This window comes from Squalius cephalus (genome assembly GCF_949319135.1).
Source record: "Squalius cephalus genome assembly, chromosome: 1".
NCBI lineage: Eukaryota > Metazoa > Chordata > Actinopteri > Cypriniformes > Leuciscidae > Squalius > Squalius cephalus.
The window spans coordinates 39,684,359-39,756,447 of record NC_137122.1 but is presented as its reverse complement, the minus strand read 5'-3'; the positions used below and the strand labels follow the sequence as shown (position 1 = coordinate 39,756,447).

The 72,089-nt window shown below is 37.8% G+C and overlaps 4 protein-coding genes and 1 long non-coding RNA gene across 10 annotated transcripts in view; 2 read left to right on the top strand and 3 right to left on the bottom strand.

The window, feature by feature from the left end:
* LOC307169011 overlaps positions 1-7,369 on the bottom strand; it is an 18,557-nt gene extending 11,188 nt beyond the window's left edge. For both annotated transcript variants that reach the window (XR_013823022.1, XR_013823023.1), the window contains exons 1-2: positions 7,276-7,369; positions 4,448-4,553 (exon numbers count right to left, since the gene is read on the bottom strand). This is a non-coding gene — a long non-coding RNA (uncharacterized lncRNA). The remainder of the gene's footprint in view (positions 1-4,447; positions 4,554-7,275) is intronic.
* mylk5 (myosin, light chain kinase 5) overlaps positions 1-13,649 on the top strand; it is an 18,346-nt gene extending 4,697 nt beyond the window's left edge. Inside the window, exons 2-17 of one of the 4 annotated variants that reach the window (XM_079889345.1) lie at positions 462-611; positions 927-1,079; positions 1,346-1,549; positions 2,428-2,463; positions 4,445-4,569; positions 4,668-4,821; positions 7,274-7,582; positions 7,835-7,934; positions 8,374-8,577; positions 8,747-8,964; positions 9,808-9,931; positions 10,030-10,182; positions 10,270-10,402; positions 11,873-11,957; positions 12,154-12,276; positions 12,369-13,649. In XM_079889345.1, coding sequence (XP_079745471.1) covers positions 462-611; positions 927-1,079; positions 1,346-1,549; positions 2,428-2,463; positions 4,445-4,569; positions 4,668-4,821; positions 7,274-7,582; positions 7,835-7,934; positions 8,374-8,577; positions 8,747-8,964; positions 9,808-9,931; positions 10,030-10,182; positions 10,270-10,402; positions 11,873-11,957; positions 12,154-12,276; positions 12,369-12,574 — 2,477 coding nt within the window. In that variant the 3' untranslated portion in view covers positions 12,575-13,649. The remainder of the gene's footprint in view (positions 1-461; positions 612-926; positions 1,080-1,345; positions 1,550-2,427; positions 2,464-4,444; positions 4,570-4,667; positions 4,822-7,273; positions 7,583-7,834; positions 7,935-8,373; positions 8,578-8,746; positions 8,965-9,807; positions 9,932-10,029; positions 10,183-10,269; positions 10,403-11,872; positions 11,958-12,153; positions 12,277-12,368) is intronic. The other 3 variants (XM_079889348.1, XM_079889347.1, XM_079889346.1) reach the window with 3 other exon arrangements.
* Positions 13,650-17,564: 3,915 nt separating this feature from the next.
* Positions 17,565-23,566, bottom strand: ccdc47 (coiled-coil domain containing 47). Its single transcript, XM_079885768.1, has 13 exons — positions 23,451-23,566; positions 21,329-21,621; positions 21,149-21,241; positions 20,893-21,067; positions 20,676-20,797; positions 20,525-20,590; positions 20,315-20,416; positions 19,682-19,792; positions 19,231-19,316; positions 19,068-19,126; positions 18,868-18,977; positions 18,621-18,788; positions 17,565-18,530 (listed from the first exon to the last, which is right to left on the bottom strand). Exons 2-13 carry the CDS (start codon positions 21,611-21,613, stop codon positions 18,450-18,452), a joined length of 1,458 nt encoding a protein of 485 aa, XP_079741894.1. The 5' UTR covers positions 21,614-21,621; positions 23,451-23,566; the 3' UTR covers positions 17,565-18,449.
* A 1,193-nt stretch (positions 23,567-24,759) lies between these two features.
* On the top strand, positions 24,760-29,832 carry dcaf7 (ddb1 and cul4 associated factor 7). 2 transcript variants are annotated; one of them, XM_079861055.1, is made up of 7 exons: positions 24,760-25,294; positions 25,629-25,787; positions 26,804-26,915; positions 27,790-27,908; positions 28,038-28,247; positions 28,337-28,454; positions 29,065-29,832. In XM_079861055.1, the coding sequence occupies exons 1-7, from the start codon at positions 25,157-25,159 to the stop codon at positions 29,235-29,237; spliced, it is 1,029 nt and encodes a 342-aa protein (XP_079717181.1). In that variant the 5' UTR covers positions 24,760-25,156; the 3' UTR covers positions 29,238-29,832. The 2 variants fall into 2 exon arrangements, with proteins under 2 accessions (XP_079717181.1, XP_079717180.1); XM_079861054.1 differs by having other exon boundaries at positions 29,062-29,832.
* Positions 29,833-29,917: 85 nt separating this feature from the next.
* kcnh6a (potassium voltage-gated channel, subfamily H (eag-related), member 6a) lies at positions 29,918-70,930 on the bottom strand. The gene is made up of 16 exons (XM_079860897.1): positions 70,359-70,930; positions 66,049-66,279; positions 58,590-58,742; positions 57,714-57,817; positions 57,384-57,633; positions 55,379-55,581; positions 39,152-39,577; positions 37,659-38,076; positions 36,700-36,899; positions 36,172-36,424; positions 34,603-34,796; positions 34,402-34,498; positions 34,013-34,306; positions 33,055-33,238; positions 32,770-32,968; positions 29,918-32,443 (listed from the first exon to the last, which is right to left on the bottom strand). Exons 1-16 carry the CDS (start codon positions 70,432-70,434, stop codon positions 32,174-32,176), a joined length of 3,552 nt encoding a protein of 1,183 aa, XP_079717023.1. The 5' UTR covers positions 70,435-70,930; the 3' UTR covers positions 29,918-32,173.
* Between the last annotated feature and the right edge of the window lie 1,159 nt (positions 70,931-72,089).

The following is a 72,089-nucleotide window of genomic DNA, read 5'->3' as shown; positions in this document are numbered from 1 at the left end:
GGGCGAATCATCCCGATAGCAAAGCAGGGGGGGACACCGCTGGCAAAACCAGCAATGCAGGTTTGAGAGGTGGAAGACACTAGCACGCATTTCAGACGTGAATCATGGCAGAGTCGACGAAGAAAACGAAGAAAGCGCGGTTGGAAGAGTGCAGAGACGGCTCTGCGTGAGTGGTATTTACGACAGTAACGTTAAATACAAGTACTCCACAGCGACTCTAGGGGTCGGAAACTGCATAGTGTGCCTTTAAATTAATGATATAATGACTCACTCATGAAAACTTGCACCCTACTGGTAAGGATGTAATCAACAAAAGACTGACTGGAACACGCAAATTCAGACAGTGTGATACAAACAGTGAAAAGTCCCAGTGCTGTTGGAGCAAATTTGAGAACTGTACTTTATTGTTGTATAATAAATATCTACAACTAATCTCATTCTTCTTTGCTCTGTCAAGCTAGAGAGTGGTAAACACAGCCATACAAGGGGCCAGGATCCACCTCTTTTCACTGAACCCCTCGAGGACTGTATAGTGGATGAGGGAAATGACATCAAACTGAAAGGGACTATCACAGGGAGCCAGCCAATCAACGTTTCCTGGCTTCATAATGGTGAGTCCAGTTTTTTTATTTTTTTTTATTTTTTATTCTTAATACTGATTTTGCTACTGTAGTCTGGGTAAGAATCTGTACACTCTAAACTGAAGATAATTATGTTTTCATATGCAAGTTAGTCATAGGTCATATGTAGGTCATATGCACCTCTTCCTTACTTGACATTGTACATTTAAATTGTTCAGTAAATTAAAAAATGAAATATCAAGAATGTTTTATTTAATTTAAATTTAAACTTTGATGACTCAATTCTTAATGCCACAAAGTCACCCCTTCTCTTTTTTCTGTCCATTTGTACCATAACCGTTTTAGGTGAGTTTGTGCTGTTTGGTAAATCCTCATTTGTGGGAAGAGAGGTGAGTTTGGTAGTTAAGGAGTGTCTCCCGGAGGATGCTGGGGCTTACACTTGTGTGGCGGAAAACACAGCAGGAAAAACATCCAGCAGTGCAGCAGTGTGTGTGAGAGGCAAGTATGTATAGAATATTCAACTTTAGTCTAAAGTGTATACTGTGTAGTGTATATTTCTACAAGAGCATTGAATGTCTATTTAAAAGTATGGGTTTGCTGGGCTGGATTGGGGGCAGTTAACATTACTACAGCAGCACTGTAAGAGGTAGAAGTGTGCAGGTGTTTCTATTTACATCATAAACAGAAGATTGATTATCAATGTTAATTGCCTTTTCTAATATAACTCTTTTTTTCTCTCACTCATTCTAACAAATCAACTGTAGACTATGAAACAATTGCTGGGATGCATAACGAGATGACCCAAACATCTCACTCACATCCTAATTCTTCTCACCCTCACACTCCTGATATTGTAAACGGGGTCTTAAACTCTAGCCAAAACGTCCCAGATGACATCAGTGTTTTTAAAGGCCCACAGTCGCCCCAGACAGGAAGTCCTATAACAAGCTCTCCAGGACTCAAAAGAGGTATGTCACAAACAATGGCCCTACCCATGAATTAATCTCAAAGATTAAAGTGTAAAACATGTCATTTAATACATGGAACATTTTTGGTTCCTGCGAAGCTTCCATCCGTCATTGTCATTAGGGTGGTGTCACTTCCTAAACTACATCTAAAGCGATTTTAAAAAGCACTTTAATTTATCACATTAGAAATCCAACTATTCCATTAATTATTATACATAGCTCATATATTATATTATATGCTCAGTATATTAAATCTTTACTCATAGTATATAGACGATATAATATTTCTTTAAAAATATAAATATATAATAATAAAGGTAACACTTCACAATTAGGTTTCATTTGTTAACATTAGTTAATGCATTAGCTAACATGAACCAACAATTAACAACACTAATACAGCATTTATTAATCTCTGTTAATGTTAGTAAAAAAAAAAAAAATCGAACTGTTCATTGTTCATGTTAGTTCACAGTGCATAACCTAATGTTAACAAATACTTTTGACTTTAATGTATAAATAAATGTTGAAATTAGCTTTAACTAAGATTAGTAAATGCTGTAGAAGTATTGTTCATTGTTAGTTGATGTTAACTAATGCAATTAATGTAACATGAAACCTGTCTATATAGTGTTAGGATAATAGATCATATAAAAGGGCTATTTCCTGACTGGTTAACATACTTATGGTGTTGTCATCTAAAGCATTTCCTCTTTAATCAATTGAATATTTTTCTTAGACACACATATTTGGATCACTTGACTCCTCCCTTATATGATAGGCAAAGCTTATGCCATCAATGCTCTTTAACACAAAAGTACCTGCACACACACCTGATTCTTTACATATTTGTGTGTTATCTCTGTGTCATGTTACAGAGGTGCTTGTCAAAAGGAGAAGCAGCTCAGGTACAGGTAAGACCATCAACATGTCTGTCTTCCATTTTCAGTTCTACTTTTGCATCTTTTTTGCTTCTTGGTGAAAGATTTACTTGTTCTTATCCTTTTTTCTTCATACCATAACTTAACAGTTGAATCCCAGACTTTTGGCACAATTTTCTGAATTTTTTTCTTTCCTTCCTCATTTCTGGCATTCTGATTTATAGCCTCCCACACCCATACCTGCTTTGCTTTTCTTATTATTCTAATAACACCATGTCTTTTAAAGCTTTTTTTGTCTGGAATTGCGAGTTAAAGTGTAACCACTGTGACCTGCTTCAGAAAAGGAGTCATTTGCTCTAAGTGGCTGTGTTTCACTCTGCTGATCTTAACTTCTAGATCGACTGGCTCTTCCAGGGGCTGTTTGTGTTGTATACAGAATAACATGAAGCTGAATACAGTCTTTTGTGTCCTGGCTACTAATGTTCATCTTAAGAATGACTTTATTCTTTTTAAATACAGTAATCCTTGTTGTCCATAGCAATATTCTTTGATAAAACCTACCATTAAACATCAACTTTTGTCTTAGATTGTGTATTTATACCTTACAGACATAATCAGTTTAAAGATCCCAAATACTTAGACTGAGGTATAAAAATAGGCATTTGACAGTTTATAAGCATCACTTTAACATGTTATCAGCATTTTCTTTGGTACTTCTGTTTTGTATGCACAGAAGCACTGAATAATGAATGTTTTCTTTAGGTCTTTCATGTAAAACACACTGCTATCTGTGGTACCATGCGGTTAGATCAGGCTTTTATCAAGCCAGTCAAGTTCATTTGAGTGTTGATTTGAATAATTGCAGTATGGTGGCAGAGCTAAACGCCTGTAAAAACGATTATAATATAAAATCTTAATATCTGAATTGTGTGGAAAAAAGTGTCATCTAGTTTTCTGTTAGAATAATGTTTGGAGTGAAAGCCACTTCTGCCAGAATGGTGTGAATGTACATTACAATTATTTGTAAATTAATTAATTATATGTATAATTATATTACAAATAATTGCAGTTGTATATAGATATTTTTCAAATGAGGCTGTGTTTACAATTGTCTTATTTGACTATTTTTATTAATTATTATGAATATTATAATATACACAAATGAGACAATTATAAGCATATTACAATGGATTTTAACTTTATATAAAAATCCGAGAAGTAAAAGACTTAAAGGGATAGTTCACTTTGAAATTAAATTTTGGTATGTTTTAGCTTACCTCAAGGGCATCCAAGATGTAGGTGTCTTTGTTTCCGCAGTAGTTTCAATTTTGATATTTTTAAGTCAAACCGTTCTTGTCTGTCAGTCATATAATGCAGGTCTATGGTCACTATCTGAAAGAGCATGCACAGAGAAGTCCAAATTAAACAATTCCCCATCGTAAGTACACATTGATGGCCTAAGACACGAAACGAGCGGTTTGTGTGAGAAAACAAACAATATTTATATCGTTTTTACCTCTTGTACACAACCACGTCCAAGTGATCTGAGGGCGCTCATGCTTCCTGGTGTGTGACGTGTTCGCACGTTCTGGCTTAGTCTGCGCAAGCGCCGGAAAGTGTACAAGAGGTAAAAACTATATAAATACTGTTCGTTTTCTCACACAAACCGCTCGTTTCGTATCTTAGGCCATCAATGTGTACTTACGATGGGGAATTGTTTAATTTGGACTTCTCTGTGCATGCTCTTTGAGACAGTGACCATAGACCTGCATTATATGACTGACAGACAAGAAGGGTTTGGCCTAAAAATATCAAAATTGAAACTACTGCGGAAACAAAGACACCTACATCTTGGATGCCCTTGAGGTAAGCTAAAACATACCAAAATTTAATTTCAAAGTGAACTATCCCTTTAAGCAAAAGTCACCCTTTGCTCTCCATTTAATCTCATTGCTGTCTAGGAAAAACAATTGAGATATTTTTGATTTTCTTTCTTATGGGCTGGTGTTTACAGCACCTGTGCAGTTTGTAGACTCATTCGATCGGCTGGAGGTGCATGTTGGAGAGACGGCCCGTTTGACGTGTTTCTTCAAAGGCAGCTGTCCTGTTGCATCTTGCTGGGTCTGTAACAAAAAAGAGGTAAATAAGCAAGCACTCACACTAACACAACACAATCCAGACACGTTTCATACTGCATGTCCTCCTGTTTGGGTGTTTAATTATCTGTCTTTCTGAAGGTGGTGGAAAGCTCCAGGTTTCATATAGAGTCCTGTGATGAAAGCAGTTCTCTGGTGATCTCTGAAGCTCTTCCTGAGGACTCTGGACGTTACACGATATTTGTGCGAGATCGCAAAAGTTCAGCCCAACACACAGTGACCCTGAATGTCATTGGTAAGGTCAGAAAGACAACCCCCACATTGAGTAGTTATTAGGATTGTGATGCTCAGTTTTTAGTCTATTACTGTAACGTGTATGCTCTGTTTTGGTTCTGTTTTACTTGTTCCCGTTTGCCTGTGTGCCTGGTCATTGTAAGGTGATATGCTGTGTTTGAAATCGCCCCCTATACCACATTCACTATTCCCTACATTACTTCACCTATATAGTTCACTTGAAGGAGTGAATGAAAAGGAGTGAGAGAATTTGGATAGTTTTGCATAGTTTGTGCTTGCTGTTTAATAATCATTTGAAACTTAGCAAACTGGAAGCTCCAGTTGTAATGAGAAGATTTATCTTGAACTCTGCCATGGAAACTAGCATGTATAAACCTTAATTAAACAATTTAATAATCAATTAAAAAGGAATTTATACATGTATGATATTACGCTGTAGCCACAGCGGACCAGTGGTTTGTATAATGAATGGATGGATGATTCAGCTGCGGGCGCCATCTTCTGGTCAGATGGGGGAATTTATTCGACATGCGACTCTCACAGTGCACTATGGGTATTCTCTAGCCGTTGAGCTTACATCGGTTGTACACTTGTTATTGCGGTGCATTGTGGGATTGAATGAGTGCACTCGATAATGTCATTGTCAACTATTGTTTTGGACACCACTACAAATGGATGTCCCCTCAAATAGTGTTCTATTTAAGGCTATAGAGCTGTTAAGTCCCGCCCTTCCGTAAAACCCCAAGTGGACCTCTAGGTTGAAAAATCGTCAATGCAAGTGAATGGGAGAAAATAATTATTTTCTGGTCCCGTTTGAATTGTGCCATGAATGTGAACATATGTTGTCTGTGAATTTTTTATATAATCTTTCATGTTACGAGTTTGACAGTATATGGTATGATTCTTCGGCTAGCAGTTGTGGAAAAGACATAACGAGAAAGACTACATGTCGCCTATGTGACGTCACCCCATAAAGTTGACTTACCCGTGGTTTTCGCCAACCTCAACGATTTTGTCCTCTCCCTGCAAGAAGGCGGTGAAGTGCACCAAAGACACAGCCATGTTTAGCGGGATCCGTGAGCTAGTGTCCGTGTGCGAGTGCTGGTGACGTTTCAAACGCATTGAAAGCAGCGAAGAGTTGTAGTCCACAAAGTGCTCTCACACAAAGTCTACCCGTATCAAACTTCTACCCGCTAAATTGTAGCATTCTTCACACGAAAAGTTATATAAAAAATTCACAGACAACATATGTTCACATTCATGGCAAAATTCAAAGGGGACCGAAAATAATTATTTTCTCCCATTCACTTGCATTGACGATTTTTCAACCTAGAGGTCCAGTGGGGTTAGCGGAAGGGGCAGGACTTACCAGCTCTATAGGGTGAAATTTCAGACACGGCCCTAGTTTCCTAGTGTGTGCCAGTTTGTTCCCTTAGTTACTGATTAAGTTCACCTGTTGTTCATTTAGTTACCTCATTTCTCCCTGTGTATTTAAGCCCACAAGTCTCCCCGGTAGTGTTGTCAAAATTACCGATTTGGGTGACAAGGGTTCTGAAATGTAAAAAATGTGACGCTTTGAGCGTTGTTGAGCGGAATCGTAAACACCGGTCCGCTGGCGCTTGCTTTCAAACACTCCCTTTTGTATCTGTGTAAGTGCTCAGTGAAGAGCATCATTGATGTATATTTACAACATGTTTTTGAAGCGCTGGTCATTGTAACCAATCACAGACATACTTGATGAGCACGTGAGCACAATGGGCAATCAGAGGTGATTCCGCACAACAGTGCTCAGAGCGTCACATTTTTAAATTGTTACACAAGTCGGTACTTTTGACAACACTACTCTCCAGTGTTTTGTCTTGCGTTAACGTTGCATGTTTGTTTAGTGTTTTTTTATTCCTGTATTCTCCTGAGTGTCAGTTAATTAAAGAATATAAATACTGAATTCTCCGTCGTAGTGGTTACTGACCAGAAAATCGTAACAATTACGTTATTGAAATTTTTTCTATGATTAAAATGCTTTTCATTCCTGAATTTAAATATATTTTTTCAATTTTTGAGGGGCTTGAAGACAAGAATTCCTGGGTGGTGTAACTGTACAGAGACTGTATGAAACAATACGATAATAAAATAAAATAATATCATTAAAAAGTAAAAAGTTATGTAATGGATTAAACTTTTATCAAACAAAGCAATTTTAAAATATTATTTATTTCTAAACTTTGCTTTTTAGCTTTAGATATTTTTTTACTTTCTGACTTTTTTATTAAAAGACATCTTGTTCATGTCAAATTGAGTAACCGTACTATAATATGCCAGATATATTCAAGCCTAAAAAGTACATTTACCTTATCAAAATCTCACTTTACATGTAGAATAATTAAATAAAATGTTCATAGAAAATGGTACAAACATTTGATGAAGTGATTTGTATTTATGTGCGTTTTATCCAGACCTGCCAGAGCCTCCTGCCTCCTGTCCCTTGGCGTGCGTTCTCTCCCCTCACTCTCTGGTTTTGTCCTGGTCTGGGCCGTCTTACGATGGTGGCAGCGCTGTGACGGGATACGTGGTGGAGGTTCGTGAAAGCCCTGGTGAGACTGACCACTGGAAAGAGCTCACAGGCCAGTGCAAGAGCACCTCACTCAGGGTGACCTCAGGACTCCAGCCTCAGGGAGAATACTGCTTTCGGGTCAGGGCCTATAACGCTGTGGGTGTCAGCGAACCGAGCCAAGAGTCCCAGCCAATCAGGATGGACAACCCAGGTGAGGTTTTTCTGAAATGTTATAAAAGTTGATGACTTTTAGTGGTCTTAATGCATCTTTTATGCCGAATCAACCCTTACTGGCTTGTAATTTTAAGCTAATATTTTCTCACAATTTACGAGAACAAGGTCCAGTAACCAGATTGTAAACAGGAAGAATGCATTTAAAGTCATTACCGAAGAGGATGCAATCTAAGGGTTGAGGCTTTGAGTTGAGGTCCCATGGTGAATGAAAGCATGTTGTCTTTCAAAGCAGAGCCCTGTGACGAGAAACCAGTGGAGTATGTGAATGTCACCATCAACACCGAGAATAAACTTTCTGACCACTATAATGTCCTGGAAAAACTAGGAGTGTAAGTATCCTTAAAAAACGCACACATTCAGCGGGCCTCATAGCTCTGGTTCACAGGACAAATCATACAAGTGCATACATGTTCCTACAGGCTTACTTGCATCAAAAAGAGAAAACAACCCACACACTTGACCCTGATTCCCAGAAATATGCCTAGATAAATTATCATGTTTACACAAAGACACTGACTCGAAAAGAAAAATAAGCAGTGTTTTTAGAGTTAAGGTTGGTACATTTTGAGTGGAAATTGCATCATCCCTCATAACATGTAATTCATAGATTTAAGCATGAAAAAACATGTTTTCCTGAACTGAGCCCAGAAAACACTGATTTAAGGCAAAATATCAAATTCTCTTATCTAATTCTCAAGAACTGGATAAATGGGAAGTTAGGATATAGAGAAACAATGATTTCATACTCCAATTCTGAATCTTCCCCAGAGGGAAGTTTGGCCAGGTGTTTCGGGTGACCCATAAGGAGACAGGACGTGAATGCGCTGGAAAGTTCTACAAAGGTCGGCGGGCAAAGGAGAGAGAAGCCGCGAGGAAAGAAATCGAGCTAATGAACTTCTTACACCATCCAAAACTGGTGCAGTGTCTCGCCGCATATGATAACAAGGCAGAGATGGTCATGGTGATGGAATAGTGAGTATCTTGCATGCTGGTGTTTTGAAGAGTGCAATGTTTTTAGAACAATATACAGAAATGAGAAATGCCAACAGGGTCAATGCGTTAACTTCAATAGCGACAATAGTTTGATCTTCACTATAGTATTTTTGGCACCTAACAGCTGAATCTGTGTCTGTATGTGCAGTGTTGCTGGTGGGGAGCTGTTTGAGCGTATTGTGGATGATAGTTTCGAGCACACAGAAGTGTCTAGTGTGGGCTACATGCGTCAGATTCTGGAGGGGATTCAGTATATGCACCAGCAAAACATCATCCACCTGGACCTCAAACCTGAGAACATCGTCTGTGTGGACAGAACCGGGATTCAGATCAAAATCATTGACTTTGGACTCGCTGGCAAACTGGGTACGAATGTACTGATGATACTGTCAACACGACAACACATGTTGTAATCAAATTGTGTAATAAAATAAAAAGTAATTAAAATATATAATATATATAAATTCAAAATGTCAAAATAATATCCCACTTAAATATTGTTAATATAAGTAAAAATATAAAATAATCTATAATAAATAATAATATTAGCCATAGTGACATTTAGTTAAATTAAAACTAAATGACATTGATTTTACATTTCGAACATATCTAGACATATCATTTAATACCATGTTTTATTTGAAAATGAATGATGGCAATACCAGTACTACTTCGTAGTACCATCTAAATATAACACAAGCAAATATTTATATGGTAATCTTTCAGTACTATGGTATATAGCGAAGTACAATGTTGTTGATACACAGTACTTTTTTACAAGGGATCTCTGAGTGAAATGTTTGCAGGGTTATCATCGTTACCTAAAACTACAACTAAAATATTGAAAACATTTTTGTTAATTAAAATAAAGCTGAAATAAAATAAAATATCAGAAGAAAAAAAAACCGTAATAATTTACCTTGACAACTAACTGAAATAAGTTTAAGTTGAAATAAAATAATAATTATAAAATAATAATAACTGGAAATAAATAAAAACTAAAAATGGAGTAAATATTTTTTATTTTTCATATTTAAAAAACTAATGAAAAGGGGGAAAAAATCCCATAAAATTACTAAAAACTGAAAATAAAAAATACAAAAAAGCAAATTCAAAATATTGAGAAAAAACTATACATATATATGCATGTATGTATAGTAAAACTATACATATATAAACATAACACTGTATGTTTGTTATGTACATTAGATCCCAACACACCTCTGAAGGTGATGCATGGCACTCCAGAATTTGTTGCTCCAGAAGTCATCAACTTTGAGGCTGTCGGTCCGGCCACTGACATGTGGAGCATTGGTGTCATCTGCTACATCCTGTGAGCTCAAACACTGACAGTCACTTAAGCGCTTGTTGCCCCCTTCTGGTGAATCATGCCATTACATTTAATCTGATTCTGATTTGGCCCTCTTGTAGGTTGAGCGGTGAATCTCCATTCCAGGGTGAAAGTGACACAGAGACTCTGGCTCTCGTGACAGCAGCGAAGTGGGAGTTTGATGAGGAGAGTTTTGAAGAGATCACAGACCTGGCAAAGGATTTCATTAGCTCTCTGCTCAGCAAAGATGTCAGGTGCTTTATTATCCTTCACTTCCCTTACACACATTATACAGATGCGTCCACACAGATTCATAACTGAGCGTTGAACCCTCTTGACAGGCGTAGGATGTCATGTGAAGATGCCATTGCTCATGCATGGTTGGCATTTACGTGTGTAGACAACACCAGCAGCGCCACCAAAAACCTTTCCAAAAACAAGATGAAGAAATTCCTGACCAGGCAGAAGTGGAAGGTAATCTTACCACGAAGTTAACTTCTTTTAAATTTGGTTTGCTAACTGCCTGATGTTATATGAACAACACCCAGGCAAGTAAGTGAGTTATAAGCACTTTAAAACTTTGATTGTTTTCAGGTGGAATAAAGCAATAGTTGGTCCTTTTCTCCAAGCCGGAGAAAATGATCTCGGTCCGCGTTGCTCAACCGTTGGATAAAGCCTAAATCGGATCATGTGTGCTTTGATAACCAATCACTTTACAGCCTTCACGTCATTGAATTCGTTCAGAGTTGTGCGACAGTCAATCATAGGCTATGTCCGAAATCGCCCCCTATAGAGCTGTTAAGTCCCGCCCCTTCCGTAAAACTCCACTGGACCTCTAGGTTGAAAAATCGTCAATGCAAGTGAATGGGAGAAAATAATTATTTTCTGGTCCCGTTTGAATTGTGCCATGAATGTGAACATATGTTGTCTGTGAATTTTTTATATAATTTTTCATGTTACGAGTTTGACAGTATATGGTATGATTCTTCGGCTAGCAGTTGTGGAAAAGACATAACGAGAAAGACTACATGTCGCCTATGTGACGTCACCCCATAAAGTTGACTTACCCGTGGTTTTCGCCAACCTCAACGATTTTGTCCTCTCCCTGCAAGAAGGCGGTGAAGTGCACCAAAGACACAGCCATGTTTAGCGGGATCCGTGAGCTAGTGTCCGTGTGCGAATGGTGGTGACGTTTCAAACGCATTGAAAGCAGCGAAGAGTTGTAGTCCACAAAGTGCTCTCACACAAAGTCTAACCGTATCAAACTTCTACCCGCTAAATTGTAGCATTCTTCACACGAAAGATTATATAAAAAATTCACAGACAACATATGTTCACATTCATGGCAAAATTCAAACGGGACCAGAAAATAATTATTTTCTCCCATTCACTTGCATTGGCGATTTTTCAACCTAGAGGTCCACTTGGGATTTTACGGATGGGCGGGACTTACCAGCTCTATAGCCTTAAAAAGGGCACAATTTGAGGGGACAGCGATTTGACATCAGACATCAGTCTAAAAGAGCAAACATGTTGAAAATTAGCAGATGGGCTGTCAATTCATTAAATTATTAGCTGTTTCCCACAAATGCAGTTAGTAAAGCCTATACTCCATTGACATCCTTTTTTTTTAACGGCTATGGAAAATTCTACGGAATCTACCCATATTCTTCAAAATATCTTCTTTTATGTTCAGCAGAAGATGATGACAGAATTTTCATTTTTGGGTGAAGGGAAAATGGGATGGGCGGAACAATTATATTTCAATGCTTGTTATGTGTAGGCCTACAGTCGCAAACATTTTCTAGAATGTCTCAAACAGATCAGGGTGCTCATCAGTCTTTTTGACCAATTCATTTATTTTAAACAACTGACTCATAAGAGTCATACGTTAGTGAATTGGACTTCTGTTCTTTCGTTATCATTTTGTTTCTCTGTTTTTAGAAAACAGGCAAAGCTTTGCTGGCTCTGAAGAGGATGGCTATCTTGTCTAAACCAGAGGCTTCTGCAAGCTTGAGCCCTGTAGATGGTGAGAAAGAAATTAAACATGAACAAAAAATCTATGTGCTTCAGAAACAAGTGTAAAATACCATAATGCACAATGTCAGCATTTGTGACTTGTGACATCTCTGCCAACTGTGTCTCACTGAAGATGTTAAATGCTCTTTTTATTGCAGTGACAAATTATTTTACAGTTCAGTTTCTTGTTATTATATGTGTCATAGAGACAGATAAAGCAATGCAATCTCTGGAGCTGAAGCTTCAGTGTAAACCTGAGTTCAGCAAGACTCCGTCTGACCTGACCGTCCCGCAGGGCTCCAGCGCCCAACTCTCCTGTCTCATCACAGGTTAGGACACACCTATGGATGTCAGTGACCTTCTCCACAGACTTCAGAGCCAGTCTCTCATGAAGTCACGGCTTCTTCTCTTTGTGTTTCAGGTTACCCTGACCCTGAGGTGGTGTGGATGAGGGATGGTGAGCTGCTGGAGTTGCAGGACGGGTGTGTGACGGTGGACTATGAGGAGAATGGCAGCTGTACACTCACCCTAGAGAACATCTCTCTCCACCACAGCGGCCTGTATTCCTGCAAAGCCACTAATGTACTCGGGGAGGCGCTGTGCTCTGCTACACTTACTGTAGAATGAACAGACAGACACATGGATTCATAATAGCACACACAAAACAATCATAAATACAACATACACACCAGAGAGATTAAAATATACTGGTGCAATCACTGGGGATATAATTGTGAATTCAGTGTTAAAACTGTAATAAAAAAAATCAAATTTATGTTATTGTCATTTATTATTATTTATGCTTATGAGAATATTATTGGGCGGTTTAATATCATTGGCGATTAATATAAATATCATAACATCACTGACCAATTCATATCAGTGAGCGATGTTTAGCACTGTATGTGACCTCTCAAAATAGACAAAGCTTACACAAAATATTACACCGCTTAATTCCTATCAGAGTCTGTATGAGTTTAAATAGATTCTGAGAACTCACCCCATCTAAATTCACCCTATTTGTTTTATAAATATATGTTATAGATCTTCTTGTGAACGACTCATTCTTTTCTTTTTCGATTATCCATTTCATTCGGATGTACATCACAATACAAATGAAATGATCTGTCACTATTTCCGTTCATTGCAACTTTATATTATGGCATCAAATATATAAATATAATAATATGTCTGACATTATGCTGTTATTAATATCCAACCTGGCTGTTCGCAAAGTTTAGAGACACGTCAATAAAAAAAATGCCGATTTTATAATAACAAATGCAGTTTAAAATATCGCTGTTATTCTGAAAGCCTCATACACACTAATCTGAGCCTGTGTTTGTTTCAACTTTAGCAGTCTGGATAGTCTTTCTATTCTTTTGAATCTCTGCTAATGTTATAAACTTTGTTGGAATCCTTAAAACTGCTCTCTGCTCTGATCACTAATTTGGTAGCCAAATGTATGTGTTACTGATCTCAGTGTAAAGGAAACCATAGACACATTTGCAGGTTTGATGATACATGTTACTGGTGCTGTATGTGCAATTTTGACCAAGTAAGGCCATTTTGTGGTCTCATTTTATGTATAAGAAATGGGTTTTCAACAGGCTGCATGTCATATGTCATCATTTGTTCCTGTTTAGTCACATTTCCATATGATCTAAACATAATCCAGCAATAAACTGAATTTTCCCTCTTATTTAGTGTGCCATGGTCATTTTCCTACAATTTGCATCTGCAGTGTACAGGAAAGAAATAAACTACATAGTCTGTCTAAGTATGAAACAGCATTTTTCATGTTTAACTAATCTAACCGGATGGGCAGATGAGAACAAGACAGAAGAAAGTCCGTCAATGCTGTATTTTGTTCTTCTACATCCCCATGTGAATTGACCTGACCTCCTTTCTTGACCTGGCCTGAGGTCAAAGGCCAACAGCACAAGAAGAAGAAGGTCAATATAACCAAAAGATGTGCTTTCTGGCTCATTCTGAACATCTTTCAAACAAAGGTGACTTGTAGCTATGTAATCTTACAGTACCTTCCAATAACTATCCCTTTGATTCTTCATTAATATGAGAGTAAGTTGGGTGTATGCAGGTGTATTTTTCTTCTGGTCTGGAAATTGTAGTAAAACCACACTAGTGTTTTACTATAACCATGATATTTGTAGTAAAACCATGGTAGTAAAATGATTAATGATCAATCTGCCCAATCAATCTGTGTTTTCTTAAAAGTGGCTGGTCAGCAGAATGAGATCCTGGTGGCCCAATCAGGCTTTTTGACTAGTTTAACAAGCAAGGCTTACACGGCCAACCAGCTTCACCAAAAACCATGCTAATACATCAAAACCAGCATAAACATGGTTCATAGGTTTGTACAGAGTACATGACATGGGGGTGGGAGAACATGATATTGTGGCCACGAATTAAGAATTTGTTCCTACAGCTTATTTTGTTCCCTCGTTATACTAATTTGTTCCCTTGTTTTAATTAAAGGGATAGTTCACCCCAAAATGAAAATACTGTCATTTACTCATCCTCATGTCATTCCAAACCTATTACCTACAACTTTAATCTTCGAAAAACAAATTAAGATACTTTTTAATGAAATCTGTGAGGTTTCTGACCCTCAATGGAAAGTCCAAGAAACTAAAACTTTCAAGATCCAAAAAGGTCCAAAAGCCATCATAAATAATAAAGAAACCTAAAGAGTGTATATTAATACCTTAAATATTGGTACCAAAAGTCTACATAGTACCTAAATGTTACATATTAGAACCTTTTTAAAGGGTACTGTCCCAGTGACAGCTTTTGTACCATTTTTATATCTGAGAGTGTATGAATCCTAAATGAATGAGAGTATATATGAAAGCAATCGCACCTCTTGACTTGAATTAAACCATTCAGTTTATACAGATTCGTTTTACGACGTCTTTTTGGATCTTCTATGGTTTGGTTACCTGGACTTTCAATGTAGGGACAGAAACCTCTCAGGTTTCATTCAAAATAACATAGTTTGTGTTTCGAAGATTAACCAAAATCATACATGTTTGGAACGACATGAGGGCAAGTAAATGATGACAGAATTGTCATTTTTGGGTGAACTATACTTTAAATCACGGTCAGATTGAATAAAATAAAAACAAGTGAACAAATTAGCACAACGTGACCACGACTGAATTACAAAAAGCATGTCATGTGCAGGGCTCTGTTGGTTTGTCACTTTTAATCAAATGATCTCGCTTGTAACAGGTGTATATTTCAAGGCAAAAAAAGTGGGAAATAAGCTGGTTTTGCAAATGGTAATTTGACCTTCTTAATGCAAATTTATCACAGATAATGGATGACAGAAACATCAATCACAAGCTGATGTTGGACTATAAAAACCTGCTCCCCCCATCACCAGAGCACCAGACCTTCCTTCTCTCACGCTGACAAAGAATGGAGATGTGGAAAACTAACACTTCATCTTCCCAGAGTGTAGACGGGAATTTCTCCAACATTTCATCCCACGACCAACTCTGCGTAGGATCGTACAACACGATCCTCGACGTCCTAATGCTTGTTGTCAATCTTCCATTATCCCTCTATGTGGTTGCAGAACTATTTCTGAAACAATGTGCAACATTTTCAAGTCCAGGAAACTCGTCTACCTCTTCCCAGAACGAACTCCTCTTTCTTCATCTAGCCTGCTGTCATGTCTTCTATTACGTCAGAGTTGTGCTGAACATCGTCCAGAACCTAGGTGGAGTGACTGGAATCGGACAGGAATACATTACAGCCTTCTACAGCTGCAGTTTGATTGGAGGATCCTTGTTCTTTGCTGGCATGTCCATAGACTTGTATGTAGCTGTGGCTCATCCTGTAGCCTATGTGAACCAAAAAGCATCCACAAAGCAAATACAGGCACATATATTCTGTACAGTTGTTTGGATGTACAGTGTCACCATAGGAATAGTCACAGTCGTTTTTAATATCACAATGTACCATCCGTTGACTATGGCTTCTTTTTGTGCAACAGTCCCTGTGAGTTTCATCTTTTGTCTGGTTATACTGATCATCTTACATCACTCTGGATCAGGAAAGGGCAGTCAGACGTCAAGACCTGACAAAATCAAACAGACTGCTATTCGGTTCATCTTGAACACATTGATTATATTATCAATTTACTTTCTGCCTCACATCTGCGTACTGATCTACGTATCAGTAAAGAAGGCTGACTGGTTACATCTGCCATGTCAAGCTCTACCTCTGATACTGATGGTCCAGATATCTGAGTTTGTGACACCTCTCATCTTCTTCCTTAACACAGGAAAACTGAATGTGATAGCGAAATATTGTTCAACGTTATGTCGCAATATTGGCAGTTGAAGGAGAACTGTAAAAATTGGATCCACTTTGTGTGAGTCGTAACTTTTGCATCCACAGTAATATTTTATCCACAGTAATAGACAAAGAAGAAAATGTGTAGATTTACATTAAATGTAACTTTAAAATGAATCCAGTGAGCGAAAACTGTCTGTGTTTGAATAGAAGAGCGTTTTAAGGTTTTAAACACTGTGCACTTACACTTCTCATCAAAGGTTTGTTAATTATCAGAGGAGACACATTTTTGCTTGTCTCTACATGTGAAAAATAATAAATAAACCTGATTTTGAAAATTGTCTTGTAAACACATAGAACTTGATAGTTTACATGAAGATATCTGAATTACACTTTTATTCAAAGGTTTGGGGTAATTTTGTGAAATATTAATACAATTTAAAATAACGGTTTTCTACTAGAGTATGTTTTAAGATGTCATTTTTTTCCTGTGATGGTAAAGCTGAATTTTCAGCATCATTAGTGTCACATAATCCTTCAGAAATCATTCTAATTTGATGATTTGCTGCTTAAGAAACATTTCTTATTATTATCAATGTTTGAAAACAGTTGTTCTGCCTAGTAGTGCTGTAGGAATGGTGATCATTTTTTTTTCAGGATTCTTTGATGAATAGAGAGGTTAAAAAGAACAGCATTTATTTCAAATAGAAATCTTTTGTAACATTATAAACATCTTTACTGTCACTTTTGACCAAATAAGTACATCCTTGCTGAATAAAAGTATTCATTTCTATCAAAAAGTATTACTGATCCCAAACTATTAAGGGGTAGTGTATGTATACGGAACAAACTGAAGCACACATCCACAGACTTTACTAATCAACATCTAGAAATGAGGTAAAATTATATACTGCAGTCACCCTTTTTTTTAGCATTTTTAAACAACTGTGCCATTTCTAGTTCACATTTTAATTGGTCCATCAGTGCAAAAAAACTAAATAAACGAAAAAAAAAAAAAAAAAAAAAAAAAAAAAAAAGTAACAAATTGCTGAATTTAAATTTACACATATTATATGGTCTTCTAATAAATGTGGTCAAAAATCGTTTTAATTGATTAAATTGATAAAAGAATTAGCAGCATGATGTTTAATATAGCTTTATATGAAACTTAGCTTATTACACTGTAGGGTCAACTACCCATTGACACTTTTTTAAATACATTTTAGATCTGAATCATATGAGATTTAAAAGTAAAAAAAAAAAAAAAGGACCAAGATAATGAGAAGAAAAATGTTTTCAGAGAATGTTTTATTTAGTTTAGCGTCTCATTAACAAATGTTACAGAAAAAAGGGTTACGGTCAATGTTCACTCATAAACATAAGCTCATTGATGCACTGATTGACTATTAATTTAAACATAAATTAAAATTTCATCTCTGTTAAATACATATAAAGGACTTTGTGCTGCCTACACAGACAATTCACAGTAGGCCTTCGCTCATAAAAAAAAAGAGAAAGATTGAAAGACAATGATAATGTGCCTATTACTCATCTATAAAACGCTTGCAATCATTAGAAATAGGGGTGAGGAAGCACTGTAGTACAAAAAAATAGCTTTCTTACTCTCCCAGTTCCTTTTAAAATAACACTCCCTGATTTTACTATAAAAAGAAGCATAGCTGAAACTTTCACAAGATGAAGTTAGATCTCTGGGAGTAGAAATGAATGCACAGGTCCTCTCGACAAAGCTTTGGAGGGTTCATACTGAACTCCAGGAGACAACTGAATTGGAAAAGGTTGGCTAAAGTGGCATGTTGGTTTAATGAGGCCCAAAAGATGATCACAGTTTATCACAACAAAAAAAGCAACATTCTTGATCATATTGCAAATAAAAACTGCCATGCAATTATGCAGAAAACAAATGCTTTCAATGACTGCTACACTAAAACATGTTCAAACAGACCATCTCCAATCCAGTTGTCTTTTAAAAGATCAGACATAGTCCTTAACAACCAGCTGCTTTCTCCTGATTGGACAGAGTGTTTCTATGGGTGCAATAGCAGCCAATCAAATGGCATGCACATTCATGTAGAAGAGTGTATATTAGCAGGTGTGGAAGTAGTAGATTCTTTCTCTAATGACTATGAACGGATGTGTGTGCGTGTGTGTGTGTGTCTCACATGGCTTTCACTTTGATTTGCTTCATTTTCATCTGCTTTTTCTCCAGCTTCTTCTGATCACGACGTTGGGCGGCTTCCTGAATTACAGAGGGAAGAGAAAAGTTTGTATTGATGTAGATAACGGCACAATAAGAGAAAAGATCCGCTTTTTAATCACACACACTCACCTCCAGGCGACGCTGTCTCTCAGGATCCTCCTCATTCATGATCCTCTCCTTCTCCGCTCTCTTCTTCTCTTCGCGGCGCGTCTGAGCGGCCTCCTGTCGTTGATTGTGAGTTTGCTTCAGGAAGTTCTCCTCCACGCGAGCACGGTTCCGGTCTGCTTTCTGCTTCCCCTAAACACCCAGATAAAGCTTCACATTAACCCCTGACTAATTCAACATGTTGTTATGCACATTGTGCGTGTGCACTCACCTCTCTGTTGAGGCGGAGCTTCTTGACCTTGTCGATGCTGTAGATCACCAAGTTCATCAGAGGCAGCAGACTGTCCATATCTTTGGGAGATGTGTTACCCATCCCAGGCACTGTAAAGCACAGCACAGCACATTAATAGACTGTCAAACGTCAATGCAAGTACAGAAAATTGCCATTTGTGGATTATGAATTTCACTCACCGTTAAATGTAAACAGCAGTGTTTTCTTGGTCTCGGGCAGCTTTAAGGGCTGACCTTCCCTAAAAATAATTTAGAAACCATTAGCATCAGCATTAGCACCTCCAACATAGTGGAATAATGTAATAACATCTACAAGAAGAATAAGAAAAACTCTTAGCCTTACTCTTGCATAACTTTTGGACCAGAGAATTGGTCCGAAAAATGGATGGACTCGATCTTGTCAGCATGACCGGTGAGGTAATGTACCATCTGAAAACAGAACAATAAAAATAAAGTTAAAGTACTGACTCATGACATTGAGAAGTGAAGAAGGATAAATATACATTACACAGTGTTTTTTTTTAGTAATGTTTAAATACTATTATAGTTTTAATTATGTTAAATTAGCTCAGTTTTCATTTTAATTTTAGTTTCAGTAATTTGTAGTGTTTTTGATTTGATTAGAGGCCAAATTAACATTTCTAGGTTTCATTTAAGTATTTCCATCTCATTTTTAAATATTTTTTTTAGTTTTTTTAATTTATTTTTTATAGATTTAGTTAACAATTACAACAGTGTTTTTATTTTAGAATCCAGTTTGTCTCATGACTGGGAACCTCTGATGTTCAGCTCACCTTGTTGTCCATCACTCCATCCGTAACCTCTCCCATCTCTGATAAAATGGACAGAGATTCAGGAAGGCCATATTTTGCCCCTGATTTGGGCTTATCACCACAGAACTCACTCTGTAAAGAAACCAAGAAAGAATAAAGTTAGCACAGTTCCTGGCAACATTAAAACTCGATTTGCAAACAAACAAATTGTATATGAAATGAATCTCTCTCACACACACACACGCACACACACACGCACACAAACACGCGCACACACACACACGCGCACACACACACGCACACGCACACACGCACACGCACACACGCACGCACACGCGCGCACACGCGCACACGCGCACACGCACGCACGCACGCACGCACACACGCACACGCACGCGCACGCACACGCACACGCACACGCACACGCACACACACACACACACGATTTATTTCAAGATTCTTTGATGAATGGAACGTTCAAAAGAACAGCATTTATTTGGAACTTTGTAAGAGTTTTTACTGTCACTTCTGATCCATGTAATGCATCCTTACAGAGTAAAAGTACTGATTATTCATTTCTGACCTCAAACATTTGAACAGTAGTGTACATAATATTCTATTCTGTATGAAATATGTAAATCTTTTATGACTAACCAGGTCCTGCATCTCTTTCTGCAGCCGTGCCATGGCCTTCCGACTCCCCACGGCAAACACAAAAGTGTCCATGTCATCATCATTCAGAGTCACTTTAACTTGCTGTGTAAAATGAAGAGTGAGAATAAGAGGAACAGCATTTTGAACATCCATTTGAGATGCTACTTGTAATCAGTCTATGTTAATACATCAGAGTTTGTGTGTGCCCACCACTTGATCACAGACTGGTCTCATCATCCTGGCCAGCACATTCAGCAGGTCTTGTCTTTTCAGAAACTGCAGAACAACAACAATGATACTACAGTGAATACACATATCAAACAGTGTGTGTTTCTCTCTCATATTCAAACACACATGCTACCTTAAGCTGAATCAGCATCCCCTCACAGCAAACACGTCCTGAGCACCACAGGTTATAGATGTGCTCATTCTCCTGGTTCAGCTTCCCTGTACTGGTGGCCTCCTTACTGGTACCATCATCCCCTAAAGATAAAGTCACATTTGAGAGTCAGAGAAAAACAGGGTCAGAGAAAACGCCATAAGAAGAAGAAACAAAGTGGAGCGAGAGTTACACTCACCCACGAGGGCAAAGTTGCTCTCGAGAAGTTCTCTGTGGGAATTGAACCAGGCTTGAGCGAGCCTGCTGTTCTTGTTTTTGCCAATTATGTAGTTCATAATATAGGCAAGAAGACCGGTGACCATCAAGATCTCCATGTAGTAACTCTCCCAGCTGTTCTGCAGGTGTGCTGGGACCTGTAACATACAAACACACAGTCAGCTAAGGATACCAGAAGTGCCTGTGAAGGTCAAATGCATTTTTTTTTTCTTTTGTACCTCTCTGTATATAAGAGTGTCTTTGAATGAAGGGTTGCTCTTCTCGTAGCCTTCAAATTCCTCGTTGTCATATTTGCTGTACATGTCTTGTTCCTGTAACGATGATCAGATTAGATTAAATCATTCATTCACTTGGACTTGTACAAGAAAGGAGATAAGAATGGCTTTTCACATCTTTACCTGTGCATCGCCATCTTCAAACTCATCCTGGCCGTCTTCGTTCTCCACCGTGGCCTCGTCTTCGTCGTCCTCTATGGGTGTGGATGAGGGGGCTGCCCGTGGGGGTGGCTCTTTCTCCACATCGACTGCTGGGTCTTCACCGACATCCTCAAACTCAGCAAAGTCATTGTCATCAAACTCAGCGATGTCCTCACCGTCATCGAAGTCATCGTTGTAGCGCCCCCTAGTGTCCGGCAGGGCCAACAGGAGCAGCAGGGCTGGGAGGAGGAAGACCAGGTGCCTCATGGCTCAACCTGCACAGTGAATGACAAATGAACTGAACTCATGTTTTTTTTTTTTCAACACTTTGGTGTCACATGATTCTTCAAAATCATCTAAGTATGTTGTTGTGCTCAAGAAACATTTCATTTTATATTTAAAACAAAAACATTTGTAACGTCTTTACTGTCACTTTTGATTAATGCAGGATAGAAGTTTTTTTTTTTTACGAGTCCAAACTTTTAAACAGTAGTGTATATCCAATCTTATTTGTTGGTACAGACTAACATGAATGTTAATGGTGTAAATGAACAACACAGAGTAAATGTATGAAAATAGCATACATTTACTATTACTGATTTAATAAGTGATAAGATGGCCCTGGAGTGTAAAAACATTTCCCATTCAGTGATGCCTATGGTGTGACTGAATGCTGTATGCAGGACAGGACTTGATTGTTTGGTTTCTAATACCAAGAAAACTAATGTTTACACTGCAAAGAGTCAAGGCTAAAAACCAGTTTACTTGACATATTTCTTTGTTAAAAACTAAAAAAAAAGCAATTCCTCCTCACACACATAAAAGTAAGATTATTTTTACCAAATGTCTAACAGTACTGCGTGTATGGCATGATTATCAGTGTGTATTAATGAATGATAAACGGTGCAGTAAACACTCATAATGGAAGAAATAATAATTTCAAATGGGCCCCAGGATGATTAACATATACAAATTGGTTCAATGGTTTTAATACTGAAACAGTAACGGGAGAAACAAAGAACCAGCAGGAAGGGGGAGGTCAGTCTTTTGAGAGTCTTATCGTCGAAGCCTAAGCCTCAGATGTTCAATGAAACAAGCATCTTCTAATTGGCTGAAAGTCTTTATTAATCACATGGCAAAGACTGGTTGGCCATACACTAAGCTGATTCACTCTTTTCCTATGGACTTTATGGACAGTGGACACTAACCATCTTACAAGATTATGCAAACTTCAGTTACCTAAAACAAAATAAAAAATAATTTCTGAGGCTATATTCGTAAATTAAGCATAAAATACAAAATACCAATAAAAAACAAAATGTATGTTACATATTAAAAAAAAAAAAAAAAGTATATATATATATATATATATATATTATATATATATATATATATATATATATATATATATATATATATATATATATATGTGTGTGTGTTATAAAAACACATATATAAACATAAAAAACAGGAATTTATTACAAAGGCTTTTTGGGCTTAAATTCCATTTAATTTCTTCACTGGTTTGAGTCCATATTCAGAATAATTGACAGTACAGGGATCCAATCCTCTGTGTGTAAATCCCGACAGGACAGTAGCTAACGTTAATAGCTTCTGCCAAGACGACGAGATACATGCAGCTTGTAATGTGAGTTAACAGCTATAACCGGGGGTCAAGTCATCCTCCACCTGTTACAAGGCTGGTATTGGAATAAGTACTCGAAATAGTAAACCCTAGATTCCGAGCTGACGGAATTGTTATTAAATTTTAACCATGTGTAACCTCTAACTCGGAAAAGCTTGTCGTACCAGAGCCAATTCCTCGCTAAACTACTAGAAAAAACCCTGACATTTTCCGTGCGTGTCAGGCAAATCTAACAACTCTTCAAATCGAATGAGAAAAGGCTATTCGGACCGGTCTCTACCCCAACCCCCATGAGTCTTGCTCCATGATAGCTCATTAGCTCGCTAGCTGTGGCTGCTACACGATCAACCTCAGAAAGCCCACGACACACTTCTGCGCCACTGTGGCTGCGTCGATCAGTTCACCTCACAGGTCTAATACGAAAGGTCACCGATAACGGCAAAAGTCACGCAGACGTACCTGTAAATATCGGTGTTTCCTTCAGTGGCTAACAGTGTGTGACAGCAGCTGTATCTCTCTCAGGAGAGGCGAGGGTCATCTGACAGACTCTACCCACAATGCTTTGCGAAAAGATCTGGGCGTCTGTTTATTGTGGTCTGCACCAGAAAGAGTTACAATGTTTGATAATGAAACATTTAGAATCAAATACTTCTATAATTATCTTAAATCGCCAATTGTTCCTAATGAACGACATTCAGTTTAGAATCATTAATGATGTTTATCCTGCTGCTGAAATTTTACGGAAAAATATAAAGATACTGTAAATAAATTTATTTACAAATCTGTATTTATTATTAAATGTAGCTATTCATGTATTTCATGTTTTGGTTTATGTAGAAGATGGTCTCTCAAAAAAGATGTCATTTATGTTAAACATTATTATTACTATGGGTAAATATCATAAAAAGCAACCGGAATAACCGTAAACCCTCTTTATCTGGTTTTAAATATGATTGTAAATGTTTATCATCCATAAAATACTTAATGTAACTCTTTCCTTCTAAGATTTTGTACATGCTTCAATTTTTTCTCCTTGCAACCCCCCTTAAATGTCTGAAGATTATACTTTTGTTTATTGTATTGAATATGCTATTGTTTCTTTTATACACATTAAACTGTTTAAGCATTAAAATTATAGATATGAATGGAGAATTAATTACGTTACTTGTGTACATTTTTCATATGCATATAATTGTTCCATAATTGAGTTTGTAAATTGATATTGTTTAATGCAAAAATACTCTGTTTAATGCTCTGATAAATGATTAACCATAAATATGCATTATCAGATAATCCCGAGAAATAATATTAATTATTATTGAAAATGGTATAAAGTAAAAAAAAAAAAAAAAAAAAAAAAAATCGATATTTGCGTTTTGAACTAGATAGGTTTAACTAGATTTATTTTGTACTTTATGTTTAATATTGGGCATCCATAATTGTTATTGACCATTGTTTTACTTTTTCTTGGAATGAAATCCGTTATTTCTTTTTTATATTTAGGATTTTAAATATTGTTCTTTTGTGGGAGTTTTTTATTTATTTTGTTTACATTTTTTGTGCTATGTTTTGTGCTATGTTTATAAAACTATTTTATTAATCTATCTCTTGAGCCACAGCCAGATATCTATTGCACACTTTGTTGCTTTTCAAGGCTAAAGGGGACAGCTGAAAATTCAGAAAAACCTGCCCAATATGATGTGAAAGTAAAATTGTCAACTAGCAACATAGTCTATAAATAACCCAACGCTCAGCCCCCATTTTCTATGAGGGACTTTTATTTTGAAACACGCACATCCTCAGAGCAAATGCGCCGTTGAGAGGTCGGGCCTATTTAGGGCTTTCTAAAGTTAGAATTAAAACCGTTGGGACACAGCAAAAACATGGGTCTTTAGCTACACACAATCTTGAATATTGGATGGTAATCTGTGTGTTTGATTAAGGTTGATTAGGTTTTGTGTCGTCGCAGTGAGAGCGCGGCTCTTCGTGTTCGCGGCCGTTGCGGAGGGAGATTGTTATGACATTCTCTTTGTCTCTCGCTGCAGAAACCCGAGACTATATTTTTCGCTGAAAGAGCCTCTTTCAGCGATCGGTGCAAATCTAGCTCTTCGTAAAGACCTAATTCTAAATACTGCTGTTCGCCGACCTGATCAAGGGGTTGGATCATGTCGTTACACGGTAAACGAAAAGAGATCTACAAATACGAGGCGCCATGGACCGTCTATGCCATGAACTGGAGCGTCAGACCCGACAAGCGCTTTAGGCTGGCGCTCGGCAGCTTCGTTGAGGAATACAACAACAAGGTGAACCAAGAGATCCCAGATCGCTCTCTACTTTGTTCTGTGTTCTTATGGCTGCTGACATCCTATCATAGACAAGTGTACTTGAACATGATGTATGGGTGCAGTTGAACGGGATTTAGGAATCCCAGTAACAGAATGTTTGACATGGATGACAAACGTATTCCTTGAACATAAGTCATAAGTGTTTTGCCTGATTGCTTTAAAATAACTAACCAAACTGTTATTTGTATCTGGTTTGTGAGTCCTGGTTTGACAGCTGTCAGAACCTCGTGCATCATGAATCCAGTAGATTCAATGTGATGTGGACATCAGCTGTGTGTTTTGTGATGTTCAGGTCCAGCTGGTGGGTCTTGAGGAGGAGAGCTCAGAGTTTGTATGCAGGAACACTTTCGATCATCCGTACCCCACCACCAAGATCATGTGGATCCCCGACACCAAGGGCGTCTATCCAGACCTGCTGGCCACCAGCGGAGACTATCTGCGCATATGGAGGGTACGCTATGGGAACCATACAGACACTCTTCTGTTACACATAATCAGACTTCAGTAATGATTGACTGCACTTCAAGACAACATCTGATGAAAATGCATATTAATGCATGTCCCTGGTCTTACTGTGAACATTCATCAATGCACAACACATTGGAGTCAAACTTTATATTAAGTGGCTTTATCTACTATGGACTATCATGTAAATTCATCTTTTGATACAACACACTTATTGTGTACATACATTTTACACTATACTTTTATTTTAAAAATACCTCAATTTTAATTACAGCTGTAATTAATTTAGTAATTTGTTGACCATTGCCTTACAACTTAATTGACCCTTAAATCTACCCATACCACCAAACCTGTCTCTAACCTTACCCGTATCCCACCTTAATAGCAGCAAAAGTGTTTTGCAATACAATATGAACACAATAAGTACATTGTATCTAACAATATTTTTTTTTATAATGCAAGTAGTTAAAGACGCCTAATATAAAGTGTGAACAAAAAAGTTTTTTAAAAATGTACTTAATTATATGCGGTTCGTCTGATACAACTTTCCTCTTCCACTTACGTCACTTGTTCAGTAGGCAAATGGCTGTTTTTTGCTGAATATTGTTTCACTCTGAAATAATTCAAATTACAGAAGTTGCAAATTGCATTACACATTGACTTATATGACACTGAAGTGTCTTATGATTTAAAGATCGATTATTGAATTTGAAGTGAACATGAAATGATGTTCACAACCCATTTTACTTCTATGTTGTGTGGCTTGATTGGTCAGGACTTGATTGAATCCATCTAATTGATTTCTTGGTGAAATGTCTCATATTTCAAATAAATATGCACTGATGAATTGTTCACAATAAGACCAGGAATGTGTATTAAGAAAGTCAATTTTATTTAAATTGAACTTTCAATGAAGTTAAAGACTCTCTAGCTTTAATACTGTGAAGCAAAACTGTAGAAACACAAACACTTAAATGAAGTGAACTGTCTGTATCTTGTCAGGTGAATGACACGGAGACTCGTCTGGAGTGTCTCCTGAATAATAACAAGAACTCTGATTTCTGCGCACCTCTGACCTCTTTTGACTGGAATGAAGTGGACCCCAATCTTCTGGGTAAGAGAACATGTAATCAGCCTGTGTGTTTGGCTGTGCTGTGTTTAAATTGATAAAAAATAATTTCCATTTATAAATGTTCTCTTGGTAACTGACTAAAATAAGTTAAGTTGAAGTGCTAAAATTATTAAAACTATAATAAAAGTTAATAGAAAGCTAATAAAAATGACAAAAGCACATAAAATTACTATTAATAGGTACCATGATAGTATATGTTCGGTTGCCAGGTTTTTCCCCAACCCTCCCCATTACATAGCTTGGGACTCGCACACACACATTCACACCTACAGCCAATTTGGCATGTCCAGTCCACGTAACCACGGGGAGAACATGCAAACTCCACACTAGGGCTGCGCAATATAGCAAAATATCTGGGACCAATCACAGAATGGGGAGGGAGCAGCAAGACGATGACGACGTCTATGCGACACACCGAAGCAGTTTGTTTATATCTATGGATCCAACATGGCAGCAGACGCGAAGTTACCTTTCGATGCAGCCTTAGATAGTGATAGCTGTACACATAAATCTCTGACCCATCGTCTTCTTTCTCGTCGAATTTCTGTCGCTCTACATACGTCATCTGGTATAATTGAAACGATTGGCTATGAGCTACGTGCAGGCGCATTTGATAGACATTCGTAGCGCCCAATAAACGGCTCTGGGCATTCGTAAACCACGCCTCAAATACGAGAAAATGAACATGTGGTTCCCAGACCACGTCTCAATGAGACGAGGTCTGACATTAGCCAGGCTAAAATAACCCTGTTGTTTGGGAGGAATTTTTTTTAAGGTTTTATTTATTTTTTTATGTTTGCCTCTTAAAAGATTATCAGGTTGTCATCATCAATGTGTGTGTTTTCTGTTTTTTCAGGCACCTCTAGTATTGATACCACCTGCACGATCTGGGGATTAGAGACAGGACAGGTTCTGGGAAGGGTCAACCTGGTGTCAGGCCATGTCAAAACACAGCTAATCGCACACGACAAGGAGGTGAGTAAAAACTTGCCCTTAAGGACTTCAGATTCTCATTTTTTAACTGGCGGGCCATTTTCTATCACTCTACTTTTGTGTACTTTGTTGCTGTCTTTGTATAAATCAAGCATTTGTATTGACTTTAAGGTGTATGACATCGCATTCAGCCGCGCGGGTGGCGGTCGGGATATGTTTGCGTCTGTGGGTGCCGACGGATCCGTGCGCATGTTTGATCTGCGGCACCTGGAGCACAGCACCATCATCTATGAGGACCCTCAACACCACCCGCTGCTGCGCCTGTGCTGGAACAAACAGGACCCCAACTACTTGGCTACTATGGCCATGGATGGCATGGAGGTCTCTCTTTTAGTCCATTTTACTTTATTAGTACGTTTGTCCTCATCTTTACTCATGTCCCTCACTTTTTGCTGTTGTATTATTGTCAGGTGGTGATTCTGGACGTGCGTGTGCCGTGCACGCCAGTGGCTCGGCTCAATAATCATCGTGCCTGTGTGAACGGTATCGCATGGGCGCCACACTCCTCCTGCCACATATGTACAGCAGGTTAGAAACCAGCCCGTTCACATACACACATACTACAGTGTGTGTCTGCATGTGTGTGTGTATGTATACTATTTGGACCAAATGTTCAAATAACAATAAAATACATTGTTTACTAGTGCAAAGCCTTTTCTTCATACTTTGTTGTTCATGAATAGGGAATGTGTCAGTTCTGTTATCCTTATTGTTGAGATGTTTTTGTTGCGTCAGTATAAAGGCCTGATCACACCAAGAACGATATAATATTAGTGTTCACACCAGCGGATGATATCGTTGTTTATTCGAAGCGTGCGCTGCAGTTTGGTCAGCTGCAACTTTAAATGCTCGAGCTCTTTAAAGCAGGATGGATTCTGATTGGCTGTCAATATTTTTGTCATTCATCAGCTTGGCTAAATTGCTCTGAAAGTGTTTCCATCGATATCTTTTCTCAATGCTGTTATAGTTCTGGTGTGGACTCTGCTATTCTTTTGTATTTAGAATGATTTTTAGAACTAAATCGCTATAGTTATTGTTCTTGGTGTGAACAGCCATAAGACTGTAGCAGCCGTGACAGTGCTGTTTCATTATAAGTCTTCTTTACCTGGCCCCCCTTTTCTTTTAAATCCCACTGTAGCGGACGATCACCAGGCTTTGATTTGGGACATCCAGCAGATGCCGCGGGCCATCGAGGACCCCATCCTGGCCTACACGGCCGAGGGAGAGATCAACAACGTACAGTGGGCCTCCACTCAGCCCGACTGGATCGCCATTTGCTACAACAACTGTCTGGAGATCCTGAGGGTGTAGAGCTGAAGCTTAAAGGGCCCCTGTGCTTCCTGTGGGGGGCATTGCTGGAAAAGGGTCTTTAATAAAGCAGAGACTTGTTTTCTAAAGTTCCTGAGGTCTAGAGGTTTCAAGCGGGAAACGATATGAACGGGCCTATGGGAACAACGGTCTGAACAGTGTGTGTACAACTTTTGTCTGGAAGAATGAGACGGTGTGATTGAGCATCTGTGTTTCTGCACATTATATTGGTCTGTTTTCCTACCTGCTGTCCCAGAGTCCTCATTATGGGATCTTAAACACAACTGTAATTACTATGATTCTCGGCCATTTGTGTTGGGAGAGATACATGTTTATTCAGTTTGACCGGTAAAAACTAGGATTGTAAAAAATTGCCAACATGGACATCCAAAACAACCCTTTTATTAAGATGTAATTACTTCAAAGATTGATACAGTTTTAAAGAGCCTCTGAACTTCAGATCCTGCTTTTCATTTCAGGAAGGTGCCATTTTATTTTATTTTTTGTAGCTTTGGAAACTGTTAAATACCGTAGTATGGGGAAAAATGCTTGACGTCACTGCAAAACATTCATAATAGTTCTTCAGACACGCTCATAACTCACATAGCGGTTAGTTGCATTGTTGACGTCAGTGTTTGAGTGGAGGATATCTTGAGCAAAATGTTATTTCATTTAAAGATTCATTATTGCTCACTAATTGTGAGAAAGCTCCTGTTATATTTTTCCCATGTTAGTTTTCAAAATAAGTAAGTCCCCTTTCAGCATGCTTGTGCTTGAAGTGAAATATGTACTGTATACATATATAAATATTATGTACAAGGTAGGACAAACGTGTCACTTTTCAAGAATCGTTTTGCATTGCGAGTCATTTGGTCTGTTCATGTTATGCATTGTTCTGTTGTTATGCAAATATGATGTAGTAGTAACGCCACTCTTCGGTCAAGACCGAAGTCAAAAGTGAGTTTGCAAGGCTGTGTGGGATCTTCATCCTCACCTCACACTCTTAGATGGAGTGCTTATATGTAAGTAGTTCTCTCTGTGTCCAGCCATAATGCTTTTCTATTAATAAACTCACTTAATAAACTCTTGTTCTTTCATAAAGCTTACAGTGGTAATTCAATTGTAATAGCCTGACAACTAACATTTTGGTGCTCAATATATTGATTGTTGGTGGATTTTACCGATTTGTTTTATTTGGTTAGATATTAAATCATGCATGCTCATTTCTTTTATTTTTATATTTTGATTTAATTTTCTTGATAAAAATTTCTATCATCTAATGCTCAGTTTATAAATACTAATAATAACACTTAAATGTAATCTTTAGCAAATATATAAATGGATATCCATTTTTCATACTGTTCATTATGTTGTAATGCCTGAATTCACTTTTATTTAGATAAAATAGTAAATGTGTGTTGGATACATACATAAATATTATGTAATATTAGCCAGCTATCGCTTGTAACCAGTGTTATCTTTCAAACTAAAATTATAAAAAAATGTTTTTGGTATTGGAATAAAGCTAAAATTAAACGACTATAAGAAAACCGTAAACTAAAAAGTACTAAAAACTAAACTAAAGTAGGCTAAAGTACTAAAACTGAAACAAAAATAAGGCTAAATAAAAATATTACAAAAAAAATAATAAAAAATGATACAAAATTACTAAAACAGACTAAAAATTTAAATAGAAGCTAATTCACAATATTAATAAATACTATAATGGTATATTGCAAGTACTAAAACGCTGATTATAACTTGAAAATAATTATAAGCTTGACTATTTTAATATGAGTGCATCTCTAGTAAAAATGAAAATGAAGAAAAACAGACCAATGAAAATAAGGACAAAGAATATTGATAGCTTAAACCCAGTACAACAGTACTTCTTTATAAATAACATTTAATCTAAAAAATATGAATAATGACAGTTGTGTCCTTTTGGAAACCTTCACAGTCCAACAAAGGTTTCTAGTCATTTTACAAACATTCATCTGCTTACATTGCAGAGGTGAAATAAACTTTACTGATTTCATCTCAACGTGATTTACAAAAGCAGTCCTTCACTTTCCAATCAGAACGTCAAGAATTTGTGAGAAAATTCTCAGAGACACATCGTAAGTCTAAACACATCCACACAGTCACACCACCCGTCAGCAGTTAAAATAACCACTTCAGTGACAGAAATGTCATTTCATAACCCTGAATTTATGCCCATTTGGTTACTGAATCCAAATATACAAAGATTCATTTTGTGCCAGTCATTAAAGTCATTTGATGTAGTAATACAGTAGATCTGAGTTATACACACACACACACACACACACACACACTATATATATATAATATACATATATATATATATAATAGTTTAAAATTATAAAATCTATACATTGAAAAGAAAGTCAAGCACATTTGCACTTCAGTATACACAAGCAATTCATAAAGCCCAGGTATATGTGTCATATTCGTCCTGGTTTCAGTGATGCTGCTGCCTCAGAGGATCTGCCTCGAAATAACAGCTGACGCAAGAAGTTTAGAACGTAAAGACAAATCTCAAACCAGACAAAAAATGTACAATTATTACATGATGGTGTCAAGTGATCATAATGTAGCATCTCTCTTTGACTCTTTGATCTCGTCTTTAATGCCGACTGTGCTTCTCTTCGTATTCGATAACAAAAAAGTTGAGAGGTGTTACCAAATACTCTCGCATCAGAGGAAATAAATCCTGCTCTTAATGAGAAGGGATATGAGACAAAACACCTCAGAGATTCAGAGAAATCTACTTTTTCTCTACTGGACGCCCTTGTAACTAATGAGTAACATGAATGCATTTATTGCAGAAGTGCAATATTGAGCATATTAAAAAAAGGAAAACCATGAAAATGTGGTATATATGCGTCTTAGAACAGACAGTGGTCTGTTTTTGCCCTCTAGCTTCCAGGTAAGACTGGATCGGACATGTGCCTCTGGATTTCTGGTGATCCCTCCAGTGTGCTTGGATTCTCCAGACTGTCCGGGAGCGATGGGAAGCGCAGGCTTCTACACAGCAGTCCCGGGGGCTGTAGATGAGGCTCTCCTGTGGGCACAGCCAGCTCTGTCTCTGGGGACATGGACATGGTGTCATTGGAGGCAACTGTTAGGTGGATCCCACTGGACAAAGAGTCTGGAGACTTCTCTTTGAAGCTGTCCAAGTCAGGGCTCTGTGTAATGTGGAAAACAGGTTGGGTTCAATACAGTCGTGCAACATGCTCACTCAACAGAGATCAGTCTATCTCGCTACAGTCGCTATATTACCAAAGTCTGAAAGAGGATTGTCATATTTGGGGGTCATCAAAAAACTTTTTCAAAAGAGGGTTAATTAGGAGCACCTCAATTTTTATATGAGGGCTTCATTTCCTCCTCCTTTTACTGTTTCCTCCTGTGCTATACTGTTTCATTGCTCATTAAGGATAACTGCGATTTATCTATGTAATATGTGATTTACAAACCCATGTGTAAATATCACACCCTCCCTCTCTCAACCTACCTTGCCAGGCGATGTACTGTCAGTGATCTGTAAAGAGGGCATAGTGGTGTGCGTTGCTGTGGTGTACAGGCTGGTGGGGTGAGCGGGGTGGGCCAGCGGTTCTGTGGAAACTGCGCTGTAGGCGGGGGGTACAGGTGCCATCTGCCTCTGCAGCAACTGCAGGATCACATTTATATCCGCTGTCATCCTGGTCTCCAGTCTTTAGAGAGAGAGAGAGTGAGAGAGAGGTTTGAAGGCAAATGCAGGCTTTGCATTTAAAGCTTGTTTTTTCTCTGGATGTCGGACCTGTTGAGTTGCGACTGCAGCAGCTCCAGGCGGGTTTGCAGTTGGTTCGGTCTGTCCTCAACACAGGGGCTGTGATGGTGGTAGCAGGCCTGCACTGCAGAGGAATGTCTCTGACTCTCTGAGTACTGACTGGCCCTGCGGTCAGGCAAATAGCTGTATAACCCCGACACATTCAGAGGAGCTGCTGTATGGATGAAGAATGACAGAATAACGGACAAGTTAAAGACAGAGAAGACCAAAATGATTAGAAAATGTTACAAATTTGCAGATGAAAAAAATAAACAATATCTAAATAACAATTTGCATACTTCGACCAAGTACAAAACATACATACTGCACTGGCTAAGGTAAAGGTGGCATGATTTTTTTTCTAAATGTATTTGCATGTTCTAGATCGTATCCATGCATATTGATGATTCCCTTTTTAACATTTCTTGACCTCAACCTATGAATTAATAAAAATTCCCAAAAAAGATTTTTCTCATAAATGAATAGTACTTTTGAATAGTGTTTAAAATAATTTTATATCAGTAGCCCAATAAGAGTAAAAGCTGTTTTATTTTATTCGCTTCATAGGATCACATGATCAGATGAATTCCACCTGCTCTACATGATTTAAGTTGGATTCGAAACTCTGTGCAACACAGGCTCAATAGAGGCTCATTGCTTTTACCTTTTAGCTTTAGCCTTTTAGCGGCACTCACCAGTCATTTTATTTCCGAACTACTGTGCATGAACATGCATGAACCAGCTTAATAAAATGTTGGCACTGTCACTTTTATCCATTCTGGAGAAAATCGAATGTGAATCAAACTTACTGGAAATTTCACTTTGAAACTGCCGCAAAATGTACAAGAAGCAACGTAATAACATTTTTACAAAAAAGTCACCACAGGCACTTATTTTTCAAGATATTATGTTCAGTGTGCTGTGATTCAAGAAGCACCCATCCTTCTACCTGTGTACGGATGTGCCCCTCCCAGTGTTCCTCCTGTGGCAGAAGCTGTGCTGTTGCCCGGGGGCAGATGACTGACTGCAGAAAGGGAGTATTCCTGCATCTCTGTCCCTAGTGAGTATATCTCCCCTCGGTCGGACACCAGGGGCTTCATGTCCTCCTCACTGGACAGGGAAGCAGCACTGGCATTGCTGCATAACTCATCCCAGTGCGGGAGCGGTATCGCCCCCCGATGGTTCCCCACAGGGGAACAGGACTGGACTGGGTACGTGTCCATTCCATCTCGGTCCATCCCATCTGGGTGATGTAAGAGAGAAGAGAAAGATCAAAATAGTATAGTAATGCAGCAAAATAATTGTTGTGGCCCTCGTAGACTAGATAGGCACCATTACCAGGCCGATTTCGCTGTAGGTGGTTCCTCCGATGTCTGGGCCGACGGTACCCACAGTCTGAGTCCTCGCTTGGGGTTTGATGCATGATTCTGTCTGCCTGATACACACAAGCTTCAGTAACTCACATAATTACAGAACACGTACAGAAACATGAATAAAGACTTGCTATCATCCAATGTATTGTGTGTTTGAGTGGCTTACATCTCGAAGGTTGAATGTGATTTCCAGGTTGCTCCAGAAGATGTCTGAGAAATCGGGGTACATGTCCAACACTTCCAGCAGGTCGTCTCTCAGGATCTTGTGCAGATCACAGTACGTCAGAGCCCTCACGTCTGCACTTGATTTCCCTGGCCTGGCATATAGACTGATGGGCTCCCCAAAAATATCATTCTTACCTACAGTGAAAACAGGACGAGAGGCAGGAGGTTGGAATAATTAGAAGAGAATAGAAATAGAGAAAGAAGAACAATCACAATTGGGTGCCAAATACTGTAGGTGTCACATCAACCAGCTGGAGTGCCCTTGATCTCCATCAGAGGACACTCCTCACTAGTCCATTGGCACCACTTCATGGACTACATTTCCCAGAATTCACTGCCCGGTCTCATCATCGCTGATTGTTCTCAGCTGTTTCTCATTACATTGTTAGTCCCTATATAAGCCTGGTTCATTCAGGGTACATTTACACGACAATGATGTGCTAAAAACGGAAACGTTTTTTGTACAGATGACAGCTTTATCGAAACGATCCCCGTCCACACAAATCAGTGCAAATGCTGTACATATGCATGCCGGACAAGTAGTTGGTGATGTCACTTTGTAAAGAAAGACTACGCGCACATATGCATTTTTCTCCCGAACATTTTTCTCTCTCTTTCTAAGGATGTTAATCTTGATAATACTGTATTATTACTTTGTCTTCTGGGTAAATTTCATCTTCACAAAGCCAGAACCATTCACTGTAATCCCAATTTTAGAATCTTCTCCTCTGATATAATGTCCCTTTTTACATCCTTTAAGAAAATGCCACAAATGCTTTGAAAACATATATCATCCTTGAGTCTGTTGTAAAGAACCTTTAATTTCTCATGATGACAAAATGTTATACTGTGTTGATTTGTGTAATTCTCATAAACTACTTGTGATGAATCATGATGTCCGTATGCCCCCCTTATTTCTTACTGTTAATATCTGTATCCTTTCATTGACAAAAAAAAAAAAAATGCCAAAATGCGGCCAAACCGCATAAAAAGTCTTACGTTTTTAGTTACAAGCGGTGTCGTGTAAACTTCCCCTAAGTCACTCTTGGCTAAGTCTTGGTTGTGTCACCACAGAATTTCGTGAGCGCTCTGTTTTCATGTTTATGGTTTTGACTTTGACTTTTGACCTTTATTGGATTACGTCTTTGGATTGCCTTTTAATAAAATACTGCATTTGGATCCTTAACCTTGCGGATCCTCAACGTATTGTATGTTGGGACCCTACACTGCTGACACAATATAATTGTAATAGTATTTCACAATAGTAGTGTTTTACTGTATTTCTGATCAAATAAACGTTTGGTGAGCATAAGATACTTCTTTAAAACAAAATATATAAAAATAAGCAGATAAGATCCAGTTACATCAACTTTCTGTGCAAAACTGAAACAATAAATGGTTTACTAAAGTTGTTAAGGCAGCAATTAAACTTTATTTTTCAAGCTGAAGTGAGTTCAAATTAATGAAGAATGAAGCAAAAGATAAAGACAGAATTAGATAGAATTCCAACCTAAAATGGCCACCACCACATCCTCTCTGAGGATCTCTATGGAGCCGCGGGAGATGAAATATAGTGCGGTCAACACGTCTCCACTGTGCACCAGAGTGTCTCCAGGTGGGGCATGGGTGGTCTTAAAACGCATGGCCAGAGCCCGCAGACAACCCTTGCTCGCCCCCCGGAATGCCTTACAGTTCTGCAACAGACTGCGGTTCAGATGCAGACAGATGTCAGCTTGCAGACACTCCGGAAAACCCTTTAACACCTGGGAGAAAAGCAATATTGAAGAAATTTCACATTTTTATTAAAACAATTGAAAAATAAATAAAATTTGCCCCCAGAAACTGACCAGGAGTTTAAAAAGTAGCATATCAAGTACAAAGCATAAAATTAAAACTTTTTTCCCTATGGAGGAGCTTTATAACATACAGTTGGGGGGCCTGGAAGCCCCCTCACCATACTTTGAACACTGTGTATATAAGTAATTGTATGTACTGTAATGCTGCAGGTTGAATTGCAGGGTATGTGAGTTTAACTCACAGCGTTCATGTCAATGCCATTAGTATAGGACCAGGCGTGCTGGAAATATTCTTCCAGTCGTTGCCGAAGGCCTCCTGGGATCTGATGGAACCTGATGAACTCTTTCACTCGTAGCATCTGAGTGTGGTAGCGAGCTGTGCCTGAATACAACCTCTGAATTATAGCAGACACATTGCCAAAGATACTGGCATACATCAGGGCTGGAAAGGAAGAAGATCAAAGACTATCATCAGCAAAGAGAATTAGAGAATGGTACAAAAAATATATATAATATATATATATATATATATATATATATATATATATATATTATATTATATATATTTTTTGTATATATATATATATTTATATATTATATACATACTACCGTTTAAAGTTTAGGGTAATTTTTGAATGAAGTCTCTTATGCTCACCAAGGCATTTATTTGAGTAAAATACAGTAAAAACATTTCTAATTATTATCAATGTTGAAAACAGTTGTGCTGCTTAATATTTTTGTGGAAACTGTTATTCATTTATTTCAGGATTCTTTGATGAATAGAAAGTACAAAAGAACACTATTTATTTGAAATAGAAATTTATAAATGTCTTCACTGTAATTTCTTTAATGTGTCTTTGCTGAATAAAAGTATATTTCTTTTTAAAAAATCTTACTGACCACAAACTTTTAAATGGTCAAGTCAAGTCAAGTCAAGTATATTTGAATAGCGCTTTTCACAATACAGATTCTATCAAAGCAGCTTCACAGTATTAAACTAAAATAATACAACAAGGTTTGTTTCTAGTGGAATTTATTGATTGATAAAATTAAATTAAATATCCCCAAAATATCCCCAACTGAGCAAGCCAAAGGCAACAGTGGCAAGGAACCGAAAAACTGGTAAAATGGTAGTGTATAATAATGTTTAAGATTTGAAGACTTAGCTATCATGTCTAATATAGATAATGAGTGCACTTACAGCCAATGAGCATGACACAAATGGAGAAAATCTTCTCAGGGTTGGTGTTAGGAGAGACGTTTCCGAATCCCACACTGGTCAAACTACTGAAAGTGAAGTACAGTGCAGTTACATATTTATCCTTGATGGAGGGGCCGGAGAAGGAGTCACTGTCATTGTAGCGCTTGCCAATCTGGTCAGCCAGGTTGTCCAGCCAGCCGATCTTCATGCCTCCAATACGGGCAGAGCTGGTGCGCTCCACATTGCCAATGGCGTACCAGATGCATGCCAGCCAGTGGGCGATGAGGGCGAAGGTGCACATGAGGAGGAAGAGAACTGCTGCACCATACTCAGAGTAACGGTCCAGTTTCCTCGCTACTCGCACCAATCTCAGCAGCCGTGCAGTCTTTAGAAGGCCAATCAGAGTGGTGGTTTGAGGCTGGAAGGAGGAGTTTGAGAGGATTAGTGTGCATTTCATAACAATCACTCTTATTTTTAATTTGTCTGCATGGTTGTGGCGGAATGGTTTTTATGACCTTCTTTTTTCTATGGTGGACATAAGTGGAATCTCTGAAGAAGTCCTAGCCAATTCTGTACATGTAATGAAAGGACTTGAGCCGTCAAGTTTTCCAAAAAGCAATGTAAGACTACCAAAGACTTCTGAATTGATTGGATAACTTTATGTGAGGAACAAATCATTATTCACAAATAACATTTTCTCCACTGAACTGTGAACTGCAGTGTTTTGCAGTCAGTGATTTGAACAAGTCATTCAGGCCAGATATATGAACTGGATCAAACGATTCGTTAAAAAAGATCTGACTCAAAAGAATGATTCATTCACATATTGGACATTACTACTACTCTCATGGACTCTTGAGACCTACATTTTGGTCTGTTCCTCATACAAATCTATCATATGGCTTAAGTAGCCTTTTAATTAAGGGGGTGAGGAAATAATGAACAAATATCCCTTTGAGAGCTGCTAAGCACTTAAAAGATCGTCATTTTCAAGAACAATGTAGTCAATGTGAGTTTAAACATAAATCTAAAAACGCATACATGTTTCCAGTGTGTTTATATACAAATCCATACTTACTTAAAAAAAATTAATCACTATAATCAGACTCTGGTTTTCAAGAGCAAAAATGGCAGATTTCAAATGAAATACTTCTGGAAACCGTTACTGAAAGAAGTAAGCAATAAGTATGAATTATTAACATATGAACATGTGAATTATTAAAATGGCTGCTGTTTCATCATTCTGTGAAGGTGACCTTCCTCAATATGGCAGAATCTACATGCGAATAAATCATTCAGCATACCAAACACAATCAACATTATTACACTGCGATCAATATTCTAGATGATTCATTGATTAGTCTGAGTGGTTCTTCTAAAGGTAGAATGCTTAACAATTGTACGTTCTGTTCTAGCTGTACATCTGAAATATCATATACCATATTATATACATATATTAATTTACCACCTAGTTAGCACATCAAAATCCTCACCTCATCTGAACCTGATCTGAAAATGAGCAGGTCGAAGGGAACCGCAGCCACAATGTCTATGAGGAACCAGCCCTTGAAGTAATGCTGAGCGATGCGAACGGGATTGCTGACAACCTCGTCGTTGTGATTGACATAAGTGGTCCTGAAGTTGATGAGGATGTCGATAATGAACATGACATCCACCACCAGGTCCACTACATTGAGGGGGTTGCAGGTGTAGCCGCAGGTGCGCCTCCTCTCGTCCTCCTGCTCGTTGAGGAGAAAGGCAGCCGAGTAGGGCGTGAAGACGGCCGTGTAGAGCACCAAGAGTAGGATGATCCAGTCCCATACTGCTTTGAATGGGCTGTAGTGGAGGATTGTCCACTTGTGGATGCGTGGAGCTTGAAGCTTGTACTCGGGAAGCACATCTGCCCCGAGTGACAGTACCTGGGAAGAAAAGGAGAGATGTTCAGAGGATGTCATGGAGTATCTTTAATTGAAATTCCATTGATGCAAAGGGTCAAGGTTAGTATCGCCGACAGTTTTGCTGGCAGATTTCATAACTACAACATTCATAACTACTTTTCGTTAATTGAAATAAAGCTGAAATAAAATAAAGGTAACACTTTACAATAAGGTTAATTAGTTAACATTAACTACCTTAGTTAACATGAACTAAGAATGAACAATACTTTTTCAGCATTTATTAAAGCGATAGATAGACCAAAATAAAAATTAGACCATGATTTACTCACCCTGAAGCCATCCTAGGTGTATATGACATTCTTCTTTCAGATGAATACAATCGTTGTTATATTAAAAAATGTCCTGGCTCTTCCAAGCTTTATAATGAGAGTGAATGGCTGGAGAAAATTTGAAGACCAAAAAAGTACATGTATCCATTATTATAGTAACCCATATGGCTCAAGGGGGTTAATAAAGGCCTTCTGAAGTGAAGCCATGCATTTATGTAAGGAAAATACCCATATTTAAAACTTTATAAACTATAATCACTAGCTTCCGACAGACGGCCGTACAAATCGATTTACGGTGGAAGACTAACCCCTGACCCGACGCACAGCGTAATGGCGAACACGGAAACTCAGAGGAAATAGCAAAACAAAACACCAGTCGCGAATCGCAAGTCGACTTGCACAGTATGCGTACGGCCGTCTGTCGGAAGCTAGTTATTTTAGATTATAAAGTTATAAATATGGGCATTTTTCTTACAAAAACCCATGGCTTCGCTTCAGGAGACCTTTATTAACCCCCCGAAGCCTTGTGGAGTATTTTTTATCATGGATGGATGCACTTTTTTGGGCTTCAAATTTTCTTCAGCCATTCACTCCCATTATAAAGCTTGGTAGAACCAGGACATTTTTTTATACAACTCCGATTATATTCGTCTGAAAGAAGAATGTCATATACACCTAGGATGGCTTCAGGGTGAGTAAATCATGGGCTAATTTTTATTTTTGGGTGAACTAACCCTTTAATCTTAGTTGATATTAATTTTAACATCTACTAATACATTATTAAAGGTCCCGTTCTTCGTGATCCCATGTTTCAAACTTTAGTTAGTGTGTAATGTTGCTGTTAGAGCATAAATAATATCTGTAAAATTATAAAGCTCAAAGTTCAATGCCAAGCGAGATATTTATTTAACAGAAGTCGACTACAGTGAACGGCTCGTTTGGACTACATCCCTCTACTTCCTTCTTTAGTGATGTCACTAGAACCGTTTTTTGACTAACCTCCGCCCACAGGAATGCTCCCTCAACTCTACTGGCTACTTGCGCACTTCTTATAACTTACTGTTTACTCAGCTCTTACGGTGATTTTCTGAAGTAAAACTGACGCTTCATCTTTTGTGTGATGTACAATAAACTTTATTAAACTCATCAGTACATGTTTGATCATCATTCAGACAGCAGACTTGAAGGCTATTAATAAATAATGGATACATAGCCTACAAGCAGATGACAAATACGTTATAATAACCGTAATTAAACTACTAAACTATACCTGTTTCATCTCTATACAGCACTCTGACTCTGTAGGCATTATTGTCCGACTCGAAATGAACACCGTTACTGAGAGTTTCTGATATTATCATCATTCCGTGAGATGAAATTGTCCTGACAGACTGAGCGCGAGCTCGTGAGGCTACGCCCCCTGGGTCGTCCAGCAGCAGCTTATTTGCATTTTAAAGGGCACACACTAAAACAGCGCGTTTTTCTGTGCCCCAAAAAATGACAATTTAAACATGCTGTAAAAAATGATCTGTTGGGTATTTTGAGCTGAAACTTCACATACACACTCTGACATCAGAGACTTATTTTACATCTTGTGAAAAGGGTCATAATATGGGACCTTTAAAATCAAAAGTTGTATTTGTTAACATCAGTTAATGCACTAAACTAACATGAACACGCAATGAATGACTGTATTTTTTTAACTAACATTGACAAAAATGTATTAATACTGTAACAAATGTATTGCTCATTGTTAGTTCATGTTAGTGTCAGGACTGGTTTGATCATTAGCCTTTCTGTTGTGTTTGTTTTGTGACTTGGTTGTCAGTTTCTCTCACTCTGCCATCACAGCTGCACCTCATTCTAATCAGTTCTCCTTACACACACACACCTGTCTCCCATTTTGCATTGATTTTCTCCACTACTTATGCTTCTCTGTTTCTTTGCTTCTCTGGCAGTGTGTCTTGGTTATGGTCTTAAAACAGTCTTGTTCTAGTCTTGCCCAGTTTACATGCCTTGTCTGTTTATTTAATCTTGTTTTTTCCCCGTCTGATTTGACCAGTCCCTGTACTCAGTAGGGATGGGGAAATGAAGCCTCATGAATCACTGAGGCTTTCCCCTGACTGTTCCGGGAAAAGATTCAAAGCTTCGAGAGTGTCGAGAACAGCGCCGAGAACAGCGCCATCTGGTGCTTATTTAAAATAAAGCAGCCAGAAGCCTGTGTTAGAAGCTCTGGCAGATGAAGCAACCACAACACACTCCATAGTTTCAGTGTTATGTGTACAAATAAAAGCCTTACATGTTTGTGTTTGATTTGTTCATTAAATAAATTAATTTTCCCATTAAAGTGTGACAATAAAATATAATAGCTTATATGATTCAATACGATTTAATGTAGGCCTACTCTCTTTCTCTCTCTCTTTCTACACACACACACAATGAATAAGGACAGTCTGATAGGATCATCTGTTATTAAATGTCAATATCGATAATTGTAAATATCAACCAGACTGAGGCAACAATGACTCGTTAAATACGATCTGAAGTTCGAGCCTTCTGAAGTTCTGACACCCAAAGCGAAACGCGCACGTGACTGGACAGAAAGTGAGGCTTCATTTGTCATCGATCACGTGACTCTAGTAAACCAATACACGCCTCGATACGGGGCTTCACTACAAATTGTGTCGCTTATGTGATACGCGCATCGAAGCTTCAGTGTCATATGTAACATCACTAGTACTCAGTCCAGTTTCGGCTCACTCACCTGGTTTTGATTTTCTGCTCTTGTTTTGGATTATTGCCTTGGCTCTACCCTGGGGATGTGGTTCTCCCTCTAGTTTTGACTCCTACTGGGCCCGTTTCTCCATATCGTCTCTCCCTTGGGATTGTTACCTCGCTGAACTGACTTCTGACTTTTCTCCTGCCTGCCCCTTGGATTTCGCTTCTGCCTTGCCCTTTGTGTTTTGTTTTTTCTTTGCATTCTGGACAATAAATTGAGTGAACTTCTAATCTGCTCTTGGGTCACTTTTTCATCCCAGCACTCCTAACAGTTAGTTAATACATTAACAAATGTTAACTAATTAACCTTATTGTAAAGTGTTACCAAAATAAAATGTAAATATTAGTTGAAAAACTTAAACTAAATGAAAATTAGAACGAATTGAAATGGGTTGAAGCACTAAAATGACAAACTGAAAATAAAATAGCAATAAAAACGAATGAAAATGACAAAAGCATTAATTAGCATAACAAAAATTGTCGGCGCCAATAGCCTCATGGGCAAGTGCACCGTTGTGCTTCGGGTGACCCGAGTTCGAGTCGTGGACATTCTCTCTCTCTCTCTCTCTCTCTCTCTCTCTCTCTCTCTCTCTCTCTCTCTCTCTCTCTCTCTCTCTCTCTCTCTCTCTCTCTCTCTCTCTCTCTCTCTCTCTCTCTCTCTCTCTCTCTCTCTCTCTCTCTCTCTCTCTCTCTCTCTCATCCTAATAAAAGGCAAAAATTTCCTTATATTATAGTAATGCATATATATCTACTGCAATTATTCAAACAAACATGCCTACTACAAGTTGAAGTCTATGAGTGACAGTGTAAAATGTCAGAATATACCTCAATAGACCCAAACACACACACACGAGGAGACACAATGGACACTAGATGATATCTTGTTCAAAGGCATTTTAAAAAAAACAGACATTTCACTCAGTGCTTTGAACTGTAATGTCAGATCTCATTTTAACCCAGAGCACGAAACATCTGCAGACATCTGCTCATCTTTCATGCTTTGTTCTTCAAGATATAAGCCTCCTCTTCCTCTTGACATGTGCCATTATTAAAAGGAAGGGCAGCAGCCATGTCCTACAGACAAGAACCAATTCTAAAGGGCACGGACTGAAGAAACGCGCCACAGGGGGTCTGTCTCTGAGCCGAGTGTATGTTAATCGACTACACACACACACACACACACACACACACACACACACTCAGAAAATAAAGTACATAATTGTACCTTTAGGGGTACAATGGCTTGTCACTGAGGCTGTACCCTCAAGGGTACAATATTGTACCTTAACCTTTAAAAGAAACGGTACATATATGTACCTTTTAATGCTTTTTGACCCTCAAAAAGGTACATATATGTACCTTGAGGTCCAATAATAAGCCCTATGGGGTACATTAGTGTAGATTGTACCTTGGGGGACAGAAATGGACTCCTACTGTACCCCTATTTCTGACAGTGCACACACACACACACTTAAAAAGTATGATCTAAGTACTTACTTAGTCTGACTTGATCTGCCTCTGAAGTCACACAATAGCTTTGTGTGAGGAACAGAGCCATTTTAAATCAAACACGGCAACATGACACCTATAGGCCTTATTCACAGCAGCGCCTTGACGGGTATGAAAGCGAGGCTGTGAGGGTGTTTTCAAGCTGTATTAAGCTCCTAGATCACTTATAATTTTCCACAGCTTATGTTGTCTGGAGTTTTTTGTCTACTGAAATTTCTTGGAAAGATGTTTTTACAGTGTTTCGTAAGCAGAACAATCCAAAAACACATTAAATAACAGTACAACCCACTGTAGAGATGTATGTCAATCCCTCACAGCCTCGCTTTCATTCCCATTAAAAATCAAAGATTGCGCCGCCGTGTATATGGTCTATGGCACAGGTTTGACGTCATGACTTATGTCGAAAAGACACTTAAAAACCAATGACGTTTGAAGTTATTGACATCCAAACTTCACTATTCACAGTCAACCATTTCACATTCTCTCAGACATTAATAGCTAAGGTTTGTATTGTGTTACTGAGAGGCTTTGCAATGTGGTCTGGATCAGTTCATCCATTCACATTCACATTCACATGTCACGTCAGAACAGACTCCAGCTTCCAATTACCTCCCTCGACTCTGATCAAAGATCAATCGCTGGCCATGGCTCTTAAAAACAAGGGTCCACAAGAGGATTTTCATAGAGATGCCATTTTGCTTTGTTTTTTCAGAAAACAATTCTTAAAAGAACCATTTCTTACTTTTGCAGTGTGAAGAACATTTTAATAATCTAAAGAACTTTTAGGTTCTTTTTCCACTATGAAGAACCTTTTGTGCAATAGAAAGTTCCATGGATGTTAAAGGTTCTTTATGAATCCATAGATGCCAATAAAGAACCTTTCATTTTTAAGAAAAAGCAAGAAACTTCACTGTACATCGTATCTAACAGAGACAAAAATCCCCCAAATAAATAAAAAAAATAACCAAAGTTAAGACATTATGCAACAAGCATTTTTTTTATGTCCAACACATTATGTCAACAAGTATGCAGCTGGGCTATATATGTAACTGCTGAACTATTTCACACTGAGACCTATTTTCTGCCAGAGCTTTTCCCCAACAGAAAATCACTCCTTTAATACACCATTAGCAGTCCATGATTACTGCTTGCACAGACGACCATGGCAACCACTGGCTGCCATGGAAACTACAATCGGAGAACATCAGTTGATCGGAGAACATCAGTCATGTGGAAAAAGTTGGTCGATTTTTTGGGGAAAGTGTTCTTTTGAAAGAGTTCTAAATTACTCTAACAGTTGTCATGGTATTGCAAATGCTACGTTCAAGCATTGATAATAAAACCTCAAACCTAGTACTGCAATTTTTTTGTTGAAATTAGTATGCATTGCAGGTTTCCTTTCTTTTTCTTTTACACAAATTTCAGAACACATGACAACCTAATGCAAATCACAGCCTTATGCATTTTCACTGTCAAGGAAGAAATGAATGTGAAGAGGCATGTCTTTTTCTTATTTTCAGACGGTTTGAATCTAATTCAGTGCTTTTACTTTCCTTTAGCATTTAAGGGCTCAGAATTTCCTTTGTTTAAGCAGATGAATGGCTTCATTTAAGCAAATAATAGCTTTATTGAATAGAGTTTTAATGTAATTTACCTGCCGCCTTACTATCTATTTAAGCTGATGCAGCTTAATATGATAAATGTTTTAGTTCATTAGTCATATCACATGCCATTAAATGAGAAAGTACATCTGTAACGTTTGCAAAGTAAACATCCATTCATAAAATCTTTCTGAATATAACATTTATGTGCATGCCACATAAACTGCAGTCTCTACTGACCGGTACGACAATGAGAGGCTCCTTGTCCATGTTGTCCAAAGTGTCAAGCTGACTCACAACATCCACTGCAAAACTGTTTCTTCAGAAAGAGAAGAAACTCCACAGTCTCTACCTCCAAACAGACATGTCATCTTTACCACACACATACTGAACAAATACACCTGATCTAAAGAGAGAAAGAAAGACAGTAGTACTGGATAGATGGATGATGGCAGCTTTCCTAATCCAAGGGAACAAAAAGATGGATTGCTGAACAAACAGGCTAAACTGTCTAAATGCACCAATTTACAGGGGAAAAAATCGACAGGAATGGGTGTGGTGAGGGAGGGTGTGGAACATTTCCAACAGGTCAAACCAAATGAGAACTAAAAAGGCTGAAAGAGTCTCACAAACTGATTAGCTGTTAAAGTACAGCATGGGGGGGTTATTGCTTCAGTTTGATAATGTAGAAAGAATTTATGAGCTTAAATAAGATCAGTGCATCTGCAGGTGAATGGAGAAAGAAATGCTCAAAATCCTGAATGAAAACCACAATCTTAAAAATAAAGCTTCTTAATTGACATCGACTGTTCCATGAAGAACCTTTAACATTCATGGAACATTTCTGTTGCACAAAAGGTTATTTATACAGTAAGAAAAGGTTCTTCAGATAATTAAAATATTCTTCACACTAAGAAAAGAATGGTTATTTTAAGAATTGTTCACTGAAAGTTTTTTTGGGTTCTGTTGCATTGCGACTAAAACCCCCCAATTGTTTTTTGTTTTTTAAAGAGAGCAGTCCACAAAGTTCTGTCAAAATATATATTTATCTTTATCTTCATGGTGTAGTTTTCATTCAGTGTGCAGACAGCACCTGCCATTTGTCTTGCATAAGTAATATGAAATATTTTGCGTTATTTTTCCAAAAATGTATTACAGAAATACTAAAAAAAAAATATTGCAAATGAAAATGTATATCTGTAGTAAGACCAGAGTAAACACAGGTTTAAACAACAACAACAACAAAAACATGGATAGCTCCTCATTAGGATGGTTTGATCAACGTAACAACGATATCAAGCAACTATGGTATTTGGTTTGACAAATTGTAGCTTAAACAGCTTTCAAAGCAACTACTACTAGTGAATCAGATCTATATAGACCTATATAGAATAGATCTATAACTTTTCATCTAAATCACTACTGAATAAAATGACAAAGGAACGGTTAACAGTCTTGTGGCGAATGCCAAATTCTTTATGCTGTTGAAACTAAGGGTTCAGGTTCTAGCTCTTAAAAGGGGATGCACAGATTACAGCAATGCAGGTCTCTTACAACAAGCAGAAACACATAAAAGATAATATATGGTCATTACTGAAAATACAGTGTTTCCATTCAGAAATATTTATCTGCTAAATACCACGACTGACCAATCAGAATCAAGTATTCCAGAGAGTCCCTTCTATATTAAGTTATAGCAGTGTCTATTTACACTAAAGGCAAATAGTCAACCTTGTTGCCAAAGTTGATTTTCACTAACTCTGCCCACCAAAGATCAAATATTTTACTTTTAGTTCAAATAGCATTTTACTTTTATCTACTAAATAGCATCTATTAGTATCTGCACCTAGTGTAAATAGTGTATTTGTGATGCAAACAGTATCTATCACTATTTACAGAAAGTGTAAACAGCATCTACTTTTTTTACATTGTAAATAGACATTGCCTTGCTGTTCAGGAAGTCTCTTATCGTCTTATCGTTCAGGAAGTCTCTGAAGTTTTATCTGTCATCACGCAGTACACATGTAAGTTTCTTGATTATGGTGGGGACTTTCCATATACTTATTTTTAAACTGAGCTAATAATATTTCTAATTCTACCCCTGCACATCACATAAACCTTTCAAGATATACATTAAGTCATTATTTTTCCTCATTGAGACCATTGCTAGGTACAGATTTTGCAATTAAAAAGTGTGTTTAAATGAACTTATTAAGCCGATAATGCCAACGTTGTTTGTAGTTAACACAGCTGTAGTTGTAGTAAACACGTTAAACCGTTTTCCATTATCAGCATACGGTTGTATGCATTATCAATAAACTGATCGGCACAGCTAGATTTTTGCCCAGTAAACCCTGATTTCGCCCGGCATGTAAACGCTTAACCTAAGTTATTTTGGCTTATTGAAGTCTGCATTTGTGATATGTAACAGGAAGGCATCCTTACTGCAGATCAAACCAGAGTGTTTCACTGTAGGAGAGGAAGAAAATATATTGTAAACTTTCTTGACCCATAAAAATGATGCAACCGAAGGAGAAATGGTACTGTTATCAATCTTATCATTGAACTGAGTTATCATTGGTGCACATGTAAATATGCTCATTGTGTGGGCATCTGGTCTCCATACAATAGTCAAAATCTTTCCCACACACACACACACACACACAGTCTAATTGCTCAATTTCATGTGGCAAAAAGAAGCCAGCAACCCTGAAAAGTGGTTATGAACAGCTCTCTCTCTCTCTCTCTCTCTCTCTCTCTCTCTCACACACACACACACACACACACACACACACACACACACACACACACACACACACACACACACACACACACACACACACACTACAGCATAAGTTTTCAGTGAGGGATAAAATAAATGCTAATTTTTACACTATGCAGTCATCAAAACACAAATATGTCCATCCTCAATTTGAGGATCAATATAATGCAAACAGATTTAATACACTGTGCATATTTTATATATCTATTTTGTAACTATATCAACAGTTACTCATCATGTGGAGTCACAGTCCTCTCTTATCAGTCTGCACATGTCAGTGGACACACAAACACGCTGTGTGAGCGCACATTCAAATCCATGTGCTGGTGAGATCCTAATGACAGAAGGTGCTCACATGCACATACACGAATTCACTGGAGCGAGATATCTGTGCTTATTGATATAATCTAACACTCTGTTTCATAATGATGGAACCAGGCAAATCTATTGCCACAGTCAGCACGCTGTCCACAGCCACAAACTTGGTGTGACACACACACAGATACTCAAAAGTAAAACATACACTCAGCAAAAAACATCACCAACAGCTTTATCTTGTACCTAAGGTCAATGTAACATTTCCAAGATGTGATTTTGGCACTATTTGTATTAACAAATCATTTCAAAAATTGCTCACAGCCTGAAGAAAAGTTTTAACACGCAACATTGCGCTTCAACATGCAAAACAAAAACATGATGAATGGAGAGAAGAAAGGAAAAACAAAGTAGAGCAAACTGAAAGGATGTGTTCATATGCAACCACAACAGACTAAACTAAAACAATGGGGAAGGGCAACAAGAGAAAGCAAAAAATAAAGATAAAACAATGACAACAAACACCGTGAATGGCAATAAAAAACCTAAACATAAAAACTGGAAAAACAAACAAAAGCAAAATATGGAGATGTAACTACAAGCCACTACTACAAATAAAATGAGCATATGGTGAACGGCACGAAGACAAAACAAAGAAATAAAGACAAACGAACTAAGGCAAAATAAAGGGCCACTGCTACAAATAAACTGAACATACGTCGAACGGCCCGAAGATAAAACAAAGAAATAAAGACAAACTAATTATGAGGCAAAATAAAGGGACATGTCCTCGGGCAAAAACATGTCTCAGTTTGCATGTCTCACAAGCCACAAAAAGTCACCAGAGTCTGACACTGAAACAACACCAATAACAGTGATCTATGTGCGTGGCATCAGCTGTCAGTCAAATCCATCCAGGTCCTGACCTTTTTCTTTTTTTTTTTTTAAACCAGGTGTGGGAGGTGAAAATCAAGCAGAGTGAAAGAGAAACACAAAGCAGCGAAGGTAAGAAAAGAGAGTGGATGAGGAGGAGATAAATAAAGGTCAAGGCAAGTCTGGTACTTACAGGCTTAAGTTTCTGTTTCAAGCTCATGGTGGCATTCTCTGGGCAGTGCTGAGACAGACACACAGAGCACTGACACAGGGAAACACCGCCCTTCCACGCTCGCTCTCTTTTTCCTCACACACACACACACACACACTGATAAAGGTGTGGAACGGACGACAGCCATCCTATTTGCATACAGTCTGCGTGGACAGAATATGGATGCGATATATGCATTAAAAAATATGTATTTCACACACACACTGTTTGCACTTATGTACACACATAACCTTTATTTTGTGCTCTGAAACCCTAAGTTTTTCACTTTCTTTTAATAGTTTTATTAATAAAACGTGTTCTAGTGTAGTACAAGTATTAGTAATATAATGGCAATCTCAGTTTCAATGTAGAATTTGTAATTTTGTAAAGATAGAGAATTGGTTGAGGGTGTAAATGATGTTCATGTATTGAATAGTGTCACTGTAACTACACTTCATATGCTTGGAACTGATATTCTGGGAGGCATAATGTCAATGCATTTGCCCTCTACAGCGGGACTGTGGTCGAGCGTGCTTATTTCGCATGCCTATGTACACTTACACTTATTATTAGAGCAATTATGCCGCATTGCTTCTTGATTTACTGGATTTATCAGAAGTAAAAGCAGGACAACTGGATTTTTGTATACACTAGCATTTAAAAGTTTGGGGTCAGTAAGACTTTTTTTTATTTATTTTTTTAAAGAAATGAACACATTAAATTGATCAAGAAGCAACAGTAAAAAAGTTCTCTATTTCAAATAAATGCTCTTCTTTTGAACTTTCTATTCATCAAAGAATCCTAAAAAAAAAGTATCACCGTTTCCACAAAAATATTAAGCAGCACAACTGTTTTCAACATTGATAATAATTAGAAATGTTTCTTAATCACCAAATCAGCATTTTGCAGTGATTTCTGAAGGATCATTTGACACTAAAGTCTGGAGTAATGATGCTGAAAATTCAGCTTTGACATCACAGAAATCAATTACATTTTAAAAAATATTTAAAAATAGAAAAATTATATTTTACTTTTTGGTTGTATTTTTGATCAAATAAATGCAAACTTTGTGAGTATACTTTTGAGACTTCTTTCAAAAACCTAAAAAAAAAATCATTCTTACAGGAGGAGGAAGGAGAGAGAGAGAGAGGAGCAGGACCGAGAAAGGACCTTGAGCCAGGACTTGAACTTGGATCGCCCAAAGCGCATCTGTGCCATATGTCAGATCTGCCCAATGGCTCCAACTGACTCCAGAGCTTGCATGACCTCTCTAATATTTCTATTTTTTTTTTCTGTGATTGTAGGACCCCACGTACCTACAAAATTCATGATCATATTTCATTCAAAGGTTAATGCTCCACACATGCGGACCACTCTACTAAAAACAGTACAGCTGGTCACATAACTAGGTACGTCATGTTGTATAGACAAATCAATAGCAACAAAGATCAATGCAGATGATCATTTCCCTTCTTGCTCAGTGTCAAATCGAAGTCCAATTATCAAGCCAGAAATTGCCTGTTCTACCTCAGGACGTAATGCAAACACAAACTGCACATAGGCCTTAATACCATAATATCAAGCTAATGCTCAACGGGTCATAGAAAAGCTTCACACTAGTAATTTACATTGGCATCTTCAGAGTGGCTTAGTGAACATGCTAAATAATGGATTGAAAGAAAGCCAAAATGCAAAAAAGGTTCATGTCAGGGTTAGGTTTAAGAGGATAGAAATTAGATAAACATACAATCAATGAAAGTGTGCTAAAAAAAAAAAATAGATTTGTGTGAATATTAGAAGAAAAGAGAAAAAGAGTGAACAGAAAGAGATAGAAAGAGAGAATGAGAGAGTAGGTAGGAGGGCCAGAGAAAGAGAGCGTGTTTGCATGCACACTTTTGACAGATGTGTGTGCGAGTAGAGAAACAGACAGTCAGTGTATCTTTGGCCCCTACTGTCACTGCCCTCTACTTCCATTAGCCCTAGAAGCCAAGGTCACCAGCAGAGAGCACACACACACACACACACACACACACACACACACACACATACATCCACACACGGGTCATGCTCACGCAAATTAAAATGACCTTAATACTTTCAAATATCTGTTTTTCTGTCCATACAATGGAAGCCAATAGTCACCAAAACTGTTTGGTCAAGAACATTCTTCAAAAAATGTTCCACTGAAGAAAAAAGTAGTTTGGAATGACATGAGGGTGAGTAAATGATGGCAGAATCATCCCTTTAAATAATAGTCTGTGAACTTACTCAAATATATCAAGATAGTTATGAGGAGGCTTGATGAATGTTGGAATGTGTCATATGCTGCATTAAAAACTAATACAGACACACAGACACACACACACACACACGCACAGGCTTTATGATTGGAATGTGCAAGCTGGCAGTAGATTTGCCAGCATGATTGATTTTTCCACTGGAAGGACAACACACAGTCTCCCACGTGTGTCCATGGAGAGAGACGTCACCAATACAATCTCTTTCTCTCTGTCATTTTCACTGTCTTTCTTTGATTCTTCTACATTCTCTGCTGTACTGAACCCCTCTTTTTAGTACTTTGCACTCTTTATCTCTAAGCTTTGAAGACAGTCTTTAAAGTTTTTATATAAACCATGGCACGAGGAGCCCGCACAATCTTTGCAGTCATTATGTGAAACATAATGTACAGTAACTTGAACACACGAGCATGCATTCCAGTAAACCCAGCACACAGCAATAATCACACATAAAACACAGGGTTAGGAAAAGTGTGTCAGTGTGTGTCCGTTCCCTAGATAACAGCCCAATAAGCACTGCCCACTTCATCACAGGACTCAGTGGTCCCCTGTAAATAGGTCACTAACTGCTTGTGTGGAGATGTTACAAAATAGTAAATCATGCAGATGATGTCATCAACCTTTTCATTGGCTGATGAGGATGAGTGAAAGCTTTTGTGATGTCAACTAGTGCAACTTTTGCAGTTTTGGTGTGTATACATCTTTTTAAATGGAACTTAAATCTGTAAGGCCCATAAAACCATCAAATGTCAAGACTGTTTAAACCTTCAGATAAGGTTTTGTCAAGCTTTCATCGGTTTGTCTTGACAGACTTTCCTTTTCTAGTTTAAAATGACTTCACTCAATTTAGTCATTAACATGTTACATTGCTGTTACATTAAATTCTTTACAAAGACAAACAATTAAAAAACGGAGTAGAATTCTGATTGCAAGATAGATTGAGAGATCTAGAGGCTTATATTTAATACATATAGGCCCGGTTTCACAGACAGGGTTTAGACTAAACCAGGATTAGACCATAGATCAATTAGGACATTTAAGTAATTTTTATAAACATGCTTAGAAAAAAACATTACCGATGTGCATCTTAAAACTAAAAAGGCACTGATATATTTTTAAGATCAGTCAGTGCAAGTTTATTTCAGTGGAAACAGCTCAGACTTACATTTTAGTCTAGGACTAGTCTTAAGCCCTGTCTGTGAAACCAGGGGATATATATACAAATTTTTACTCATTAACTAATGATTTATGCTCAAATCTTTATGCTGATGACACTGTTATTTACACCATAAATAGTAATAATGAAATAAATGAAATAATGAATTTTAGCTACAAATTCAGAATTCTTTACAATCTGATTTTAATTTGGTTCAAAAATGGTTTCATAACAATATGCTTATAATGAATAAAAGGAAATCTTGTTGTATTATGTTTGGGATTCGTCATTCCTATCCTTCTGATTTGAATATTATTTTTGATGATGGCTTATCTCTTGATAATGTTGATTCATTTAAATATCTTGGCCTTTGGATTGATCCTGAACTTACTTTTAAGCCCCATATTGATTATATTGTTAATAGAACATATTATTGTTTCCGTTTACTTTATCGCTCAATCAATTGTTTTACATTTCAAGTCAGGAAAATAATTGTTTCTCAGTTAATATTAGCTCTTATTGATTATGCCGATACTGTTTATCAAAATACCCATGATATTGATCTTAAGCCTCTTTATGATGTTTACAATTCTTTGTGCAGATTTGTGTTAAGGTGTCCATATCGTACTCATCATTGTCATATGTATGAATTGCTTAATTGGTTGCATCCTAAATCTAAAAGACAATTACATTGGCTTCTGTTTATTTTTAATAAATTGTGTCCTTTTTATTTGAAACAATTTTTGATTCCATATAGTTCTTCTTATTCTTATTCCCCTAAAATTTTCAGTGAAGTCGGACGTAGGTCATTTCAGTATAAAGCCCCTTTCGACTGGAATAATCTAACTGTTTCTCTGAGATCTACTACCTCCCTTAATCGCTTTAGGCTATCTTTATTTTCTTATCTTAAAATAACTTGTTCATGTTTTTGATTTTTCTTCTACTTTTTTAGAGAATTCAAGGATTTTCAGTTATTAACTGGTCTTATGTTGATGTTACTGATGTATGATGTTGAATTTTTGTATTTCAACTGTGGTTTGTGGGTGTGGGGGACAGGTCGAGCATTTCTTTTGTTTTGTATTTTTGTAAGGTTGTTGTGTTTTGTGTTATATTATTCTGTTTGTGTTTCTAGGACCCCCTTGAAAATCTCAAGGGGCTATTCTTTCAATAAATTCAAATTCAAGCTATCATTCAAATGAATGGGTTCAGTAAGTTTTAAAAAAATTTTATGTATTATTTTATTCCTCAGGCATGCATAACATTTACCAAAAGAGATTGTAAACATTGTTACAAAATATTCCTATTTCAAACAAATGCTGTTCTTTTGAACATTCTATTTATCAAAGAATCTTGAAAAAAAAAATCATGTTTATACAAAAATATTAAGAACAACTATATTCATTATTTCAAGTAATGCCTCTAGAGCAGCAAATCATATTAGAATGATTTCTAAAGGATCATGTGACACTGGCGTAATGATGCTGAAAATTCAGCTTTGCCAAAACAGGAATACATTTAAAACATATTCAAGTAGACAACTGTTACTCTAAATTGTAATAAAATTTCACAATAGAGCATAAGAGACTTTAAAAAAAAGTATAAAATCTTACTGACTGCAAACTTTCGAACAGTGGTGTATGTATCTATCATATTATAACATAGGATAACTGCAATTAATTTGATTATTGGTATATTGCACACACAATTTTGTTAGAATATAAATTATTCTAATTGTAACATGATTGGCAGCCCTAATTTTCACATTACTGAGGTTTCTACAATCACTTGGATTTTTTTTTTTTTTTATTACAACATGTGTATAGCAACAGTACCATAAATAAATCATAGGGTATAAATAAATCAAATGGCAAAATCAATAGGCCTCACTAAGGAAACAGAAACAAAAGGAACATTTGCATGAAAATGTGTATGAAATACGTTGCTGTGCTGTCAAGTACTTTTTCATATTACCTGCGTGACTTGAGTGACCTTTTCTGAGACGTTCTGTGTGCGGTCTTTAATCTTGCTGGGTGCTATGATCTCGATCTCAGTGGGGGAAGGTGGTCTGAGGAGGTCTGAGCCGAAAGATATCGTCACCTGAGGGATGTGGCCAATGGCACGGTGCCGCATCAAATCAGAGTCTGAGGTGGAGTTTAAGTTACTGGGCTTCAGATCTGAGAAAGAAATATCACCCTCTGATCAGTTTTCATCACAGTATTAAAAAAAAATTGATTAAAAACAATGTCATGCCACGTGACTTGTACTACCATCCTGTATGCATCTCCCAATTGCATTGCTGGTTATGCCACTGTTTGAGTAAGCAATAATGAAAATGTGTTATTATAAACCTATGAGTCATTTGGACACCTATACAGAGACAGAATAAAAACTTTAGAGCTGGCACACACACACATGCAGAGCGCCAGACGCATCAGGGGTGGCTGAGGGTAATCACAGTCGCACAAAAGCATTGATTAGGACTACAGCTACAGAAATAGGTCTGTCAGGCCGCCACATGTGTCCATCTCAGCAGGGAACCAACTAGTCTTATTCTGGACTTCCAGAGACTTAAATGGTACAATTTAACATATTCGAATGGGCCGCTTTGTTATGCTCATTATGCTTTGTGCTGCTTTTTGGAGTTGTTCCATAAAGTCCATTAGAAAACCATTCAAGCTCATTTTTATCAAAAGCTACTTCTATTTTAAACTTATTGGTTTTGATCAGACTTATTATGTAGTCAAGAATACATTCAAATATAATGCTTAATTTCCATCAAAAGCATATCCTGTACTCTGTCAATGGTTCACCTGTTTAATGCTAATGGAAGAGTTTAATCGCATCTATGAGACGAAAGAGCTGTTCAAACAAGGCCGCATGCAGCAATAGGCTGACTGACAAGCCCCGCTCATGTCTGACATGAATTATCAGACATATGACATATGATTTAAAAAGGAAGTTACACTGCCCAGTAAGTCAACGTCTGAAAGAACAAAAAAAAAAGAACCAAACTTCTCTTACACTTCATTTGTCATGAAAACTATTTAAAGCCAGTGAAACTGCAGTCTAAGGATAAAGACAATAATGTTTACGACTTTCAACTCCGTTTTCTCCACTGTAAAAGCCTGTTATAGGAAACAGTTTCACGTTGGTAAACATACTGACACAGTGGCTTCGGATGACTAAATATTTTGCACCCTATCGGAAAGTTTATTATGGAAGCTGGTTTCCATCACTGAGGAATTTATTTGAAATATAAATATTTTGTAACATTATAAATGTCTTCAATGTCACTTTTGATCAATATACTGCATTCTCGCTGAAAAAATAAAAAATGTAAATCTTTCACAAAAAAAAAAAACACCTAACTTTTTAACAATACTGTATAAAAAAGTGGATTAATGTCCTAAACATTTTGAGACTTTACTTGTAATAAACATCTTCTGCCAAAAAGAAGAATCAAACAATATTTTATATTAAGCCTTTACTTTATAATGGATTTCTATTAGAGAAAATGTGCTTTTTGGTTTTATCGTAGCATCCTCATTTTGCTTGTGGACAAACTAAGAGAAATTTACACAGTTGGATTCTGTGTTTGTTCCTTTTGATGGATTTTTTTCTTTCACAATTCTGTTTTTTTTTTGTGAATTATGGTGAATAATGTTTATCAAATGAAACTGGGTTCTCCTTGGTCGTTTTTAGTACAAGTGAGTGAGTTTTAGAGACATCCATGAGAATATTTAATAATGACTTTTACTTTGTAAGCACAAAAATATTAACTGTGATATGAGATGTTATCTTTATTTGTTCAATCAACCAGAAAACCACACAGAGACAGGATGTTCTGTGGATTCTTGCCTTGATGTCTTTCCACCTTCAAATACTGTCTGATGAGGTAGAAATAATAAAGTTTCGCACACAGTAATGTTTCTGACAATACTAAGAACTAGATGATTGCAAACACAAACACTCATACCGCTCCACTGGTCCCTCATGCCGTCGATGTCATGAAGTGAGGATGCCCGACGCAGGCTGCATACGCTCTCTCTGGAGTGGCTGTGTTTGAGAGGGAGTCCGCCGGGCTCTAGCCGGTCCGAGGGCCGTGAGAGTGGGGATGAGAAGCCACATGAGGAGGGGGTCTGCTGAATCAAGGCCTGGGTCTCTGAATTTAAGCAGCTGCCTGGAGACATCTGGAGGTCTTTCAGGGCCACCTCCTCGTGAGAGGGCTGCAGGACACACGGAAGGGAGCTGTAGATCACATGTCTGTGTGAATATGAACTTATGCATTGTATGTGCACGGATGTACCTGTAGGTAGTCCACCACCACTCCTTCAAAGTGGTCCTGAGGGAGGGACGGCTGCCGTTTGACACGGAGAGAGGGCATTCTAAGCATCATCTTGCGTCTCTGACCTGATACAGAAACACAAGTTTAAATAATCAAAGAGGAAGATATTTTTGCTCAAAGCTCAGAGGACATGACTGGTGAGAAACGAGTTCTAGTCTTTCTGGTTCTGAAGTCTGGTAGGTCCTTTTAGTAACGTCTGACGGGCACAGCATGTGATAATGATGAGATCTCTTTTAAAACCTGTGAAGCAGGAGAAGAACCCATTTTCTCTCATTTAAATACATTGCTGTCTAGGAGAAACTAGACATTAAGATATTAAAGAAATTTCTTGTGATTTTTATATAAGGCATGGAACTGAGGAAATTTGTTAGATAACTAAATATAACATAATAATAATAATAATGTTTAAAAACATCATACATTATATACTATAACTTTAAATATTTGTTTCATTAATGATAACAATAATACAAATATTCAAAATAATAATAATATTGATAAAATTATTTTGATTTTATTTGTCAACATAATATAATTAAATATGATGATAAAAATGTTACTTATTTTGTCAACTAAATATCTCATAGTGTCTAATATAAAAGGTAAATGCAACACTGAACAGAAATGATGGGGCATGCATACACACACACTTCTCATATACATGAACACTGACACCAAAATCCGACACCAACTTTATCAAATGCTGCCTCTGGCTACACCTACACACCAACCGTCACACCAAGCACAGCAGTCAATGTGTTTTCCTTATAAGGCTGTTACAGAAAGGGCCAGAATCTCAGTACACACAGAGAAAGGGGGGGGGGGGGGGACACGCACCTGCCTGTAGCCAGCTGTGTGCCATCCGCTGTTTGATGCCACCTTTTTTCATAGATGGGTCTAAAAGCTCCTGGAAGTTTAGGATGAACATGATTACGACTCCTTCCTCATTCTTTACTGGAACGACATCAACTAAACATGGCCTACATGCCCCTGAAAGGCAGAGAGAGAGAGACAGGAGAGAAAGAGAATTAATGTAGTTAACAGGGATGTCAGTTAGCAGAGATGTTTGAGTACAAAATACAGCAGAAATTGAGTTTAGTTTTTATGAAGAGCTGTTATAAATACCAGTGTGAGGGCTGTGAGTAGTCCAAACACACTCACACTTACACAAACACACAATAAGACACCCACACACAGGTGCTGCCGTTCAGGGGGTCTGACTTTGAGTAAACATAAATCTAAGAAAACAAATAGGGGAGACCGTGGAGTGCTGTAACACATTCTTTCAGTGTCTGTGTCATTTTTTCACTATGTCTTAAAACTTTGATATAATGTTCGCATATTTATTGACTATGAATTAAAAATTTTAAAATGAAATAAGGGGGGAGTTATTTCATTTTAAACATTTTAATTAAATGTAATAAACATACAGGAAGTATTTTAATTCAAAACAGCAAATAAAATTAAAAAGGGAATACATAAAGCATAAGCTAACAACTCTAAAACTAGTTTGTGACGAATGTGACCTGTGCTGGCAAAATGAGTCAGAATGAGCACATTTTCAAAATTAGTTCTTGTTATTTTCACATTCTCCATTAAAAAACCTTCAAGATGATGTACGATGGAATCGGACAAGGAATTAATGAGTTAGTTTGAAGTCAACAAAGTCAATTTTGAGAAAAATCTAGTTACAATTTTCTGAAAGTTCCAAAACAAAATCACCTAGCAACCATACCTTAAAATCCCTGGTAATAACACCAAATTTGGCACCCAACAAGTCAAAACCTATATCTATATGTTCAACTTTATTTAAAATATTTATATAAAGAATATTTAACATGGTTACCTAACTGATTTTTCAGCTTAGCAGTCAGTTTGAGTCACTGGTTAAGGGCTACCCATGTAGCGATCCATGTAGCAAAATTATGCAACAAAATATCAATAACAACAATAAATAACAAATTGCAAAGCTTATTGCGACTGGTTAGCAACAAGCTGGTTTTGTTTACACCAGCATGGGTTTGAAAATCCGATTTCATTGGTTCAGACTCATGCCATCAAGAATTTGCTATGAATATTCACAAAGTTGGAATGCTGCGCTTCACAACGATACCAAACTTGTGTTGAGCTCCAGTCGCCGAGAAGCGAGCAGGGAAAACTGCAATTTTTGGGAGATACCCTTGGGAGATATCATTACGAAGCATGGCGTTAGTTTTCACTGTTATGCTGATGAGACTCAGCTCTATATTTCTTTGCACCCTGATGAAACATAGAAATACACAAAATTAACGGAATGCATATAGCTGATATAAAAAATCGGATGACTAGTATTGTCCTACAACTAAATTCTGAAAAAACAGAGGCTTTAATTACTGGACCAAAAACCTCTGCATGTAATAACCTAGAATACGGCTGTTCTGTCAAGTTGTCATCGTCAGTTAGGGACCTGGGTGTGCTCTATGATACCAATCTTTCATTTGAAAGCTACATTTCTAGTATCTGTCAAACCACATTCTTACATCTAAAAATATATATCTAAATTAAAACATATGCTCTCAATGTCAAATGCAGAAAAGTTAATTCATGCATTCATGACCTCAAGGTTGCCCTGAATTCCAGCTAGTCCAAAACGCAGAAGCTAGAGTTCTTACTAGAACCAGGACGTATGACCATATTAGCCCGGTTCTGTCAACACTGGATTGGCTCCCTATTAAACATTGCATTGCATACATTTTATAATCTTGCTGATTACTTATAAAGCCTTGAATGGTTTAGCTCCTCAGCACTTGAGCGAGCTTTTAACGCATTATAGTCCTTCATGCTCATTGCGGTCTCAAATCTTTGGCCAGTGGATAATACCTAGAATATGTAACGACTGACACAAATCAGTAACAAGTATTTGTTATATTTAACAAATAAACATAACCCCTCACCAACCACAAAACAATGAGCCAAGGAGCCATAGGAAAGGAAAGACACATCAAGCAGACTCTTCTGCATTAATTTATAGACAAACTGTTCTATAAATGAACGTGCATCCCCAGGACATTGTGTGTATGATTATGATTATTATTATTATTATTATTATGTCTTGTATAGTGTCTCTTGCATTTGTATTTATTTTATGCATGCTTTATGAGAGAACTACTAGTTAATGTAACCCCACCTATATGGTCATTTTTCAATGCTCAATAACCATCCTCCATAAGGGTCATAAAACCTCCCAACAGAGGAATTTTCGTGCTTGGAGATTCCACCTTTCTCATTGGTCAGCCAACCCTGAGAGGTATGACTTTTCCCAGGCTTTATAGAAAATCCACACAAGTTCCTCCACCTCTTCCTATTTCTACTGGTCGCTGTGCGTGTGCGGCAGGCCCAACACATCAAGTCATATGCAACTTCCTCAACCGTGATGGAGTCGAACTAACCGTGCAAGTTCATCATATCTTCTTCATTCAACTTCATTCAAAGAAATCGATTGCAATTTCAACACCATCGACTCACGGAACCATCAAATCAGGAACTTTACGAAACTGTTTAAACTGCAACGACAATGCAAGTATCGTACAATTAACTGACTAAACAGAGGTTTAGTAATAAGCTGTTAACACTTCTACAAGGTTTTGAAAATAATAAGATGATGGTTATTTTCATAGTTGAATTAATCTTTTCCATAGCTTCATTTCCTGTTTCCGGTTTCATTCTGTCACTTACAATTTCACCCATGTATGTTTTACACATAGACTCTGTTAATCCCGGACACCATTTCCCAGAACCCACTGCTCATTATTAGTTTACTGGTTTCAGCTGTGTCTTGTTAATCATATCATTACCCTGTCTATTTAAATGCCTTTTGCCTTAATTCAGTATGAGGTCTTGTTTGTTTATTTGTTTGGTTGTTTTTTTGTGTTCCTTAAGTTTATCTCTGCCTGAGTCTTTGAGTCCTTGTTCCTGTCTGCACTTCGTGAATTGTATTTGTGTTCGGACCGAGTACATGTGCTTGACCCTCTGCCTGGTATGGTATAAGATTATTAACCTTGGATTATATTTGTCATTAAATTGAGTTTGGATTCTCACTCTCTCTGCTGTCTGCTGTCTTACCACAACCACCAGATCATAACAGTTGTGTTTGTGATTGTAGTTAATAAAACTTGTGCACAATACATTCTCTGCTTGCCGCAAAGTTTAACGATTTCTGGTCTTTTTTCTGTGGCCATGAAAAATAAATTTATTAGAATTAATGAGCGATCAAAATTGTTCACTGGACGAACTAATTAATTGATTGTAATATTAATTTAGCTAAATCAAGCTAATCAGATTAATTGATTCAAATATTCATAATTATAAGTTATGATTAATTATACATTTTTCATCTTTGAGCTAATTTGTTATAAATATCAAAACCGTACATAACTTCCTAGCCTTGTTCAGGAAGCAGACACACTCTTGTCAGTTTAAATCTAGATTAAACCTAGCATTCACATAATGCACTATCACACTTCTATAATTCAAATGCAAAAGGATTATTAGGCTGCATAAATTAGGTCAACCAGAACCAGGGACACTTCTCATAACATCTGATGTACTTGCCATAATGGCATCTACGCTTATATTATTCTCCCCGTTTCATCCTTATCCCGAAGTTACCTTAGTCAGCCGGATCTGGTCTTTTTTTTCAGATGGCAGACCTGCACATAGATGAGCTGAATGTCTTCAGAAACCACAAGACGATCCTCAGCAAAGACTACAAGAACCAGACATGTCTGAATGCCAGCATGATGTATCCCTAATCTTCAAGTAGAAGGAGCCGGATGAAATATCCTGACTGATATCAATTCACAATATGACTTGTGATGCATCGTGGAATCATAATCTCACCATGCTTTTTCATTTGGCCAGTGGATAACTGGTCCCTCGATTGAGCCTTGGTTCTCCCATGGTTTTTTTTTCTCTATTCTCTCACCTGATGAAGTTCAGGTTCCTTGCCACTGTCGTCTCTGGCTTGCTTAATTGGGGACACTTAATATTCACCAATATTATTGATTTGACTGCACTGATACTGAGCTGGATGGTGACATCAATGTTTTTCTCCAGAGCTGCTTTATAGCTGAATTGAACTTGTTTCATAATTGGTGAACTTTACACAGTTATTGAACAAAACTGAATCAACACTGAACTGATTTCAACAGAATAATGACCATTTACTATTGCCTTTTTAGAGCTGCTTTACAGCAGAATTGAAGTCTGTTTACATCATTGAATCATTATTTTCCTGTTTATCACTGTAAAGCTGCTTTGAAACAATCTGTGTTGTATAAAGTTCTATATAAATAAAGGTGACTTGACTTAAAATAGAAAACAGTTATTTTACAATCAAATAAATACAGCCTTGGTGGGCATCAGAGACTTCTTTCAAAAATATTACTGACCCCAAACTTTTAAACAGTAATGTAGATAAAAAACGTGTGTGGATGTTTTATCTCAAATTAAAGACAATCTGCTAATTCAGATGACACCAGTTCTGTCCTTTAACATCCACATCCAGTTCAAGTGATTTCACCCCTGGGGATCATTTCTAATTGGTGAAACACCCTGGTCTCCAAAACTCTCAGTCAAACACACAGATGCACTGAGAACATTTAGAGGTCACTTATATTTTGGTTATGAGGCTTTCAGAGAAATCAAAGCATCATGAGTTGTACTTTTAACCCAGACATGACGAAGAACAGCAAAGTAATAAAGGAGATAAACGAGAGTGAAAAAAGGTATGAGAACACAGTGCAGAGAGGGAGAGTCACAGGAATGAGAAGGGAGTGATGGCAAGGAGGACAGAAAAACCAAAGAAAGAACAGCATGATTAAAGTCAGCCAGACCCCCCTCAGCTCTTGACTAAAGCAGGCCATCAACCACTCTAAATATAGACCCTGCCCTCACACACACACACACACACACACACACACAAAAAGGTGCTGTTCAGTCTCCAACTCAACTGTGACACAGATCGAGATGCTGTATCCACTAAAATATGTGATGGATAAAAAGAACAGAGGGGCGGCGGCACGTGTGAGCGTGTGCATGTCAGCCTATGCGTGCATCTGAGCTCAGTGCATTAGTTTAGTGATATGGTGTGAGTCTCTGGAGTCCTGTTGTCATGGTAATGTTATCAGTGCACTGCTTCCCGGCCGAAGGAACACCTGTCTACTTTCTAGCTGAGGTACAATGAATGCACACATGCACAAACACTGGCTTAACGACAATCAGAGAGCCAATGACTCAATTCATTTGTTCCTGTCTGAGGAGACTAAAGACATAAAAAGAGCCTGTGGGATTGGTGGCTCTGTTAGACACACAGGCCCTCGGCTGGTCTCTGTATTAAGCAAGTCCACCAAAGAACGATAACTATAACAATAACAGTAAATATATAGTTCTAAAAATAGACAGCCAATCAGAATCTATCCTGAATCTATCCAGAAATTCCCATCTGACTCCATAAGCATTTATAAGTTTAGTCCCACCCACTGATCTGTAATAGGCCTGTAGGGTGAGTGGGTCCCACCCCCTGGAATAATGAGGAGCTAGTGTTTGTAGTCTCATACACTATTCAATGAAATGTGACTTCCTGCTTATAATGACGCAAAATGACGATTTTTACGTCATTATAAGCAGGAAGTGAAACACTTAAATTCTTATTTCTCCCATCTCAGGGAAAAATAAAGGAAAAATCCACGACCATTATAATATATGCTTAATGCAAATGGGTGAAGTGTCCCTTTAAGAGCTCAAGCATTTAAAGTGGTCGCCGACAGAACTGCAGCGCATGCTTAGAACAAACAGAACAATATCATCCGCTGGCGTGGACACTAGTTATCATTATAGTTATCGTTCTTGGTGTGAACGGGCCTTTACTCTCCATGTTTGTGTGTGTGCTTAATGAAACAGATGGGGAATACAAATTTCATAAGTGTCATAACTGAAACTGAAGACAGGTATAACAGGAAGATTTGTGGATATGGTCACTCAGTGTGTTTACAGTGAAATGCTGGTGACGATTCAAAAGCTGCCAATAAAAACCTTTTTCCTAAGTTCCTTTGAGACAAGACAGTTCAGTCGGTGGTTATCTTACACTGTCCCTGACGCTCATCAAAGCTGCATTTATTTGATCACAAAAACAGAAAAAAACCCCAGTAATGTTGTGAAATATTATTACAAATTAAAATAAATGTATTTATTTATATATTTTCCGCTCCAGTCTTCACGATCCTTCAGAAATCATTCTAAAATGCTGATTTGATAATAAAAACATTTTTATTATTATCAATGTTAATTTTTTTTTTTTTTTTTTGTGGAAACTGTGATACATTTTTTCTGCATCCTTTGATGAATATAAAGCTCAAAAGAACAGCATTTGTTTGAAATATAAATCTTTTGTAGCAAATCTATGTCTTTACTGTCACTTTTTCATCAATTTGATTGCATCCTTGATGAATAAAAGTATTAATTTATTTTTAAAAATGTCTTACCAACCCAAAAATTTTTGTGTAGGTAAAAGGTGTACATGTACAGCTCCATTATACTTAAAAGGGGAAATCTTTAAAAGATTCAATTTCAATAATGTATTTAATATCAGCAATAAAATCTGACAACAGTGGTATTTAAAAAATAATAATAATTGGACTAAAAACTATATATTTAATATTTGTACTCTAAGGTAGGCATGAACAAAACAATAGGTTCTACACTACCCATTAAATATCAAGTTGACACCTGAATATTGATTTCATTTAAAATCATTTTAACTAACCAGCTAATATTCTTTAAAGACAAATCTGTAATTGTCTAGATTGGCAATACGTTTAATCTGTCCTATTAAATCATTCCTTTTTTTGTTTGTTTGTTTTCTATTTGTAAAATGCATAAATGCATTTATGGCAAAGAACTGCACAGATGCAGATGTCATGTCAATCTATCTGCTTCTGACGTCGGTGCTGCACCTGCTGCCGATTGAAGAACGTGCTGAATAACGCTGACTAAAAGACGGGGAGGAGCCGAAGCCTGCCGCTGTTTTCATTTGTGTTTTAAAGGGGACTGAGGCAGGCATGAATCTGTGTACAGATTACGGAGTTAATTACAATATTTAAAAAGAGGGCCTAGTGACATCTCTGGTTCAGACAGTGTCGTCAGTATCTGGTGTATCTGCATTAGTTGCGATAGTAATGATGTGAGCATCAGCACAATGCAAAAATACTTTCTCACACAAGCCATATTTTGAGTGAAATCCTCGCTAAGCCCAGCATACCTTCCTTAGAGTAGTACAGGATCTCCACCCTGCGCTCTTCTGACCCGAGCAGGGCCTGTGCCAGCTGTGCCAGGGCGCTCTTCATAGTGCCCGGCCCCACCAGGAACTGACACGTGCAGGACTGCTGCATGATCTCTGCCCGCGAGAAACCAAACATCTGACAGAAGCCCTCATTGCAGTAGATAATCCCACAGTTCTTCACCTGGGCGTTAGCAATCAGGAACTTACGATCTGGTCAGATAAGTGTTAAGAAAGAAGAATTAATTGACATGAACATTTCCACTGTTATCAGGAAAAAAAAAGACATTTAAAAGTGCATTTAACACACACTGAACTTTTGTGGGACATGTTGTCACATTATAGGCCAATGGGGTAAGTTGTCACAATGGACAACTTCTTCTTATTCTAAATTATTACTATTAATTTACATTTATAACAACTTGTCTCAACCAGACATGAAAAATTCATGAATTCACATTTTCTCATTATTAAGAAACAAACATTTTATCTAGATCAAGAGGGTTGTGAACGATGTATTTAAACTACATGTTTGAAAGCAACATGCAAAACAACTGTTAGAGAAATGAGAACTGATAACTTTTATGTAACCAGACTTTCTTACTGAGAGTTACGTTTTCTTCCCAGTGTCTTAACTAGTTCTTCTCCTCCTAAATACAGGAAACACAGTTCATCTTAAGACGGTTAAGATTGAATGGAAATAATTCTTAGCTCCTTTTAGCAAATTAAATTTCTATATATACATTCAAGGGTATTTTACCTGTGCCTCTAAGGACACACACTGCCTGCTTTTATCTCTGAAACTCAATGTTGTTTCTCCATCTCTGAATGTTAATTGTGTTTGGTGACAGGAACTTTAATGCCCCTCAGCATCAAACTCATTATCGCCTTTTTACTTCAGGAATAGAACACAACGCACTGAGATGGTTGCCTAGCAGCCGCAAAATGACACTTAGTCTTTACTGATAGTGAGTGAAAGGAGGAGCTGCAGGCTCACATCCACAATATCTACATGCACAGGCACACATATACATACTTGTATACTTAAAAGATGAAGTATTAGCAATACACACATTGGCTAACTGTATGGGGATATAATTGTTGCATTATTCCAAATAAATAGTTTAAGATCCACAAATAAATGTAAACAGTTTCACAAAAATGTATAAAATTCACAAATTAATAAAGTGAGGAAAATATTTACAAATGTGTTTTATGTCACAAACACAACTCTGCCAGGCAATCATTTGTGAATCGTTTCCTGTGCATTTGTGATCATTTCCTGTGCATCTGTGAATCATTTCCTGTGTGTTTGTGGATGGCTGCAAGTATTTGTGAATCGCTTCTTGTGCATTTGTAGATCCCTGCACGCATTTGTGGATTTTGAAACACAAATCCACAAATAAGTGGACTCCACTCACCGTCTACTTAAGCCAATCAGATAACAGCCAAATTGCGCTGGCCAATCGTAGCATGTTTTCACAGCAACCAATCCCGTTTGGCTTTAGACTCAGGGCGGGAACAGTTTCATTTTGCACCCCTGAAAGGATGGAACTGTATTCTATGGGCGCTTCGTTCAAACTGAGCTGAAGTGCTGTTTGTGTGGTTAAACCACCTTGCTTCCAAAAACTTATTAGAGTTTAAGGCTTCATTATATTTCCATCAGGAACATCCATCCTCTCTACAACGGATGCAAGCGGCGCGACAGAGCGCGTCAAAAGCAAATAGTACCCATTATATAATTTTAAAGGGGTGGTTGATTATGGTTTCACTTTTCTAACTTTAGTTAGCGTGTAATGTTGCTGTTTGAGCATAAACAACATCTGCAAAGTTACAACGCTCAAAGTTCAAAGCAAAGGAATTGCTTACGCAATTGCTTTTAAAGAAATCGTTTTTTAAGGACTACAACAAATGACTGGTAGGGACTACACGACATTCCTCCTGGGTTAGTGACATCACTAACCCTAAAATTTACATAAACCCCGCCCCTGTGGGGTATTTTGAGCTAAAACTTCACATACACACTCTGGGGACAACAGAGACTTGTTTTACATATTGTAAAAAGGGGCATTATACCACCCCTTTAATCATACTGTTTACACTGGATGTGACGCAACACAACGATTCATTGACAGTAAAGGGATGCCCGTTCTACTTTACTACACAAATGATTCGCACATTCGCTTTGACGTGTCCAGTGTAGACAGGGGTAGATGATGTAAGACATGGCACAACACCAAGGCAGCAACATAGTGTCGGCGCAGATCCGGCCCACATCTGGTACACGTGGATTCCACAGGGCCCAGATGTGGGCCGGATCTGGGTCGACACTATGTTGCTGTCTGGGCGGCTAATTATGCCTTTTAAAGCACAATCGTGGTGGCATATATAGGATGTATAAAACCAAATATGAGCCCAAATGACCATCAGCGAGTTAAAAGTACCAGCCTCAGCATCACTGCAGCTGTACTGGGGTTTTGTGAGTGGATATTAATGCAAATAAAAATCTTGCAATGCTGATACATCTTAGCTTTTATTTTGGATCCTGCAAGTAACTTTTAAAATAAAAACTATTAAGTCTGATTCATATGAAATATTATTTGTGTGGTTAAGTGTTTTAACCGATATATAATGCATATCGCTTGTCTACTGGGAATGTCACTTTTAAATGCATGATATGATCTCTTTGGAATGCAACAACCTGTCACACATTTAATAAGAACCCACCTATATCTTCTCTACAGACAAAGGGAATCAGAATACATGCTTTTAACTTTTAAAATACTATTTTTAATGCTCTTTAGATCGTCAAATCCAAATCCATCATGAAGTTGAATCCAGTCATTCATTAGTCAGCTACTTATTGATGCTTTTCTGTTCTATCTTAAATAACGTGACGCTTCCATAACGCGTTGTTCCCATAACAGAGATGTAAAGCGCTGTTTCTCTGGCATTTTCAAAGGCATATAAAATATAATACTGTGGCTTGGCTTGATACACAGTCTAATGGTCTAAAGAAATCCAAATTTTAAAAATTTTTGCTGTACCAATTTTATGGGCGTTGTACTTCCGATTTGAGCCAATGAATGATGAATGAATGAACAAAGTTATTTCAGGGCAAGACTGCCCTGATTTGTAAACAAATCAAGATTGGTTGGAGCAAGAGTGTGACTCATCTCAATGGATTCTGATTGGCTTAATTAGACGGTGGGTGGAGTTAACTAATTTGTGGATTTGTATGCAGGTCTTGACTAGAAATGTCTCAAAATCCACAAATGCATTTGGGGACCTACAAATGCACAGGAAACTGTTCACAAATGAATGGCAAGAAGGCAGAGTTGTGTTTGTGACATAAAATACATTTGTAAAAAAAAAAAAAAAAAAAAAAATTGACTTATTTGCAATTCTCATTTTATTTATTTGTGATTTTTTTTGTAGAGCTTATGAAACTCTTTACTTTCACCTGTATATATAAAAAAGAAAAACTTTTACTAAGATACCATGACCTTTTTTATTTTGACTTCTGGGGAAGAACCCTCATTAAGGGCCATATGCATTGGGTTTATCATGGGGTAAGACAAGATTTAGGGTAATTAGGGCATGGATAGAGATTAAGGTTAGGATTTGGATCTCAAATTTCAAAGGGCTCTTCATAAAGATAAAACTAAAACTTAGTAAAACTTGTAAACCTTCTGTTAAAAATGCTTCCTCCTTTAGATTTTGAAACAGAGAGTGGAAGGATCAAACATGGATAGGACAAATGTGGTCAAATAGCCTACACATTGGAATTTGTTAACGGTATATGAAAACTGATACTATGCAAATTTCATTCCGTAGTTATGTGTACTGACACATTTGTCCAAAATCAGGAAACATGATTGAATGAATAAAGCAGGTGCACGACATAAATAAACACGCGCGCACATACAAAGAAGAATGGAAAAATAAAGAGACAGATGGTAGTTAGCAATTTTCCATGTTAGTCGTTAGATTAGTTTTTTCCACTGCATTTACATAAAGTAGATCAAATAAGCCGGGTTTGTTGAATTGCTCTCTCACCTGATGATCAACTGCCATGCAAATCAAATCTCAAACTGATACCAATGACTGACCTACACACTTCCAATGGCCGTTCGCTCTCTGACTGTCAGTTTCTCGCGAGTGCGTGCACGACCCCAATTGCTAAACAAAAAATAACATTGCTATGACTGCAATAGACTACAGTAACACACTTCTGAGCAATAAAATATCTTCTTACCCAAAGAAAGAAAATAAAAAGTTTTTAAACTCACTTTGCCCGTCGAATTTCCGGATGATGGTGTCCAGATAAGTGTTCTGAAGAGCGACGTGTCCCCGGCGCACAGGCATTTTCACGCGTGGACAGATTCAAGAGCCCTCTTATTCTGGTTCTCTCTCTCTTTCAAGGACGACCGAGCAAGACAAAAGACGATAATCTAGAACTCGTACACATTGTACAAGAAACAAGTATTTATAGCCCCAGCAATAAACAAAAAGGACACGTGAATGCTAATGAGATCCTCGCGAAAGTGAAAAGTCACCGAGTCTAAATGCAAAATAAAAGAAAGCCGGTTTGAATGAAAGCAAATGTCTTGCAGTTTTGGGACTCGAAACTCTCGCGCCGTCAGATGAAATGTCGCTGCGTGCTGTGGTAACGCATGGATGTGCTCACTGAAACCAGACTGAAACAAAAAATATAAGAACAACGCGAGACAGCAGAACTGACGCTCGACACCTCATAGGCAGCCAGTCTGATGAAGCTCGTTGTGGAATAATGGTAGGTTGCCTTTACAGGGGAGGAAGTGGACCCAGCTGTCACTTTTGACAGAAGGCAGATGCGCGCTCATGCTCCTCTCTCTCTCTCTCTCTCTCTCTCCCTCTCTCAGAGAGCGTGCGTTTATCTAAGTTTGTCCTAGTGGGATGCAGTCCACCAACGAGCACAACATTTCCACTAAACACAATACCAGTAGGCTACTAACTGTCGAACTAGCATTTAGCAGACGATCATAAATGTTTGTGATAAAGTTTTTTTTCTTCTTCTTCTTCTTTATAAGTGATTATTATTATTTTATTTTTTTTATTATTATTTTTTGGTGAATTTATATCTTCCATATCATGATGGGACAATTAAGTTAACATTTTGTCTGAAACTCAAATTTAACTCAAATGTGTGTGTGTGTGTGTGTGTGTGTGTGTGTGTGTGTGTGTGTGTGTGTGTGTGACCCTGGACCACAAAACCAGTAATAAGTTGCACAGTTTATATATTTGTGGCAATAGCCAACAAAACATTGTATGGGTCTTCTTTTATGCCCAAAATCATTAGGATATTAAGTAAAGATCATGATCCATGAAGATAGATTTTGTATATTTCCTATGTATATTTCCGCGAGCACGCTGCCACCGCTCTCTCTTCGGGCGGCTGCCCTGAGTGCGAGGAGCTTTCAATGTCGACCCTGCGGGCTTGCCTCCTCGGCGCTCTCACAGGTTGACGGCGCTGCTGAGAAGAGGTATAATTCCATCCCCCAAGTGGAAGAAGCGGTTGCAGCGCATCTTTGCCCGCCCTCTGGATGGCGTTCAAAGGCTGCCCTCCCGTCCAAAGCCTGCAGGACTACATCAGCCCTTGTCGACCGCGCTTTCGCCGCCGCCGAACAGGCTGCCTCAGCCTTGCACTCCATGGCAGTCCTACAGATCCTCCAAGCCAATCTCCTCCGTGAGCTGGATGAGAAAGGCCCGGATCCTGACCTCCGTCACGGATTTGCACAGCGCGACGAATCTCTCCCTTCGCGCTACTAAATCCGCTGCCCAGGCTCTTGGAAGGTGCATGTCCTCGCTGACCGTCACAGAGAGGCACCTCTGGTTGACGCTCGCCGACATGAGGGAGTCTGAGCGGGCTGTTTTCCTCAATGCCCCGCTCTCCCCCACCGGCCTCTTCGGCCCAGCGGTTAACGGGATCGTGGACCGCTTTTCGGAGGTACAAAAGATCACGCAGGCTATGAACCTTTTCC

Excerpts from the sequence above, each read along its gene's own strand:
- ccdc47 (XM_079885768.1), bottom strand. The coding sequence starts at position 21,613 with ATGAGGCACCTGGTCTTCCTCCTCCCAGCCCTGCTGCTCCTGTTGGCC. Across the intron at positions 21,068-21,148 it reads ACACTCTTATATACAGAGAG|GTCCCAGCACACCTGCAGAA; the intron begins GTACAAAAGAAA and ends TGTATGTTACAG. Across the intron at positions 19,317-19,681 it reads ATGGAGTGATGGACAACAAG|ATGGTACATTACCTCACCGG; the intron begins GTGAGCTGAACA and ends TTCTGTTTTCAG.
- kcnh6a (XM_079860897.1), bottom strand. The coding sequence starts at position 70,434 with ATGCCTGTGCGCCGGGGACACGTCGCTCTTCAGAACACTTATCTGGAC. Across the intron at positions 36,425-36,699 it reads ATGGCATTGACATGAACGCT|GTGTTAAAGGGTTTTCCGGA; the intron begins GTGAGTTAAACT and ends CTTTTCTCCCAG. Across the intron at positions 33,239-34,012 it reads AGGGGCACATCCGTACACAG|CAGCTCCTCTGAATGTGTCG; the intron begins GTAGAAGGATGG and ends TCATCCATACAG.
- dcaf7 (XM_079861054.1), top strand. The coding sequence starts at position 25,157 with ATGTCGTTACACGGTAAACGAAAAGAGATCTACAAATACGAGGCGCCA. Across the intron at positions 25,788-26,803 it reads ACTATCTGCGCATATGGAGG|GTGAATGACACGGAGACTCG; the intron begins GTACGCTATGGG and ends GTATCTTGTCAG. Across the intron at positions 28,248-28,336 it reads TGGCCATGGATGGCATGGAG|GTGGTGATTCTGGACGTGCG; the intron begins GTCTCTCTTTTA and ends TATTATTGTCAG.